Consider the following 71,929-nt stretch of genomic DNA (forward strand, 5'->3'; position numbering starts at 1 on the left):
GGCATCCTCATCCATTCTACCAACATGACCTAGCCAACGTAGTCGCTGCAGCTCGGTACGTCTGACTATGTCGATGTCGGTTCATTTGACCGCGACATTCACCGTCGACGCAGATCGGACCATAGATCTTTCGGAGCATTTTTTCTCTCAAACACTCCATGAGCAGCCTCATCTGCTTGCGTGAGTACCCAGGCTTCAGATCCATATAACAGCAGCGTCTTGTTTGGTCTGGCGAGAGGTGGTCTTGCTTCTAAACTGATTACTTAGACCATAGTGGCATCTGTTGGCCAACACAATTCTTCTCCGAATTTCAAAACTGATGTCATTAGTTTTATTCATGGCGGAACCAAGGCATATCAAATCTTTGACTAACTCGAAGCTGTAGTAACGAATTTCCACAGTTGCTCCGAGTCTACTGGACGTCTTGCGCTGATGGTATCAACAGCTTTCTGCCAGACCCACTTTGGCAGACTTTTTCTCAATTTATTGAAAGGTTTTTGTCGACAAAAACACTAAAAGGATTAAAAACCATGCATTCTTATCGAAATATTGCAAATGTTACGGTTCTGAAAAATTTTAGGTGTAATATTCCGGGTTTTCAGAGGGTAACTGAAGTTTTTAACATTTTTCAATTTGTGGACTTTCAAAATAAATTACTCGTATATTACTTTCAAATTAAATATTTTACTGGCAGAAATTTTGTATCGTCACAAAGAGTGGTTTTTAAATAGTTTTAAGCTTCAATTTTGTCTTTCAAAAGCCAATTGAAGCAGGATTGATATTGGCTTTAAAAATTGTCCTAATGCGTTAAATCGCTCTAGGTGGTCCCAAACGTGAAATAAAATATTCACCGAAATCGCCTATCAATAAGTGCATTGATGTTGCTGCCGGGAGGATTTTGGCAATGTCTTCTTGAAACCACATTTCATGTAAGTCAAGTTCTATTGGGGAAAAAGTTCCATATTATCTCACCACGATTCGCAGAATGGTCCCAGAAGCCAATAGCCTACAAACTGCTCCAGAACTGAACTTGTGTTCTGCTCAAACGCCACAGTCAAAATTTCAAATGTCTTTTGGCATTTAATTTGATTTTATACACACAATTTCTTATTTCAATTTTTCGAACAGCCCAAAAAATAGGACAAAACTTTTTATCTGCCAAACACAAACTAACAATCCAAAAACTACAACAACAAAAGTCACGTGTACCAACAGAACAGAAAAAGTGCAAAAATCTAACGTATACAACTTACGAAATACATAGTTTTTTTTTTGTACTTAAAAAAAGAAAAAAAATGATATCAGATTAAATTCCAACAAGCCTTTTTCATCATAGATAGTCCGTCGGAAACAGTGACGTAAATGACATATATTTCCCGTCACACGGACCATCCCGGTCTTGCTTAAACTGGCATATTTTTCGAATCATGTCTTTCCGGAGTCTTTTTTTCGCCTTTTCACACATAGTCTTGGTCGCTAAATTTGACCGATCGCTATGCAATCATACTTATTCATTGATCAGATCCTTGTAAAATTTCGTCATATTCATATAATAATTGTGGCCTCTAGAGTGAAAAGCAGACAAAAATAATGTTACCAAAAACAAAAGCGTCATCTATGGCCCCACCGAACTTACATATAAATTTTGTTGTGGTTGGTGACCTGTACTCTCACAAATTATAATAGAGAGAAAGACATACGGACGGACAAATGTCTAGATCCGCTCAGCTAGTGGAAATATGTTGATCGGTACACTAAACAGTCCAATATTTGATGGCGTTATACACTTTGAGGAAACACAATCTTATAATAACCTCACAACATAATTGTCAAGGGTATAAAAAATCACGCTTCTTGCTATTCAAATTTAAGTAAAGAAATTTAAAATTTTATAGAAACAACCTGTTAACATGGTATCTGGACGTATGATCGACATATACGTCAATTATGTCACTCATACGACACACTGGTTTGTATGTTAATAATCTTCACCATGTAATTCTATTACTTGGGTCATTGTGACACAACGAAACAGACATTTAAAACCCATATGAAATATTCTTGATCAGACGTAACGTCTGTCTTTTGTAATCACAACATTGACAACTTTGACAACTCAGTCCACTTTAGGTACAACACATCCATATATAACATTTCCAATAGAATTTATTGTAATTGTGTATGAGAAATAGGAGAAAAGATTCATTACAAAAGTCATTAAAAACTAAGATAGTTCCGGTATACTTACCACATAACGGCACCAATCGATTATCGGCATTTTGGACACACTTTCCTTCTGAAATTAAATTGTTGGTATGTAAAAGGTATTTTTCCAATATAATTGACTGTAATTAGGTATTTTTCGAAAAGATTCGAAAATTGCAAATAACTAAACATTTTACAAAAACTATATTGTTGTTACGGATAAAACTAACAAAGAAAAACATATTATTTTTAGGATAATATACATTTTAATAATGTTGTCAAATATATTAGCCCGAATTTTAAAGAGTGGAAAAACTTAAATATTGACGTGGTGTATATTATTGGATGTGTTTCACTTCGACTGGTAGCTCTCTTCTAAATTGAATTAAAGGAAAATTTAAATTTCATTATAACAAAGAGTCTACGTATTTTTCCTTTAAGCCAAAAATCGATGTTGTACTCATTTCGTAACATAGATTTTATAGGTTATAGGTCCATGCTTTAGCAAGCCAAAATTAAGCCCTAAGGTATTTTAAGTCCTATGGAGTGTAGTGGAACTACTCTATAATATATGTAGGTGTTGCATATCGATCAATTTCTTTCGAGAGCGACTATTAGTTGTGCAACTTCCCTCTTACACTTTGTAATAAAAATACTGTATAGGGAAGTTTTTCCCAGCGAAGTTTGAATGTTAATAAAGAACATTGTAAAATTGATATATCATTTTACGATTAAAACGGGGAAAATAGTTTCAGTGTTGCCGACATATTCATATGTAACCTCAGTATATGGTTTGCAAAGGTATATGGAATTACCGCGTAGTGTCGATGTGCAGCATTTTTGATTCAATTTAGAATTTGTCATAAAATAATTACTCTAATTAAGTTCTTAAAAGCTTGAGAAAGGTACCAGAAATAGTGGAACGAGATCCATAGTTCCTTCTTCGATATTGATTTTGATTTGGTAAAAATATTACGATGTGCATAAATTAGATAAAATCGGACACTACATACTTCTGATATTGGACTAACAAACAGAGGGAGTGAGCAGAGTTACATATTCCGACTTGATCTAGACTTGTTAAAATATTATGATGTGTAAAGTTTGGAAGAAAATTTGATTTAAGGGGACCCCCCCATTCTCGGGGTCAAAATTTTTGTTGATATAATTCGAATCTACACTGATTAAAGAATGTCTCTACAAAATTTCAAGTGAAAATCTCAAGAACTGTTGAAGATATATCCGATTTATTGTGTCAGCATCAAGTGACGGCTGAAGGGCTTCTCAAACTTTAAACGCGTTTTTCTCTAAACATTTTTTTGCGAATGGCGGGCACGATAACTCAAAAACTAACAATCCAATCGGTTCCAAATTTTGCAACGTTTCTCTGGGAGTGTATAGCTCTCGTATGAACTAGGATAAAGCCAATCGGTGAAGATCTTCCTTATTTTTTAACTTGGTTTTTGGTAAAAAATCCGCGATTTTTCAAAAATATTTTTTCAAAGGGCCACCATTTTCTTAATTTTAGAGCGAAGTCAATAATCCTAGTTCATACGAGAGTCAGACATGTACTCTTTCTAACACCGTTGGAATTTTCGGATTCCGATGTTCCAGTGAGGAGTTATCATGCCCGCCATCAAAAATAGACTTTTCTTTAATTACAAAAAACAACAACAAAACAATAACAAAATTTTTTTGTAAATTATTTTTCTTCTCTTTTAAATCTTCAATTATATATGTGCAAAGTTACAAACCTTAACAAGCATTGGTATTGATTTACCAGCCCAATGAAAATCTTGAAAAAATAAAATCGAGAATGGGGGGGGTTCCCTTAAATTGGAGTTTTGTTTGCATAATATTATCAATTTAAATTTCAGCACAAATTTGTGGGGGAGATGCCAGAAGGAGTGGACCTATACTCCCCATCTTCAAACTTCATTTATGTTTTAAATAAAACTACGATGTGCACAGTTCGTGTCAAATCGGATATTCCATTCTCTTGATATTGAAATAATAAATATTGGAAATGTGGACCATTTAGGAGTGGGGAGCTACCAAAAGGAGTGGAACAACGGGTCCCACCTCTGAACTAGATTTTGATTTCCGATTTGATTTTGGTTAAAAATATTATGATATTCCGTTCGCTTTAAAGTTGTAAGTTTAGAGAAGTATTAAGCGCACCAGACAGGCGGACAAACATTTATAAATCTACTCCAAACTGTCAGATTTGGTTCAAAAAAAAAAAAAAAATTGGGGCCTAAAACAATATTTTGATGAGGTACATTTTTTCGTAGCGAAGTGTATATAGCCTCATTAGCCATAAAGCTGAGGGTGTAGCAAGAAAAAAATGTTCGATCGATAAAAGTCTAGCACACAGAGGCAGTTGCAGTTTAATAGTGAGTGTATAGGGTCTGTTTTTTAAAATAAATATCAAGTTTACAAAAAGTAAAAGTAAGTAGTAATATTCGATGTAGAATAACGTTGTCTTTGACGAAATACTCCTATGATGCAGTCGTTTTGAAGATTTTGACACATTTCTGCGAGTAATTTAATTAACACTCCCTTAAGGGGACCCCCCATTCTAAAAATTTCAAAATTTTTTTTCATTTAATTCGAATCTCCGCTAATTCAAGAATGTCCCTACAAAATTTCAAGTGAAAATCTCAAGAACTCTTGAAGATATAGCCGATTTATTGTGCCAGCATCAAGTGACGGCTAAAGGGCTTCTCAAACTTAAAACGCGTTTTTCTCTAAACATTTTTTTGCGACTGGCGGGCACGATAACTCAAAAACTAATAACCCAATCGATTCCAAATTTGTATACGTTTCTCTGCGAGTGTATAGCTATCGTATGAACTAGGATAAAGCCAATTGGCGAAGATCTTCCTTATTTTTTAAATTGGTTTTGGGTCAAAAATCGGCGATTTTTCAAAAATATTTTTTCAAAGGTCCGCCATTTTGTTGATTTTAGACCGAAGTCAATAATCCTAGTTCATACGAGAGCCAGACATGTACTCTTTCTAACGCCGTTGGAATTTTCGGATTCCGATGTTTCAATGAGGAGTTATCATGCCCGCCATCATAAAGAAGAACTTTTCTTTAATTACCAAAAACAACAACAAAACAATAACAAAATTTTTTTGAAAATTATTTTTCTTCTCTTTTAAATGTTCAAATATATATGTGATTATTGATTTACCAGCCCTTTGAAAATCTTGAAAAATTAAAGTCGAGAATGAGTGGGGTTCCCTTAAGTCAAAAAACAAAAAAAAAAATAATTTGTTGCCAGTACCGCTAAATTTATACTGAATATTCATAAAAAACTATAGAATTTAAATATATAGTTTGTTTTGAGACTCATCGTGAAATTTGACGTAAAATATTTTCTTCTTCGACAATATTTACGAAAAATTAAATTACATGTTACTAAGACATTTCTATAAAAAAATGGAAAAATGTTTTGGATATTTGGTTCTAAATTGTTGTCTATATATTCGGAATATATATCATATATACCAAATTCTCTTGTTCAGTGATTTATACTTAAATATCTCAAAATAAGATAGGTTTCAATCCTATATTTTTATATTTTTAAGATTTTCAACGTTTAGGCTGATTTTTGAGTTTTGGTCTATTCTGAGGTTTATAGTAAAGTTTTAAATGAGTTTTCAATCATGTCTGGAAAAGGGGACCGAAAAGACCCCTTCAAAGTATTATCAATATCGATTATCGCATTTTCTTATTTTTCGATCGTTACAAGTCTTCTGGTATGTTTAAGGTCCTAGCACAACCTGAGTGTCTGCAGTTTGGTATTTCGTTTTAAAGCCCTCATAGATTTTAGGTTTTTTTTTATATAAAATGACTTTTTTTCTTATTATAAATTTCTGGGCCAAACATAATTTGTTCAATTCTTTTAGTAAGGATTCACACAAATAACATAAGTTTTATTTCGAAACGCATAAAGAACTAAAAAATACAAAACAAAACTCATGTTAGTTACATATCTGTATAGTTATCATAATTAAATATCATATTGCCCAAAATGTTTGTGAACTTCCAAAACTTTACAAAAAATATCGAACTACTAACAAAATAACTATTCGGATAATAATAATCAATATTTCCATCACTACTAGCATCAGTAGAATGTCTATGACAAATTTATTGGTGGTTGGTTGAAGAAGTGAAGATTGTGCAACCCCACATCTGCCATCACGCCCACCACCCCTTAGCGATGCGAAAAAATCCCAACAAAAACAAAACAAACAAAAAAATATGTAATGATAACGAAGTAGTATGAGACAGTCTTGCATCCATGACATACTACAGCACATCATTCATCTATCCATTCAGCGGCGATATATTGTAGGCATGTATGTGAGTGTGTGTGTGTCTGTCCGTTCATTCTCAATAGAACGACGATGATGATGACGACGACAGCAACGATGATGTCTAGTTTGCCGGAATGCATTATTGTAACGAGGGTGACATATTGAAAAAAATAACATAAAACAGGACGGACATAAATACACAGACAGTCACACACACACTCAGCGTGATATACACATACATACGTATGAGTGTGTGTAAAAGTTTGAGTTTGTGTGTCAAACAAAACAAAGAACAAAAACATTTCTATATATTAAGTATCGAGACTGCAGCAGAGTGTTTCGTGTTTTACACTTGCAAGGGTGCTGACTGAATTGGGGGTGGGTCGCGTTGGCTGCTCAAAGTGCCGAAGTGCCAAAGCCAAACAGTCAGCCAGCTAACCAACCAACCAGCCATCCATCTATCCAGCCTGTGTCATTCAGTGTAGTCTATCATCATAAAAATTCGAGTGCTAGGCGAATGGGAGGGAGGGATGAGTGGGAGGGCAAAGTGAAAATTATTAATCAGCCATAATGTATTAGAATCGATTAAAGCTCTCACAGAGCGGGAGAGAGAGCGTGTTATCGGAAAAATGTTTGTTGTTCACCATCATCATCGCCATCATCGTCATCAAACATCAACCGTTTATCGTCGTCTACATTATTCATGTACGTACACTTCAAGTAAAAAGGATTAAATTATTAATAAAGACACACACAGGACGAAAACGTAGATTAATTTAGAAATTATGTCGTCTTCGTCATTTCATGTTTTTTTTGTTAGCTTCATGTAGACAAAGGTCATTCTTGAGGTCATGTCGAAGATGATGAAGGAGGAAACGAAACAAAATAAAGTAAAAACAAAACGAAAAATATACATAAATGGAAATTGAATACAAGGATGTCTCGAAGGAAAACTTTTTTATGTTTTTCTTGTGTTGTTTGTAGAGTGCGTTGTGGCAAGGAGGGAAAGGAGGAGAGTAAGAGGGAGGAGTTTTATTTATTTTTTATAAAGCCTAAGATGTTATCGTCTAAAGACCATAAAGTTTTGGTCAATATTTTTTTGTACAAATGGAAACGCAAATGCACTTTATATGAACCAATCTTGTCGATTGGTGTAGTGGAGTAGATTAACAGGACTTTTATGGGACTTGAATAATAGGCACGTATTTAATAGTCATTTTTGAAACAAGAATCTGGTTTTGGGATCTATTTGAAATCTCTACATATGTCTCTCATACTATGTTTGGAATATCTAATAGAGCTATACGTATGGATTTTTAAAGAGAGGATTCTTATGGCCTCTCTCAAATTTCATGTCGATCAGACAAAGATTGGATGTAATACGAGTGTTCAAAGTTAGAAACAATTTTGTGGTGTGTGTGCAGTTTTAATCATCAAACGTTGTTTGGAAACTATATTTTTGAAATTTCTGCGGATCCATATTCCGAGCCTGGGTACAATTTGCGATTTTTGAATTCTCTTGACTCAGCTCGCCTGTTTTCCTGTAGTATAATATTACTTCATAATATTCAAATGTTGTTACTTTACATAAAAAAGTTTCGGTTCATGTGACCCAGTTTTCATGTTGGTTCATGGCAGTTATTCGAATTAGTTAATTAGATCTCCTCCCCATGTAAAATGTTTAATGTTCGGTTTATAATTGTGGCTTTTAAAGCGGTTATAAAACCAGACAAATATTATATGATCATCATCGAAAGTTATAGGCGTCGTATTTGACCATTACCGGAACCTCATGCAATATATCCTAACCATCAGCACTACATTTCCGCCCATAGTGCGTTAATGGTATTACAAAACAACATCAGAATAGGTGGACCTTGTAAATATTTACGTATAACTCCCACATCCAAATACATAGAACAACATATCCACTCCACTTGGATATACTTCTCGGGTCCATGTCATTCAGGAGTAAATATATACATAATAGAATACAAATTTGTCATTTTTAACATATGACCCGCTAAATTTTGATCGATATTCTTCAAAACAGTCTCTATGCGTAAAATTTCGTGATGTTCGGATCATAATTTGTTGCTTCTAGACACAAAAACATTATGGCGAAAATTTCTGTAGAATATTCTGAACAGCTTTAACCCGGTTTTGAATCAGTTTTCAATCACATCTGGAGAAGGGCACCGAAAAGACCCCTTCAATGAGTCGGTTGAGGTTTGTGAAGTTGTATACCAAAATATTCCTCGATATTTTAACAGTAATATATATCTAAAATACAAGGATTTCAAGAAATCATAATTCGAAAATTATCAAAAGTCAAAAGTCTTGAAAAGTCCCCCCTTTTTATGTTACCCCCGACGTAAACTTTCAAAACACACATCTTTCATAATCTGTTGGAATTTCCCGGTAATTATTTTTGTGTTGCACAGTGTAATTTATTAATTGTTCTTTTTTCATAGAAATTTAAGAGGCTGATGCCAAAAAGTAAGAGCCCAGACGAATCCCACACCTACTTGTGTTGATAATTTTATTTCGAACCGAATTCATTTCCTATAAGATCGATTTTGTCATCATAAGTAGTCAGTGGAAAGCAGGTCCAATTTGCAATCTCAAAAGTAATGTTTAACAACTCGCATTGTAGGTGGCCAGAACTAAAGCAACTGGAATTGCAAACTGAATATATGACTTTTTATACCCTCCCAGTAGTTCGAGTATCTGGTGATGAACTAGATATTTTACTAATTACCTGTAAGTACCACTAGTTACCACTTCATGCCCTAGACTGGTGAATTTAACATCGGTATGTCATTGGGGAAGTCAATTGTCCCCTGCCTGCGTTACCAGTATACAGTCATTTCGATAGTCGATTCATTACCCTTTGCATTACCAGTAACTACTGAATTGGTATGATGTGCGTAGACAACTTTTTCAATTGACAAAAAAATCCAACAGTCTATTTTGTGTTCCTTTTTGGGGTATGATGTAACTAGATCACAACGTAACTAGCTATATATCTATATAATAGCAGACAATTGATATTTTTTGTACAACTGGGCTATACAAATATGTTGTCAGGGTATTATAGTTTTGTGCAGGTCCTAGACCCACCTTTAAGTATACCGATCGTCATATCTCGACAAGCTGAGTCGATCTAGGCATGTGTGTCCGTCCGTCTGTCCATTATAATTTGCAAACACGATAAAGGCCACAGTTATGGACCAATATTCACGAAATTTTGCATGTAGGACGGGTTCTGGCCTATTGTTATTATTTAGGGGATAAACTATACCAAACACTTAATTTTTGTCGTTTTTTCTGGTCGCTCCAGAGACCGCAATTATGGCCCGAACATCGCAAACGTTTGCATGGAGAATGGGATCGGACCAAAGAGTCAGCATACCTGTTTTGATAAAGATCGGTCATTATTATTTGGACCCTGACTTTTGTGTGAAAAATGACAAGTTGACAGTATATCCAAGAGGAGTGGTTGAGTGGTGAGTGGAGTGGAGTGGAGTGGTGAATTCATATCAATTACATTCTCGTATGTACTCGGATGTGGGAGTTACACTTAAGTATTTACAGCTGCTTACGTTTTTAGATATTATTTAGTAACCCATGCCCATTGGAGGTCAGAAGTACAGCGCTGATCGCTTTAAAATTCTCCAAGATTTTCCAGTTATGGTCAAGGACAACGCCTATAATTTTCGGTGATGATCAAGAAGGTGCAAATATCACGAAATATTGCCCAGGCTCGAAATAAACATCCGCAGAAAGTTAGAGTTCCGTGGTAGTTGTATAGGGTATCGTATGGTCGGCCCCGTCCGACTATACTGCTCCGCTCACTAATATAAAAATAAAGTTAACTTTTTCTGTTTATACCGCGCTTTTTGTGCTAGGCTAAGAAATTTACGAACTGCCCTCATAAGACTGCACAGGCAATTTACAATCAGGATATTTTAAATTAGACTTTATAGAAGGTCCCTTCCGATTTTAGATATAGTGGAGTGTGTGAACCTAAAAACCATAGCGACGTATTTTCATTTAAGGGAACCCCCCTCATTCTCGATTTTTTATTTTTAAGATTTTAAATGGGCTGGTAAATGAATACCAATGCTTGTTAAGGTTTGCAACTTTGCACATATATATTTGAAGATTTAAAAAGGAAGAAAAATTATTTACAAAAAAGTTTTGTTGTTGTTTTGTTGTTGTTTTTTGTGATCAAAGAAAAGTCCTTATTTTTGATGGCGGGCATGATAACTCCTCACTGGAACATCGGAATTCGAAAATTCCAACGGTGTTAGAAAGAGTACATGTCTGGCTCTCGTATGAACTAGGATTATTGACTTCGATCTAAAATTAACAAAATGGCGGACCTTTGGAAAAATATTTTTGAAAATCGCCGATTTTTTACCAAAAACCAAGTTAAAAAATAAGGAAGATCTTCACCGATTGGCTTTATCCTAGTTCATACGATAGCTATACACTCACAGAGAAACGTGTAAAAATTTTAAATCGATTGGGTTATTAGTTTTTGAGTTATCGTGCCCGCCATTCGCAAAAAAATGTTTAGAGAAAAACGCGTTTAAAGTTTGAGAAGCCCTTCAGCCGTCACTTGATGCTGACACAATAAATCGGCTATATCTTCAAGAGTTCTTTAGATTTTTACTTGAAATTTTGCAGGGACGTTCTTGAATTAGTGTAGATTGGAATTATATCAACAAAAATTTTGACCCCGAGAATGGGGGGGTCCCCTTAATACTTAATTCATCCCACATTAAAATCAAAGTCTATTATCCAAATTCATTTAATAAACTATTACATAACTGCATACATCTCTATATATTTAGAAACATTGTAAAATCCGCCAGATTACAATATCTCGTTTTAGATTTAGTTGTAAAAAAGAAAACTACCAATCCATTTGTCATCTATAAATCTACAATAAAAATAAAAAAAACACCCCTACATGTCATGTCGTCTCAGCCATCTGCATGACAGTGTACAAAACTGTGAGTAATATTTTCCGCCAATTTACGAAACAATGTAACATCGCCGATAACATACCACCCATGTGTGCATATCCTTATGCCAGACACAAAATACCCTCAAATGCAGTGCAATTGGTTAAACATTGTTGTGACTCGGTCAATATTTCTAAGAATTATCTAAGAAAAATACAAAGAAGACGAAGAATAAGGAATTCCCAATACATATCTATGACTGATGTCACTCTACCATGTCTGCCATCATCATCATCGCCGTCATCCACATGGCCCACCGAGATGATGATGCATTCTTTCATCGCCATCTATCCATTCATTCCATTCCATTTATTGTCTGACCCAAATGATGTAATTCCAGTTAGTAAAACATTAGGAGGTTAAATTTTCCCAATGACTATTTTATGGTCAGTCAGTAGTAAAAAAAAAAATACGACGTGGTACTAGACAGACAATGTTCAGGAAATGAACTTTCGCGTAGTTTTTTTTTTTGTGTTGTTCATGGTTGTAATCGTAGTCAATGCATTTGCATTGATATAAAGATAGCTATGTAAGGACATTGTGTGTCCTATTTGTATATATAATCGTCATCTATTTGGTTGTTGGTTTTTATTTGAGCAACAGCAGCAGCAATGACTGCAATCATAAAAATTACCAATAAAATTTTACTATTTTGAACATTTGGAATACGGTTCTTTTTTATATGGGTTAACATTTATAAATATTACTATGTTAGAGTAAATTATATATTTTTTGTTATTGTTGCTGTTTACAATATTAAAAAGGATGTACATTGTGCAATGATCCTACTCAATAATAATAAAGTAAACAATAATGTTTTCAATTAAAAATATAAGTTTTTCCAAAGCACAAAATAGGCGTAGATTTATTAAAGAATAATGTTTCTAATAAGCATAATTATTTTAATAGACATATAAGTCGTGGATTTTTAAAAGAATAATTCTTCCAATAAGAATATTTTTCCAAAGCATCAAATTCTAAAAGAATATGGATGGATGTTCAAAAGAATGTTTTAGGTGAATGTTTAAAGATGTAATAAATGGATTTTTAAAGAAATTTCATTCCAATACAAATCATATTTGGCGTGATTTTTTTAATAATAATAGTTTTTCCAAGCATAAAAGGCGTCAAGTTTTAAATAATAATTGGTTTTCCCATAAAAACAAACTTTCCAAGCTCCATAATAGGCGTGTTTTTTTAATAATTATTTTCCAATAAGAATAAATTTTCTTCCAATAAGAATAATTTTTCAATGTATCATAATAGGTGTGGATTTTTTAAGAACATTTTTTCCAATAAGAAAAATCTTTTTCATGATCAAATTTGTTTTCCAATTATAATAATTTTTCCAAGAATAAAAACGATGTGCATTAGAAAGTAGACGTGGATTTAAAAATATTTTTCCAAAAAGAAATATTTTTTTAATAATCAACTAGGCGTGAATTGTTTAAATAATATATTTTCCATTAAGATTATAAGATTAAAGAATATTTTCTCCAATAAGGATAATGTTTTCCAAAATAAAGTGGGCGTTGAACTTTTAAAGGATATTTTCTTGTCAATAAGAATGATATTTCCCAAAATCAAATAGGCTTTGAATAAAAAAAATATTTTTTTCGATAAGATAGGCGTCAATTAATCAAACGCCACTGATCCTCATCAGTTCCCTTAGTTTTTTGTTGGGATATTCTTCCCAGAAGCTATTGCTTCTATACAAAAAACCTTTCATACCCAAATGTCTCTTGTAACAAAGCGAAGTACTTAGCTGACCACCGACATAAAATGTATGAGAATTTCGCTGGATAATAATAATAATATTTCCCAAAATCAAAAAGGGGTGGATTTTTAAAAAAATGTGTGTTTCCAAAATCCAAATATTGTTGATTTAAAAAAACAGTTTTCCAATAAGAATTATGTTTCCCAAAAGATATGTCCTAAAATCAAACCGTCGTGTTTTTTTTTATTTTTTTCCAATAAGAATTATACTTCCCAAATGATATTAGGCAAAACCAAATAGGCCTGGATTTAAAAAAAATATTTTTTCCAGTAAGAATTATACTTCCCAAATGATATTAGGCAAAACCAAATAGGCCTGGATTTAAAAAAAATATTTTTTCCAGTAAGAATTATACTTCCCAAAAGATATTTCCCAAAACCAAATGGGCCAGGATTTTTTATGAAATATATTTTCCAATAAGAATGATCAAATAGACGTTGTTTTAAATATGTTTTCCAATAAGAATGATATTTCCTAAAATCAAATAGCCGTGGATATTTTGAAAAATATATTTTCCAATAAGAATGATATTTCCCAAAACCAAATAGACATGGATGCTTTGAAAAATGTATTTTCCAATAAGAAAAATATTTCTCAAAATTAAATATGTGTGGATTTTTCAAATATGTTTTAAATAATTATATTTTTTCCATAAAGAATATTGGTTTCTATAAGAATTAATTTTACAAGGACGAAAGAGGCGTGAACCTTATAAAGGTTTTTTAATGATAAGAATATAATTTATCCAATAAGAATATAATTTACAAGGACGAAAGAGGCATGGATCTTATACAAGTTTTTTTAAGGATAAGAATAGGTGTGAGTTTCATAAAGCATATTTTCCAAAAGAAAAATAGTTGAGGATTTTATAAAGGACATTTTCTACAATAAGAATATATTTTGTCGTCAAATGTGTGTCAAATATGTGTGAGTTTCTTAAAGCATGTTTTCCAATAAGAATAACAGGTCTGGATTTTATAAATATATTTTCTACAATAAGAATATATTTTGTCGTCAAATGTGTATCAAAAAGGTGCGAGTTTCATTAAGTATATTTTCCAATAAAAATATATTTTTTCAATTAGAATTACTTTTCCATGAACTACCAATGTGCGGATTTTTAAAGAATATTATTCCAATTAGAAATGTGAACTAAATAGGAGTGGGTTTTTAAAAAATATTTTTCAAGTTAGAATTTTTCATGATTCATGGTTTAGATTTTTGAAGAATATTTTTCCAATTAGGATTATTTTTTATGAATAGACTTGGATTTAGAAAGAACACTTTCCAATAAGAAATATGAACGAATCCTAAGTGTATTTTTGAAACACATTTATCCAATTAGAATTATTTTTCTATAAATCAGATAGACGTAGATTTCTACGTAGAATATAAATGCATTTTAATCAAATAGAGGTGATTTTGAGCTAGTCCATAGAGTGTACCTTGAGCTAGTCCTTAGAATCTACCATGAGACAGTCTATTGAGTCTGCCTTCAGCCAGCCAAAATTGTCTGACTTCAGCCAACCAATAGAGTTTCCCTTGAGCCAGCTTATAGAGTCTTCCTGGAGCCCGACTTATAGAATCAGTTGTCTATGAACCAAATCAAGGTATTTCTTAGTGTATCATTTTTCTATGGACCAAATAGGCATGAAATTTTTGTCATTTATTTATTGTTGTTATGTATGCGCCTATGTCTGTTTGCATCCTGATAATTTTTATCAATGTTGCGTTTTAATGAACATTTTCCGGGACAAATGGCCTGCGGTTACCGCTAACCAATCAACCATTTTTCATGCAGTCTTAATTTATTTAAATATTTTCTCAATATATATACACACACATACATATGAACATAAATTCGTAGTCACATATATATTATATTTACTTAAGCTATATGGTTTATTTATTTTTGTTGTTGTTTTTTCTGTGTGTCAATTTTGCAGATATTTACGCAGGGTAGCAGCGGCATTCAATCACCATTCAATGCAACGTGATGTCAACAACGAATCCGGGGATCATACACCATCACAGCTGAACATTGGTCACTACTATAAATTTACAACAAGAAGAACAACAACTGAAACAATCATCAATGGAAACTAGGCCTGCAAAAATGACAAGAATCTCCAACTATCTTCACTGATGTAGAAGCAGGAGGAGGAAGCTGTGTGTTGTTGTGGCTACGCGGTAAATTTCAAACTCCCCCTTCGCCGCCATCCATTGTCGCAGTCGTCGCCGTCACCACGCATACATACATGGAGGCATAGTATGTCATGTTCTCGAGAGAAGTTTTTTGAATGTATTTTCAGTTGTTGGTCATAATCGATGGACAACTACCGCAACAACAACAACTACTACTTGTAAAATTTGCAGCCACACACATACATTCACAAGTCGACAGCAACACCCACACACATATATGTATCATCATTAATGCAGCTCAACTCAACAAAAACAACAACAACAACATTGTGTAGAACCAAAACGTGCCACAGATACGCCGTCGTGTCGTCGTCGTTGTCATCACGTTACCAATACCACTAAATGCAGTGGAAGAAGAAGTTTACTCGATTGAAAGCAGCTACAGGACATTCGCGTGCGCGAAGAATGCTTTGTTGTGGACGAAGAAAGGTAAGTCAAGTTGTCATCTGCGGCAACAGCCCCATCATCCGAATCCCAATCGCAATCCTATTGAGGTTGAGAGGCTGTATTTTAATTAAAACCGAAATAATGGAGTCACATATTATGTTGACTGGCCCACATTTTGGATTTCGAATCCCAGCTATGTCAATAAAAAATTCCAAAATCTGGTAAATATTTGAAATAGGTTTGATATCTACAGTCGTAAAAAAAACAAAATCTCTTCTAGATCCTTAAAAGATTAGAAATGTCACATAAGACAACATAATGGTTGTGATAAGAAGTAGGGGGAGGGTAGGGGGTGGCTGGATGTGTGTCAAAACACATATTGTAGACAACAGCTCATCCTTGTCAAAAATTTTTTTAGCATGATTCTTTTTTGTTGTGTGTGTATTTTTTTTGCACAACACAACATCGTCCGGCCTTGTATCACTTCTCCGCCGTAATGCTATATGCCTCCCCCTCTCTCTCTCTTTGTATGCATTTAGTTTTGATTCCGTTTTAGTTGTTAATGCATCCAAAAATCTCTGTACAAGCTCAACCGCATTTGTACATTACCAAAACGCACACACACACACACACATCTATACCCTCACACACACTCCTAATCACCCTCACCCATTCGTTTGAACAGCTGTCGTCACACACAATAGAACTTCCCCACCCGCCAGTGTACAAGTGTACAAGGATTTGGGTCAACTTTGTTAGAATTTCCTCATTATTAGGGATGAGGATACGACTGAACGAACCAAGAGTGGAGTGGTAGTGGATGGATGCATCTGACATATGAGCGAATGAATGGATGAATCAAAAAAAAAAAGTATAAATAAGTAGTATGTGCATAATGTGCGTATGTATATATATGTCCATCCCCCCTGTGTGTGTATGTCGTGTAAATACAAACGGTTGTAGTTGTTGCAGCGGCAGCCACTAAAAGAAAGAACAAAAAATGAGTTCAACTATTCTAATGTTTTATTCATATCAAAAAAAAAAATCGTCATAAGATTGCCTTAAAAAGGAGCGCGCACACCATCACATACACATAGCATCATCTACACACATAAACCCAAAAAAAGAAAATATTTTATATGACCCTTTGTCGTTTCTAATGTTCCGTCTATGTGTGTGTGTTTTTTTTTGTAAAACTCCATGCATTCGCTGCTGCTGTAGCCATAATTGGGGTTATTGTTTGAGATTTAAGCTTAGGGTTGGAGAGGGGGGTTGAGAGATCTTTGCATACTTGTTTTCATAAAGAATTATTAATAATATGAAATCTATATTGTAGAAAAAAGAAATAGATCTATTTGAAAATATTAAAAGAAAATTCCACATTACTAAGATTGGAAAATGCGGTTGGGACCTTCAAAATTCTTAAAGTGATGAACTGAAGAGCCAAGGAGTTTTTTAATTGAGGAGCTGAGACATTTGAGAGGTCTTCTATATAAATCAGCCCATCTACAGGCCTTCCATAAATTGATGGGCTTTGCTTCGTTAACTTTTTTTATATAGAAATCCCTTATTTGGATTGAGGCGGTGAAGATAAGCTTCTTAAGAGGTGCTATATAGATTGGACACACTTAGAAAATCTGTTATAGAGAGAAACCCCTTGGAGGTCTTCTGTGAAGGGATAAGATCATCTTAGGTGGTATTCTACAGAATAAAAATTTCTTTAAAGAAATGAAGAACAGTGCAAGATCTCTTCAAAAATTACGATCCCTTTCAAAACTTCTATATATGCATATAATTATTGTGACAGAGAAAATCCCATTTTGGAAAAAATTAATTCACTTAGGAGGTCTAGAAAGTATAAATTTGGAAGTTTTCTTTTTTTTTTTATAAATAGACGATACATCAGAAGAACCTTGGACCATTCTATAGACTAACAGCTCTTGGCAGCAGCCGTCAAGTGTTTTCTACAGAAATGTTAAGATAATCTGAAAGAACACGATTCTTAAGGAGTATTTTATAGAAAGTGTAGATTTGGGAGGATAGCATAGCCAAAACATGGCCAAAATCGACAAAATACTGTATATTTGTGGGGCTACAGTTATATGGAGGTTAACCTTATTTTCAGCAGGGGGACTTTTTTAAAATTGTGCCCTGAGATTTTACACTCTTATAGCAGATACAGCCATTTTTTTATAAACGTAATGAGCACCTATGCGAAAACCTCAACAAGGCTTAGATTTTTAAAGAATGTTATTTTAGAAGGCCCAAATAAAGCGTAGATTTCTAAAGAATTAAAACAAGACGTGGATTTTTTAGAAGCCCTCAACGAGGATAGATTTTTTAAAGAAGATTTTATCAGAAGCCTTTAAACAGATGTGTATTTTTATACCCTACACAACTATGTTGTCAGGGTATTATAGCTTTGTGCAGCCCCAAAAGTTTGTAACGCCGCGAAATATTGGTCCTAGACCCACCTTTAAGTATACCGATCGTCATATCTCGACTAGCTGAGTCAATCTAGACATGTGTGTCCTTCGTCCGTCCGTCCACCCGTCTGTCTGTCCATTATAATTTTTAAACACGATACAGGCCACAGTTATTGACCAATCTTCACGAAATTTTGCATGTAGGATGGGTTCTGGTTAATTTTTGGTAAAGATCGGATTATATTTAGGGGATGAAATGGACCAAATACTTAATTTTTGTCCGTTTTTCTGGTCGCTCCAGAGGCCGCAATTATGGCCCGAACGTCGCGAAATTTTACACGGAGAAAGGGATCGGGCTAAAGAATATGCATGCCTGTTTTGATAAAGATAGGTCAATATTTAGCGGGTCAAATGGACCCTGACTTTTGTGTGAAAAATTACAAAATTTGTATTCTATGGCGTATATTTAATACTGAAGGACATAGACCCAAGAATTTGATAGTATATCCAAGAGAAGTGGCTTTAAATTGATACCAATTTTATTGGCTTATGTACTCGGATGTGGGAGTTACACGTAAATATTTACAGGTGCTTACGTATTCAGATATTATTTAGTAAAACATTATCTCACTAGAGGGCGTAAATATAGCGCTGATCGTTTCGAAATTATCCATGAGGATCCGGGTATGGTCAAGGACAACGCCTATAATTTTCGATGATAATCAGATAATAAGTAATTAGAATTATCGCGAAATATTGCCCATGCTCAGAATATAGAACCACAGAAAGTTATATTTTCGTGGAAGTTGTGTAGGGTAGGCCCCGTCCGACTATACTGTTCCGCTCACTGGTTTAAATAATATTTTTGAGAAGCCCTTAAAAGAAACGTAGATTTTAAAAATATTATTTTTTAAGTGTTCTACAAGGCGTAAATTTTCAAAGAATATTTTTCAGAAGGCCTCAAAAAACGTGAATTCTTAAAGAATATTTTTGAGAAGCCCTCAACAGTGGCGTATATTTTTAAAGAAAATTTTTTAAGGGCCCTCAGCAAGGTGTGGATTGTGCACACAGGCAAAAAGAAAAGAAATAGACACATGGTTCCTTTTGAGAATATGCATAGAATCACTTTCTGATACGATTTATGCATGTCCGTCCGTCCATGTATTTTTGTGAACAAAGTACAGGTCGCATTTATGATCAGATTTGGATGAAATTTGGCATAGGTCACTTATTTGGCCCAAGGACGAACCCTATTGAAATTGGGAAAAATCGGTTCAGATTTAGATATAGCTCCCATATATATTTTCGTCCGATTTAATGTAAATGGTGCGCCAGAGTCCATATATATCTTTCGATTTGCACGAAAGTTGGCCCAGTGTAATGAATTAGGTATAGAATGATGTGTGTTAAGTTTCCTGAAAATCGGTTCAGATTAAAATATTGCTCCCATATATATTTTCGTCCACAAAAGTCGGATGGGGCCGACCACTTGATACCCTACACAACTTCGACGAAAACATAACTTTCTGTGGTTTGATATTCTGAACATGGGCAAAATTTCGCGATATTTGCACCCTCATGACCGACTACACATAGGTCAATAAACTTGTTCCCTTCATCGTGGCTTGTGTGGTGATGTTCGGCTTTCAATTGTGGCTATAGATCGATTCGAAAAAACACAAAAAATTAAGTTTTCGGTCCATTTCATTCTAATATTATTATCTGATCTTCACCATAATTTCGGTGACGTCGGCGTTGTCTTTGACCATGTTTGAATCATGGCCAATTTCAAACGATCAACCCTATACTTCCAACCTCTGGTGTGGTAATGGGTTACTGAATAATAAAAATACGTAAGCACCTATAAATATTTAAGTGTAACATCCACATCCGAATACAAACAGTATTACTGGTATCAATTTAAAGGTCAACCACGTCACAAAAGTCTGGGTTTCGCTAAATATTGACCCGATCTTGGGCCCAATCCCCATCTCCACTTAAAAAATTTTCTAAGTTTGGACCATAATTGCGGCCTCTGGAGCGACCAGAAAATCAGAAAAAAATCAAGTTGTTGATCCATTTCATTCCCTAAATATTAACCGATAATTACCAAAACCAATAGGACATATCCTATCCTACATGCAAAATTTCGTGAAGATTGGTCCATAACTGTGGCCTATATCATGTTTACAAATTATAATGGGCAGACGGACGGACACACATGTCTAGATCGACTCAGCTAGTCGCGAAATGACGATCGGTACATTTAAAGTTGGGTCTAGGACCACAATTTCGCGGCGTTACAAACTCTTGGGGCTGTACAAAGCTATAATACCCTAACAACATAGTTGTGTAGGGTATAAGGAGCATTGTTTGTACCATCCATCATGAGACCACATTTGTATGAACACTTGAGATATTTTCAAACAAATGTTATGCAGATAGTTCGCAAATTTGTGCCACAAATTAAAATTTTGTGTGGAATGTACAAAAAATATTTACAGCAAATTATAGTTATGTCAGGCATTTTCATTTAAATTTGTAAAATTTATCCTAAATACTGGGCTATTTTTGATCCGTAATTTTGAACTTGTTTGTTTCCAGAATCGTAATCAACCTCCTCGAAACCCTCATATTTTATATTTATTTCATACCTCCACTGACCTAATTATGTCTAAAAAATTGGACCTCTGGTTCAGTGCGATCATCCCTTAGTATATGCCAAATATTGTGATTTCGACCAATATTTGTTATGCGTTTCCTTAAAATTTTGTTATCAGGTCGAGTCTGTCGTTTGACTGTCCGTTTGACATTGTCGTATTCATTTGAAAAAATATTCTTTAAAAGATCCACGCCTCATATAGGCCCTGAAAAAATATTCTTTAAAAGATCCACGCCTCATATAGGCCCTGAAAAAATATTCTTTAAAAGATTCACGCCTCATATAGGCCCTGAAAAAATATTCTTTAAAAGATCCACGCCTCAGATAGACCCTGAAAAAATATTCTTTAAAAGATCCACGCCTCATATAGGCCCTGAAAAAATATTCTTTAAAAGATCCACGCCTCATATAGGCCCTGAAAAAATATTCTTTAAAAGATCCACGCCTCATATAGGCCCTGAAAAAATATTCTTTAAAAGATCCACGCCTCATATAGGCCCTGAAAAAATATTCGGTAAAAGATCCACGCCTCATATAGGCCCTGAAAAAATATTCTTTAAAAGATCCACGCCTCATATAGGCCCTGAAAAAATATTCTTTAAAAGATCCACGCCTCATATAGGCCCTGAAAAAATATTCTTTAAAAGATCCACTCCTCATATAGGCCTGGAAAAATATTCTTTAAAAGATCCACGCCTCATATAGGCCCTGAAAAAAATATTCTTTAAAAGATCTACGCCTCATATAGGCCCTGAAAAAATATTCTTTAAAAGATCCACGCCTCATATAGGCCCTGAAAAAAAATTCTTTAAAAGATCCACGCCTCATATAGGCCCTGAAAAAAATATTCTTTAAAAGATCTACGCCTCATATAGGCCCTGAAAAAATATTCTTTAAAAGATCCACGCCTCATATAGGCCCTGAAAAAAAATTCTTTAAAAAATCCACGCCTCATATAGGCCCTGAAAAAATATTCTTTAAAAGATCCACGCCTCATATATGCCCTGAAAAAAATATTCTTTAAAAGATCCACGCCTCATATATGCCCTGAAAAAAATATTCTTTAAAAGATCCACGCCTAATATAAGCCTGAAAAAAATATTCTTTTTGAAAAAAAAATCCACGCCTTCTAAGAGACCTGAAAAAAATATTCTTTAAAAGATCCACGCCTCACATAGGCCCTGAAAAAATATTCTTTAAAAGATCCACGCCTCATATAAGCCCTGAAAAAAATAAATGGATCTTTTAAAGGGCCTATATGAGGCCCTGAAAAAAATATCCTTTAAAAGATCCACGCCTCATATAGGCCCTGAAAAAATATTCTTTAAAAGATCCACGCCTCATATAGACCCTGAAAAAAAAATATTCTTTAAAAGATCCACGCCTCATATAGGACCTGTAAAAAATATTCTTTAAAAGATCCACGCCTCATATAGGCCCTGAAAAAAATATTATTTAAAAGATCCACGCCTCATATAGGCCCTAAAAAAATATTTAAAAGATCCACTCCTCATATAGGCCCTGAAAAAATATTCTTTAAAAGATCCACGCCTCATATAGGCCCTGAAAAAATATTCTTTAAAAGATCCACGCCTCATATAGACCCTGAAAAATATTCTTTAAAAGATCCACGCCTCTTATAGGCCCTGAAAAAAATATTATTTAAAGATCCCCGCCTCATATAGGCCCTAAAAATATATATTCTTTAAAAAATCCACGCCTCATATAGGCCCTAGGTTAAAAGAATTATTCAGCTATTTAATATAAACATTATTCACTTAATTCCTAAGTAGCTATGAATTACATTATAGTACAAACATTTATCTATTTACACATTTCTCTCGTTTTTTGTTTGAACATGTTTTATTTGATCTGTCATTGATGATTGCTACATACATGAATTTAACAACCTAGCAAAAACAAAATCAATTTTAATAATAGTATTAGTCCATTATCATTCTTCATTCTAACATAATTGTGATTTCTAAACGACATATCTCTTATACACACGCACTACACACATACTCGTATACTCTTGTACTCTGGAGTAAAATCTAATCAATTTCATATATTGTCTCATTTTATTTCAATTCGTTTATTTTTGTGTCCTTACACAACAACAATTTTCGTATTTGGCTACCTTTAACAGTTAGTTTATTAACAACGTTATCCTTCGTTATCGTCATTACCATCATCATCGTCTTCTTCTTGGTCGTCCTGTGGTACTTGTTTGTAAATTATTTCACGTTTATTTTTGGGGTTTGACAAATTTCATTTTTGTTATTACTGCTGTTGTTGTTGTTGTTGCTTTCATTATTGTTAATAAATATTTTTCCTCTCCGGATATGTGTTATTATCCGAACACTTCCGTTGCTGTCTTTTCGAGGCAAATGTATATCATTGTGTGTGTACGAGCGTGTGCTTGCGACTCTTTGGATGTTCTCTTTGTTATTAAAAGAGCCCGAGAGAGAGTGTGCACATTAAGTATGTACAAGCAAAGGATATACTAATTATATCCTGGCCTAACCATACACACATCAGAATGTGTTAAAGCCTGATGACAGTTATTAATTTGTGTGTGGGGGTGTAGGTGTGTGTGTGTGCATATAAGGAAAGCAGAAAAAGAGTCATGTCCCTGTATCTATTTTTATTTAAGGATTCTGTGCATATCAACTAGAATTTGGAACTACTCTCTTTCATTTCTGTGTTCTCTTTTGGACTCTCTTAAGGCATTAAACTATTGCGCATGTCCAAAAATTTCCGACCAAAATTTTTGGATTATTCAAATTTTTGGTCGCCTATATTTTATATAGATACCTGCGCCCTTTAGACGAGCTGAAGGGCCAATGAGTCTATATAGACGAGCTGAAGGGCCAGTGAGTCTATATAGACGAGCTGAAGGGCCAGTGAGTCTACATAGACGAGCTGAAGGGCCAGTGAGTCTATATAGACGAGCTGAAGGGCCAGTGAGTCTATATAGACGAGCTGAAGGGCCAGTGAGTCTATATAGACGAGCTGAAGGGCCAGTGAGTCTATATAGACGAGCTGAAGGGCCAGTGAGTCTATATAGACGAGCTGAAGGGCCAGTGAGTCTATATAGACGAGCTGAAGGGCCAGTGAGTCTATATAGACGAGCTGAAGGGCCAGTGAGTCTATATAGACGAGCTGAAGGGCCAGTGAGTCTATATAGACGAGCTGAAGGGCCAGTGAGTCTATATAGACGAGCTGAAGGGCCAGTGAGTCTATATAGACGAGCTGAAGGGCCAGTGAGTCTATATAGACGAGCTGAAGGGCCAGTGAGTCTATATAGACGAGCTGAAGGGCCAGTGAGTCTATATAGACGAGCTGAAGGGCCAGTGAGTCTATATAGACGAGCTGAAGGGCCAGTGAGTCTATATAGACGAGCTGAAGGGCCAGTGAGTCTATATAGACGAGCTGAAGGGCCAGTGAGTCTATATAGACGAGTTGAAGGGCCAGTGAGTCTTTATAGAAGAGCTGAAGGGCCAATGAGTCTATATAGACGAGCTGAAGGGCCAGTGAGTCTATATAGACGAGCTGAAGGGCCGGTGAGTCTATATAGACGAGCTGAAGAGTAAGTTGATCTATATAGAGCCTTTATAGTCGAGTTGATCTATATAGAGCCTTTATAGTCGAGTTGATCTATATAGAGCCTTTATAGTCGAGTTGAGTCTATATAGATGAGATGAAGGGCCAGTAAGTCTCTACAGACAATCTGAAGGGGTTCTTTGGCTCCGCAGAATTTGCTGCCTCCATTTGGTCGACTTTCTTCTAGGCTAATTTTTTACCTTTTTCAACAATTTCCCCCAAAAATATTCTAGGGTAACATTGCGCATGTCCACATAATATTATTTGTACCACAACATTTTGTATCCCTACTAAGTTTCATTTTATTTAGGGGGTTGCATTTGAATTTTCTTCATCAACCGTCGATGTTGGTCAGCCAGAAAAAGATGTCATTCAGGTGTCCTGTATAGGAATCCTTTTTACTATTTATAATACATACACACAAACTCATATACACATACGCACAGGTATTTAGAATTTCTCTCTCTCCATATATGTAATTTTTTGTCGAAGTTGCGTTGATCTTGTTTAATAATAGATGTCAGGTCGGGTCTGTCATTTGATTGTCCGTGTGTGTGTCACTGTCGCCGTCGTCATGTGGTCTGCTGTCGTTGACCCATTTGCCTGACTTAATGTATGCCTGCCTGCATGCATTTGTGTGATGTACAAAACAAAAATTACGCATTATGGTACACATAATTTTTAAGGTTTCAGCGATAATGGTTGTTTGTTGTCGTTTGGAATTTAGACGAAAAAGTTAGATTTTTAAATGTAGATTCAAATTGAATTTTGAAATAAAAGAGATTATATTTTATTATATATATTCAAAATTTAAAATAGGTCTTTAATTAGATTTGTATTACAAATATAAATATATACATCATACTGCCTAAACAATATAATCTATCAAATTGGAAATTTCAATCTGACAGGTAAATTAAACAACAATAGAAAAATTTGATTTTTAATTTTGAGAGGTGTGATATAGGAAAAGACTATAGACATAATAACATTTTTCAAAATAGTGAACATTTACGGTGAAGGTACAAAGGAAGCAATATACCTACTTGTTGAAATAAATGTATTAATTCGGGTACTTCGTTCGTTATATACTTACAATTGAGGATTTTTATGTGGCCTCTAGCCTAATTTCCGAAGCATTTGATCGTTATTTGAAATTGAAAGCATTTCAGTTTTCATTTATCTTGCTCAGTGTATGGAACATAAACTTTTTGAAAACTGGGTAAATAGAGTTATTTTTTGATTTCTACCATGTCCATACTAAGAGCTATCTCATCGTGAAAATTGATCGTTAAAAGTATTTCCCTGCTTGAGTTTTCATTTGGTTATGCCGAACTCAGTGTTTATTTATAGAATATTATCCAGAATTATATTTATATATAGTATAAATATATTCATATATTCCTTAATATCGTTTAAATAATGTGACAAAAACTTTCGAATTGATACGACATTTTGATCAAAAGAAAGACTTAAATCGGTTCCGATTGAGAGTTGTGTACTTGTTCCTAAATAAAGCGTAGGTATTGATTTCATAAATTGTACAAAATTAAATAGTTCATAGTTAACAGAATTATGATTTTATATTGACAAAAATTATGACCAGTCTTAAATGTGTACGAAAGAGGCTATGTCCGTCCAATCGACAAAAAAGAAAAAAAAACATGCAATCAATATTAGGCTAGGACCAGTGAAAAAGGCGCTATATAATAACTTTACTGACAAATATTTTAAAATAGGTTCCAACCCCATATGGAACTATAATATAGCAAATGATTTTTGGGTAGTGTGTCTAAAACTTCCGATGTACTGAAAAATGTATTTTATATAATGGATATAATAAATCATAATATGGTGTCATAATATATCTTGCAACCCACCAGAGAGATTCTGTGTACAGTCACTTTTGATGACAACTTATTCTAAAATGAATAACCTCACTACGAACCGATAAAATGTATAATGGGTTCGTTGAGATAAACTTCAGAAAAACGATGATAAGTTCGTCCCGGCCGAACTTTTCGATATTGATAGTTATTGCCCAGGTAATGAGAATAAAAATACTAATTTATTTAGACATGTGCGTCCGTCCGTCTGTCCATTATAATTTGTAAACACGATACAGGCCACAGTTATGGACCAATCTTCACGAAATTTTGCATTAGGATGGGTTCCGGTCCCTATTGTTTTTGGTAAAGATCGGTTAATATTTAGGGGATGAAATGGAAAAAAAAATTTATTTTTCTCTGATTTTCTGGTCGCTCCAGAGGCCGCAATTATGGCCCAAACATCTCGAATTTTTACATGGAGAAGGGGATCGGGCCAAAGTATAAGCATGCCTGTTTTGATAAAGATCATTCATAATTTAGCGGGTCAAATGAACCCTAATTTTATGTGAAAATGACAAAATTTGTATTCTGAAGGACATAGACCGAAGACGTTGACAGTACATCCAAGAGGAGTGGCTGACCTTTAAATTGATACCAATTATATTGTAGTATGTAGTCGGATGTAGGCGTTAAACTTAATATTTATAGGAGCTTAAGTATTCAGATATAATTTAAAACTTTCAAAGAGGTTCCAGTTATGGTCAAGGAGAACTGTTCGGTGATGATCACAGAAACAAATTGGGATGAAGTGGACCGAAAATTTATTTATTTTTTTTTTTTTTTGAGTCGATTTAAAGGCCACAAGACATCCCACGGTGAAGGAAATCTCGATAAGTAATTACCATGGCTGTAATGAATATTGGGAATATTCGGAAAAAATATCAGTGTAAGAAAGAAGTGCTGTTGATCTCTAATCGGCCAAGAGGGTGCAAATATAACGAAATATTGCCCAGGTTTGAAATAAACATCCGTAGAAAGTAAGAGCTCCGTGGTAGATGTGTAGGGTATCGTATGGTCGGCCCCGTCCTATATGTACTGTGCCGCTCACTGGTTTTTAGTACTTTGATGTAAGGGTACCGTTATATGGGTACTACATTTGAGTGATGTACATGTTTGGGTGCCACACCAAATAACGGAAAAATAGGAGGGATTAAATTTCCATCTGCGAAGCCTTAACCAAACGAATGAGCAAGGATTTCCATCTGCGAAGCCTTCTTAAACGAATGATGACTGGAGATGAGGAATGGATCGCATATGATAACCCTGAGCGAAAACGATCGTGGTCAAAGAGCGGTGAAGCACCTCAGACTGTGACCGAACCAGGACTAAAGGCCAGGAAGGTTCTTCTATGCATTTGGTGGGACTAGAGGGGGATTATTTATTATGAGTTGCTTAATTAAGGCCAAACGCCAAATTCTGATATCTACAGCCAACAACTGGACCGTTTGAAGATAGCAGGAGAGGTGTCGTGTTCCACCAGGACAACGCTAGGCCACACACATCTATAGTGACGCGTCAGAAACTTCGGGAGCTTGATTGGGATGTTTTAATACATTCGTCAGGGCAATCAGGACTTGGCATCTAGGGAGGATTGTGAAAATCGACTACTGGAGTTTTTTTTTTGCAAATAGAGAGCAGGGCTTCTATGAGAGAGCCATTATGACGGTACCTTTAAAATGGCAACAGATCATACAACAAAACGGACAGGCATAAATCGGCATATACTTTTATTCTGATTAGAATATAAATACTTAATGGGGTCTCCGGTGAATATTTCGAATGAAAACTTTAAAACCTTATGGTATAAAAACCATTTATGTGGATATTCGAATTTGATTTAAGACCAATAAAAACCAAAACATCAAATTAAAGTCAATTCGCCAAAACCTTCAAAACTCGAATATTGGGGTCTTAGAAGCGATTTCAATAGGCAGACGGACAGACAGATCTACAAAGATTTTTTTGTGTCTCGATTGAAAATGTCAAGGTTACAAATATACACTCTACTTTATTTTGGAGGGTATACAAATCCGCATTTTTCCTATATTTCTGTAATTTGACTTATAAATAAAAAATCATTTTTAATCCTAAGTGTGTTTATATTGATATTTCAGTTTCTCTATATATATATATTCTATCTATCTCCAATCCTTGTACCTCGCTTTTGTCCTTATTTTCATGAACCCATAAGGTTTTTCGTCGTCCAAATATTCTATAAAAATATCGATAATAAGATTTTAGCTAGAGTCCTCAAAGACAAGAAATCGATATTCGCATGCTTTCATCGTCCTTTTCCTTATTTACCCAGTCCTTGCTCAGAAAACCTTATATAGTAACACTTCTACTTAGGGATTCGCCTTAAATATTTACAATAAATAGTTCCCCCCATGCCAAACACTGATAATAATTTTTTTTTAACCGGGCTTTCAGCGAATTTATTATAGTTGTCATACGAATCTTAATAGAATCTTCCGCATATAAGGTGCTCCATAGTAGACCCACGTTCGATTTTTGTTATTTTCCTACTGGTTACTTTGGTTACAAAATTCTAATATGTCGCCAAAATATACTTTTTTCATGCTGTTATATCTTTCAAAGTTAAATTTAATTAACATAATGATATTCGTCCTTAGACAAACTTATTTGCAATTTTAAACTGTTCGCTTTCCTAACCTAACACAATATTAAAACCAATGGTGCATATTCCAAGCATCTCTTCCATTAACACTTTATGCAAAATAGATATTCTCTTATTTCTCCGATACACAAATTTCTCTTTGCAACATAACTTGCGGCAATGTCCTTTAATATGCTCTCTCTTTTGTTTGTGAGCCTGTCAAAATTTCCATTTTTTGACAAATTTGAATAACCGTTATTGTTCGTTAGTTAGTTAGGCCTACGCACTCACATTAAATTTGTCATAAAGCTTTTGTTGGTTGGCCCACAACAACAATTGTTTGTCATGGTATTTGTGTGTGATGGTGGTGTTTCTTATAGAGAACGGCTAACATACGAGGAGAGTACATCAACCACCACCAATACTATCAAAGGATGAACATCATTATGATGTTGATGTTCATGTGGTTGTTGTTGCTGCTGTTGTTGTTAATAGCCATAGCATATGAAGGAGGAGCTTTTTGCTCCTGTTTTAATGGGAAGCCTTGCTCTACTTTTTGTCAACGATGTTGCGGGCTTTTAATACAAAAGATTTTGCCGAGTGCGTCGGGTTGGTTTTCTGGTGTTGAACGGCATTCATCGTGTCGTGTGTCGTGTGGAATGAAGTGGAACGGGCGAACCGTTTTTTCTGCTTCTGTTTCTTCTACTTCTTGTAGTGTATAGTCGTGTGTTTGTGTGTGTGCGAACGTTTGCCCTGGTATATGTGTAGTTTATAGGCCTTTGAACACATACCGATACATAGACGAAACAACAACGGCCACATATACATAAATATATACATATATATACACATGGAGTAGTATATAATAGTAAAAGTTGTGAAAGAAATTCGGTTGTAGTGAAAGGGCATCGAACAAAAAACACCGAAAAAATTTGAATTCGAAAAAAAATAAAACGAAAAATAGAATAGAACAAGAATAAAATATAAAAGTTCCATAATAAAAAAATAAATATATAAGAAAATTAAAAAAATATTAACAGCAAATAAAATGAAAATTTAGCACTGCAAAAAATTCCCCCGCTTAAACAAGTCAATTAAATGTGCAATTAAAAAAAATAAAATATTACAAAAGAGATATACAAATTAGTGTTAAAATATATATATAAAAATTAAGGTGAAAAATATAGCAAAAAATAAAAAATAAAACAATTTAAAAAAATCGAAAAATAAAACAAAAAAAATTATTGATACACTTTTTTTGTAATAAATTTTTCATGGAGCACACAAGCCAACAGGGTGTACACAAAACCCTACACCTACATCACTTAACTTATCTTGAGTTTTTCATCTTCTTCTTATTATTATTTTTTTTTTGGTTAGTCAATCGCCCATGCACATCCCTCCCCCGCAGAATGCCAATGAGCATGGTCCTGCTCAATTTTTTCTCTGGTATACATGCTAGAGCTGCTGGCTGTCTTTTCTTATTTGCCACCATCAACCCCTCAACCTCCGTTCAGGAAGGAAGCCCTGGCCTGGTGGGAGTTTTCTGTGTGTGTATGGTAACAATGTTAATCTTATTAAGCATTCTCAAAAATTGGGGTAGCAGACAGAAAAATATCTTAAGATTGTTACACACAAAGCTTATCTGTGTCTTCCACAACCGATGGAGAAAAAAAAGAACACAAAAGGCGCCTAAAAAGATACACCACTCGACGAGAAAAAAACAAGGGATATTAACAAAGTTGCCTAAATGTATACTTTAGCTTATCCTTGTTATTGCTTACACAGTATATTATAACAACTCTGGCAACAAGAACAACAACAACAGCAGCACCAACCAAATATTACAATCAAATGTCTATACACCAAGCCAAAAACAGCAACAACAAAAACATCGCCGAAAAAAACCACGTCACACATTGTTCCAAAAATAACAAATTATATATTTTATTCTGAGTATTGTGTCTGTGTGTTGGTATGTTATTTGGTGTATATGTGTGAATATTAACGCACATGTTCCAACGTATGTGGTGGCGCCAAACATTTCAAACGTTCTGCTGCTGCTTCCATGGCTGTTGTTTATTGACAAACTCTCTATGTCGAAATGGCCACCATGGCATGGCAGTCGTATTGGACAGCCAAGGATATTAACTGTCATTATAATATCCTTTATCGATATTTTGTATGAACTCCCACTAGTTTTTTTTTTGTAATTTTGTAGTTACGCGTTTTTGAAAAACTAAAGTCCATTAATGACAAGTCATTAGTTTTGGAAACCAACAACAACAAAACAACTCACATTATATTACACTAGTTTACAAAGGGTATAAAATGGAGGGTATGGTGCTTGAAAACAATTTTTAAAAAACTGCAATGCTGAGGAATTTTCTATGAATTAATTATAAAAAATCAAAGCTTCGAAAAATAATCTTTCATAGATCAATTTACGGAGTGGTGCTTTCATAAATCCATGCTTCGGAAGGATTTTTAAAAATAATATTCGTAAAAGGTTAATGTTTCGATATGGTCCTTAAAAAATAAGTTCTTACATTGGGATATTCCTCGAAAAGTAATTCTTAAGAAACTGCACTCTTTAGAATTGTCTTTAAAAACAATCTTTCATAAGTCCACACTTAGAAATGGCCATTGAAAAATAATTCTTTCAAAGTTAATGCTTAAAAAAAATATTAAAAAATTTTGATAAGTTAACAATTGGATTTTTTGAATGTCCCTTGACCAATAACTTTGAAATTGTCTTTTGGTCCTTGAAAAGTATTTCTTAACAGTGTTAATGATTTGAAAAAAAAATTAAAAGCTAACGCTTTGATATTGTCATTGAAACATAACCATTCAGAAGTCCACACTTTGAATTGTCCTTGAAAAATAATTCTTATGAAGCTGCACTCTTTGGAAGGGACCTCGAATCATAAGCTTTCAGAAATCCGCACTTTGAATAGTCCTTGAAAAAATGCTTAAGAAGCGGTACTCATAGAAATGGTCCTTGAAAAATAACCTTTCATAAGTCCAAACTAATAAAAAAAATTAATCTTACAAAAATCTACACTTATTTTTAAAAATCCTTGGATATTGGTCTTATTGTCCTCGAAAAATGGTCATCGAGAAATTATTTTTAAACATCCATGGTACAAAGTCTACATTTTGGAATAGAATGGGAACACTTTTTTGTCCTTAAAAAAAAAATCCTATAAACATTTCATAAAAGAAAATGTTTCGATCTCCAAAAACTCCAAGGTCTTTTGATAGATTATTTCTTTAAAAATAACTCCTTTTCTTCTTGATCCTTTTTACTTGTTTAGTTGTTCGTAATTTATAGGTCAAATAGTCATTATTTATCGGCCCAATACCCGAAAAATTAATCCCGTCTCTTTTGGTATACTGGTTATTGGAAAAATTATTTTAGGAATACCTCTTTTATAGTCCTGGGGAAAAAATATTCGTAATAAGTTCTCATTTTTTGCCTAATGTTTTTGTAATGACACTTAGGAAATTTCTATTAAAAAACTGGCTAATTATTAATTATTCTAACAGCTCTCAGAAAATATTATTTAAAAACTTCTATATATTGGATTATTACGTCTTGGAAAAACATTTCTAAAAAATCCTTGGTCAAATATTTTTAGTTGTTGTTGTTGTTATTTGTCCACACTTATTGGTAGTTTTGTCTTTGAAAATCATAATTTTATTTGAGTCGTGAAACTTTTAAAATCGCAGGACTTTTTATTATTTCAATCCTCGAAACAAAAAAAAAATAAAAAATACAGCTGTCGAGTCCTTTAAAATCTCCACATAGGAAAATCATTTTTTAAAATGGCAAACTTTTGGGTAAGACTTTTGGTCTTTTAATCCCGCCGAGTCCTTAAAAATCCACTTTTATTAGTTCTTAAGTTTTTGTAATAATTTTTAAAAACCCACACTTATTCGCTTTTAAGTCTTTGGGAAAAATAATTTTTAAAAATTCAAATTCAAAAATCCACCTTTTTTAGCCTTTGAATTCTTTTTAAAAAAATATTTTATAAAAATTCACGCTTATTAGCCTTTGAATCCTAGGGAAAAGTTATTTTTAAACATTCAGGTTTTTAGCCTTTGAGACCTTGTGAAAATAATTTTTAAAAATATACTTTTTTAGCCTTTGAGTCCATGGAAAAAATGCACGCTTATTGGGCTTTGAGTCCTTGGAAAAATAAGTTTCCGAAATAGCAATAGTTTTTGAATATTTGTTTTTGCAAAATAGTCAGGCTGAATCCCAAATAAACCGCCAACACTACTTTTTGAATATTATAATAATATTGGAGAGTTAAGTTTTAACGAAATCCTTCTTCATTGGTCTAGAATTTATAAAGAAAAACATTTTTAATAATTTTAGTCTAAAAGTCCTTCAACAAATTATCTCAATAAAACATCTTCTTTCTGGTCTAATGGCTCTTGACAACATATTTCAAAAAACTTTTTTGGTCCAATAATCCTAGGAAGAATAATCATTTCGAAGAACTATGCAACATGAATCTTGCTTTCTTTAATAATCCTCATCTATTGCTCCAATAGTCCTTGCAAAAATATTCTTTAAAGCAGTATAGTCGGACGGGGCCGACCATATGATACCCTACACAACTTTGCGTTATTTGCACCCTCTTGACACCGGACTAAAGGTCAACAAGTACTACTAATATTCAATAGACGAGAGCTGTACTTGTCCAGATTCTCTTTACTGTAGGTTATGTTGTGATGTTGAATTTTCAATTGCGACCTATAGATCGAAAAAAAAACACACACACAAGCAGTTAAATTTTCGGTCCACTTCATCCCAACATTATTATCTGATCATCATCGAAAATTATAGGCGTTGTCCTTGACCAAAATTGGAATCTCATGGAAAATTTCAAAGCGATCAGCGCTATATTTCCGCCGTCTAGTGTACGACCATATAATTGGTATCAATTTAAAGGTCAATCACTCCTCTTGAACATACTATCAACTTCTCGGGTCTAGGTCCTTCAACGGCAAATATATACGCAAATACAAATTTTGCCATTTTTCACACAAAAGTCAGGGTCCATTTGACCCGCTAAATATTGACCGATCTTTATCAAAACAAGCATGCTTATTCTTTGGCCCGATCCCCTTCTCCATACAAAAATTGTGTTTGGGCTATAATTGCGGCCTCTGGATCGACCAGAGAAATCGACAAAAATAAAGTTTTTGGTCCATTTCATCCCCTAAATTTTAACCGATCTTTTCCAAAAACAATAGGGGTCTTCATTTGCCAGAACCCATTCTACATGCAAAATTTCGTGTAGATTGGTCCATAACTGTTACCTGCATCGTGTTTACAAATTATAATGGACAGACGGACGGACACACATGTCTAGATCGACTCAGCTAGTTAAGTACACTGATCGTCATATCAGTGTACTTAAAGGTGGGTCTAGGACCAATATTTCGCGGCGTTACAAACTTTTGGGGCTGCACTATATATACCTGACAACATAGTTGTGTAGGGTATAAAAATTGTATTTATTGGCGTAAAAGTCCTGAAATACTCATTAAAAAATCCTATTTCGTCGGTCAAATAATCTTAAAAAAATATTCATAAAAACTCCACATTTATTGTAGTCATTGGATAAATATGCTTAACAAATCCTCACTTATTTATATTATTATTTCATTGAAAATATCCTTAAAATGTCATATTTATGGTTGTTATAGTAGCTGTAAAAATATTTTTCAAAAATGTTTTTTTATAGGTCTAAGAGTCCTTGGAAAGGTTTTCTTCAAAAATCCTTTTTGTTGATTTAATGTCCTAAGAAAAATAATTCTCACTTGTTGGTCTAAATGCCCTTGGAAAATATTTTTGGAAACTCTTTATGTATTGATAACTTAGTCTTTGAAAAATATTAAAAAAATCAAATTTAAAAAAAAAAAATTCAGTCGATAAAAATGTGTATTAAAATTTCCTCATTTTGGATCAAATAGTCCCTGGGAAAAAATAATATTAAAATCCATTTTCGTTGATCTAATGTACTTGAGAAAATACTCTTAGTTCATAGTTCATGGAAAAATATTCTTAAAAAATATCTATTGGAAAAGTCAACGAAAAATATTTATTTATTAGTCCAAAACACCTTTAAAATGTGTTATTAAAAATCCTCACTTATTGGTCGTTAAGTTCTGGGAAAAATGCTTTTAAAAATCTTCAAATATTGCTTGTAAAATATTCTTAAACTTCTTCATTGGTTCAAATGTTCTCTAAAAGTTGTCATTGGTTGGTGTAATAATCCTTGTAAAATTACTCTTAAAATTCCTTATATACATTAAACCAATAATGCTCTTAGAAAAATAATTCTCTCATGTTGGTCTAATAGTCCATGGAAAACAATATTGAAAACTCTTCATTTATAGTCCATTAAAAAATATTTTGTAAATACTTAGATTTGGATCAAATAGTCTGTGAAAAAAATATTAAAAATCCGTCCTTGATTGTCTAGTAGTTTTTGGGAAAATATTCTTACGTACTCCATATTTAAGGTCTAATAGTCCTTGAAAAATATATTCTTAAAAAATACTAATGTTATTGTCCTTTGAAAAGCGTCTACACTTTATGAAAAATTGTTATAAAAATCCGCACTTAGTCTTTAAGTCCTATACTTAAATATCTTGATTTATTAGTCTAATAATTCTTGTAAAAATGTTATTGAAAAAATCTCTTTCAGTGGTCTAATAGTCCTTGGAAAATTATTGTAAAATCCCATCCTATATATAGAGGTTATCCTTGAAAATAATCTTAAAATATGGTCCAATAATCCTTTAGAAAATACCCTTTGAACACGGGTTGTCCTTCTTCAAAATATTTTAAAGCAATCCCATTTATAGACATGGAAGACCTTTAAAAAGTATTATTTTTTTAATTCATGTTTATTAGTTTCTTAAAGAAATTAAAAATTTACGCCTGTTAGTCCTTTGAAAAAATATCTATGCATTGTCAGTCCTTTGGCCTAGTTAATTAGTCCTCTGAAAAACTAGGCTGGTTAGTCCTTTGAAAAAAATCTACGCCTGTTTGCCCTTCGATGTAATTTAGGCTTGTTAGTCCTTTGAAAAAAGTCTACGCCTTGTTAGTCGTTCGACTAACCCTTATTTGCCCTTCTACAAAACTTACGCATTGTTAGTCCTTCAACAAAATCTGCACCTTGTCCTTCTACAAAATCTACGTCTTGTTAGTCCTTAGAATAAATGTATGCATTGTTCGACCATTGACTTCATAACCATTTGAAAATTTTACGCATTTTAAGACCTTAAAAAAATAACGCATTACAGACCTTTGGAAAAAAAATCGACACCTTAATTTGGTCTTCAAAAATAATTCTAAAAATGCAGACTTCTATTTATCCCTATAATGATTATATATATAATGATTCTTTGATCATTGGAAAAATTATTCTTAAAAAAAACCACGCCTATTTGGCCTATGGACAACATTATTATTTGCCCTTGCCTATATTTTTTGTCTTTAAATATATACTCCTATTTTGACATTAAACAAAATTATTCTTTGGTCCTTGGATACATTTTTTAATAATAAGTTTAAAAAACCAGTCTAATATGTTTTTTTAAACTACTCTTTACAAAAAATCCATCTATATTTGCTCCTTGGAAAAATCATGCACTATCTTGGTTTTTAAAAATAAATTAATTAAAAAAATTCTTGATCCTTAAAAAACTTTTTTTAAAAGATTGATATTCTTTAGTCCTTTAAAGAATATTTCATTAAAAATGGTTCTTGAAATAAAAATGTTTTCAAACTCCTACATTTATTTGGACCTTGGAAGTTTTTCCCTAAAAATCCACACTTAGTTTATCTTTGGACAAATTATTCTTTAAAAAATCCTTGGCTTTTTGGTCCTTGGTAATGCCATTCTTTAGTTGGGCTTTGGAAATTATAGTTTCTAAAATTCTTTGTAAACTAGTGTTAATATTACAACCCCACATTTCTTTTATCAGAAATCGACATCAAAAGTTCATTAGTGTCATTTGTAGTGCAATCAAATGTCCTTTTTTATTACGTTGAATTGAAATACTAATGGAGACACATACGATATACATATGTGTTGGTATGTCTGTCTGACTGTGTGTCAAATTATAGGTCTAGGACAAATAATAACAAAAACATATGAATGATTACTACTCAACCACCGAATGAATATTTAATCAATATATTAACAAATTATTAATACGATACACAATAACAAATAAAACAACCACAAAAACAACGCAATAAATAACAATAAAAACAGAACAACGCTTTAAAAATAAACGAAACAACAAAAATCACAGTAACAACAATAAATAACAAAACTACAAAAAATAAAATAAAAACCACATATATAAACTAAATTACAAAATTATACTCAGGGATAACAAAAAAACTAATCATCATCTAGAAAAAATACAATAACACAATATCCGTCCATCCACAACAACAACTAACAAAGCCTGAAGGAAAAAAGAAATATATACAGGAAAAAGAAAGCAACTACAAAAAAGGCAAAACTATACAGTTAACACTTGGCCCTAAAATAAAGGAGAGAAAAAAAAACTGGAAACAAATGGCCAAAAAAGAGTAGTGAAAACAAAACGCAGCTAAATGTTCTAACCATTTAATTATAGCCCCCCCCGAGCATATAACGAAATGTTTGGGTCTAACAACAAACAAACCAACCAACAAACAAACGAGCAAACATAGAAAACGATTTAGTTAAATAAACAACAACACCAACAACAACAAAACAATTTTCCCCCCTCCCAGAAAGGATGAGAAATGAAACAAATTTAGCTGCAAGGACAATAGTGAACAGACGGCCAAACCATGACAAAAATTAAAGTGCGCACGCGTTAAGGAAAAATTCCTATAATTCCATTGACAATTTTTGTTAAGTGTGTCCCCCCCGCAATTTTTGAGGGTGCTTGGAGGTTTACTCTCCCTCTCTTTGCGTCACGCTCCCCCAAAAATTTGTGACGTGAAATTAGTTTTTGTTTTCTGTGTTTGAAGGCGTCCCCGAAAAAAACTTTCAAAATTTTCTCCTCACACACAAAGTTAATGTGCGACAGCACATCCACTGGCTGTTTTCTAAGCAGAAACAGTGGCCGCAAGGTAAGTTCAAGATGGTTACACATAGAGATTATTATCTTTAGAAGAGAGAGAGGATGTTAATATTTAGAGTAATTTGAAGGCGAAAGGATGTGCCTGGGGGTTGATTAGAAGAATATTTGTTTGTCATGAGTGGAAATATAGTTTCAAAAACAAAAACATATATATATATATATATATATTAATTAAAAAAAAAAAACAACTTTAAACCTTAAAATATACACTATTTGAATCGAAGTCTTTAAACTTCCCCGCTTTATAATGACCCTTGATTCTTTTTAAATCACCGCTTTATAAAGGTCCTTGAAAAATAGTTGTTGAAAAAATCATGCATACATTTTTTCTCAAGAAATCTTAATTTAGTGGTCTAATTGTCCTTACAATAATGTTCGTAAAGGCCATTAATAAGTCTAATTATCCTTGAAAAATATATTTTGACATAGTCATTCATTTGTCTAATATTCCCTGGAAATATAGGTTATTGGTCTGTGGGACCTCAGAAAAAATATTCCTTAAAATACCCATTTATATGTTTATTAGTCCTTGGAAAATGTTTTTTTTTTCATTTTGGGCTAAATGTCCTTGAGAAATTGTTTTTAAAAATCCTTATTTATATTCCTAAGACTCCGCTATGGGCCAGGAATCCAAATTTTGACAAAAAGTCCATTTCAGGTAGAGGCGATAAAATGTTATATATCTGGGAACTTTGAGCTTTACAGCTATAGTTTTAAGACCATAATACATACAAATACGAATTCATGCTATTCTTAATTGAAATACTGTCAAGAAATGAAATACTTAGTTTTTTCATATATTTGATCCGCCTTTATGGATTCATTTAATTTGATTTTCAAAATCTGAGTTCACATTTGTAATTAGTGCCCAAAGCTCCACAAAACGTGTTCAACACTAATTTGATTAATTCAACATTTAAAAAATTGACCGCCGTTTTCGATCCACCCTATTAATTTTTGAAGGTTTTTCTTACACAATCGAAATCAGCGTCCTCGAAACCCTTATATGAGATATTTATTTATATTGTAAACCCACTGCACTAATTAGAGATCCAAAAAAAATTGATCTCTGGCCTATAGTGGACTCCTGCGAAAAATTATGATTACCACTATTGGCCACTGAATTCTTTGAAATATTAAAAAATTCACTATTATTAAACATATAGTCGTTGGGAAAATATTCTTTAACCCTACGGCCAATATCCGGGTACATTTGTACCTTTTTTTGAATAAAAATGCTGTAAAATGTTTAATAATGGAGATATTTGGATAAAATTTTGAGGAATCATTCTTAAGGTATTATTCACACATAATCGAAGAGAAAATTATAAATATTTTAAATATATATAATTTTTTAAAGTTGTTACCTACGTAGATCAATTAGCGTGGTACATTTGTACCCATCCAGAAATAGCGCTGTTAATATATTAAAATATTGGACTATCGTCCGTTTTTTTGTTTTAAATTAGTCTATATGAATCTGATATACATGTAGGAACTCAAAATTATATATACATTAAAAGAATATATATTTAAATCCATGTTTAAATGATAATATATCTAAAACAATCATAGTAAATTCGTTATAGCTTTCGTATGGGTTAAGTTTTTTAGTTACTTTTTATTGGGATCTAATTTGGATGTTCACTAAACCCTCTGCAAATTTTTGTGACCCTAGACAACATAGGGCCATCAGGGCGATTCGTAGAAGTCAGAAACTACCTTGGTTTTCCCTTGGTATACAGAGGGATTGAGGAACACTTAAATAAGATCCGAATAAAAAAATAACTAAAAGCTTAAGCTTATATTATTTTAATGTATATATAACTCTGAGTTCCTACATCTAGATCAGATCCGTATAGAATAATTTAAAACGAAAAATCTGACGATAGTACAATTTTTTGTTATTAATTACAGAGCTATCTTTGCATGGGTACAAATGTACCACGGTTATTGATCTACGTATACTTTTTTGGTTAATGACCGTAGGGTTAAAAATTGCATTAATTGTGCTTATGATGATTGGAATTTTTATTTCTAAAACTCCTCATTTATTGGTCTAATAGTCCTGGGAAATATACTCCTCGTGTCCTTGAAAAATGTTTTTAATAACCCAATTATTTATGCAAAAAAATCCACGTCAATTGCTGACCCTTGCAAAAATATTTTTAAAAATCCACGCCTATTTTTAAAATGTTTTTAAAAAAATTCCTTCCTTGAAAAAATATTTTGGAACATGTTCTCAAAAAATTAAGTTTTTCTTAAAACTATAATGTTAGAAACACTACATTTCGTGGTCCATTTGTTCTTGAAAAAACATTTGTAAGTAATACTTAATTATTGGTCTAAAAATCCTTCAATAAATGATCGTAAGAAATCCTTATATATATAGGTCTAATACTACTTAGAAAAATAGTCCATTAGTCTAATTAGAAATGAGGATATCTTTAATAGTCCTTTGAAAATGTCCTCATTTATTGAAAACAAAATGTCCATGGGCAAATTCATATTAAAATATTTGTCTTTAATGGTCTAAGTTTCCTTGGAAAAATATGCTTCAAACCCATGGGAAATACTCAAAAAAATTCGCATTTATTTTGATAAATAGCCCTTAAAAATATTCTTAAGAAATCTAATAGTCATTGAAAAATGTTCCATAAAATGTCTTCATTTATTGATTTACTATTCCTTGGAGCAATATTAATTGGAAAAATCCTTCTTTAATGAACTATTAGCCCTTGAAAAAAAAAATTAAAAATGTTTCTTCCTAAATATTAAAGTTTTTGGTCCTTTTAGTCCTTAAAAAATATTATTACAAATCCTCATTCATAGGCCTAATAGTCCTTGAGACAAATCCTAAAAATACATTTTCTATTGGTCTAAAAGACTTTGGAAAAATATTCGTCCAAAATCCTCATCTATTGGCATAATTGACCTTGGGAAATAATTGAAAAAATCCCTTTTTGTTGGTTTTTTATTTTTTGGTCCTTGAAAAAAAAAATATTTTTTTGTCGTTGAAAGAATTAATTAAATTCTACGAAAATAATTTTCTTTTAAAGTTCCACATATATTTGGTCCTTGAAAAAATTATTTTTTTCCCATGAAAATATAGTTTTAAATGATCCACGCATAGTTGGTCTGGGGAAAAAAATATTCTTTTAAAAATCCACGTCTAAATGGTCCTTTGAAATAAATATTCTTTAAAAAATCCACGCCTATCTGGTCCTTGAAAAAAATATTGGTCCTTTGAAACGTTATTCTTTAGTCTTTGTAAAAATATTCTTTAAAAAATTAACACCTATTTGGCACTTGAAAATATTGGCCCTTAGAAAAATATTTGTTAATCCTTGCAAAAATTAATCTTAATATATCCAAGCCTATTTGTCTTTGGAAAAATACAAATCCAAAAAGATTAAAAAATCCAGGCTTGTTTGATCCTTAGAAACATTATTCTCTGGTCCTAGGAGAAACTATTCACAGGACATTTCAAAACTAATTATTTGAAAATTCAACGCTGGCCCTTGGATAAATTATTCGTTGAAAAATGCAAACTTATTAGGTACTCCTGGTCCTTTGAAACATTATTATTTTGTCCTTCGAAATATTATTATTTATTTTTGTCCTTCGAAATATAATTATTTAGGGTTATTTAAAAATAGGAAAAAATATTCTTTGGACCTTTGAAAAGTTATTATTTTAACAATTCGTGGTCCTTCGCATGGTATTACCCAAACAATTATTGGTCCTTGGAAAACATATTTGGAAAACATATTATTGATCCTTTGGGAACATTTTGCTTCAAGTGACCTACGAATGTATAAGTCCCTAAAAATTATATATTTTTGAAAACTCCAGTCCTGTATTAGTTCATGAAAATTTATACTTTTAAAGACCCACGAATGTATCAGTCCCCGAAACACACATTTAAAAAAAAACACGCCTTTATTAGTCCTTAAAAAATACGCATATATTAAACTCTACTTTAAAGAATTTCTATTTAAAAAATCACGTCTGTATTAGTCTTTGAAAAATTCTAATTTAAAAAATCCACGCTTGTATTAGTCCTCGAAAAATTCAACCTTAATAATTCACGTTTTATGATTCTTGGAAATTCTACTAAAAAATCGTTTAAGAAAAAATTAAAAAATACTTTTAAATGATCCTTGGAATTTCATTCTTAAAACATCCATACTCACTTGCCGAATAGTTCTTGGATTTTTTTTTTTCAAATTTAAAATATTCATGAATGAATGTTTTATTTCATCGCTTCATTGATTTGCTTTTCATTCTTGAAATAATTAAAAAAATCCTACATTAAGACCTTCAACAATGATTACTTAGAACTTGCAAATGTCATGTCAACATTTTTTCCAAAATGCCAGACGATTACAATGGACTTACACACCACACACACACACTTGTTGTTAGTGTTGTTGCAAATCTCCTTGTTGAAAAAAAAATAAAATAAAAAATAGAAACACGCTAAAGCAATTCCGCCCTATTTTTCCAGGAATTTAAGAAAATACGAAATTCTTTGTGCAACGATGTTGGAGGTGGGATTACTGGGAAGTGAGTTCGGGTAGGTGTGCGGATGTGTGTGTGGGCTGATGTATGGTAAATAATGTATGACATTTTTGTAAATCCAAAGTAATACAAACACGCAACAACAAAACGATGTAAAGAGCAGGTGACTCATAACAACGGCAATGGGAAAAAAGTAAAAATAGGAAAAGCTAACAAGAACAACAACAAATAATAAAACAAAGAACCAATCAAATATTCATACATACATTGTAGTCAAGCGTAAGCATGGCGATGACAATGTCTGCCAGCGATGATGACGTGTGAGTGTTGGTACCATTTTCTTGACATACAATGAATTAATGATAGCCACAAAGTCTAGCCGTTGTGAGAGTCGTAACGATGGAGAATATACAATTTCATACGAAGATATCTGGGGGCCCTGGAAAATTGTATTCCTTAGGAATCCACGCCTTTTTGGACCTTGGAAAACTTTTTCTTTATAAATTCACCCATCTTTGGTGGTTGGAAAAATAAGCCTTAGAATTTCACGCCTCTTTGGTCCTTGGACAAATTATTCTTTACAAATTCACGCCTTTTGGGCCTAAAAAATTATCCTTAGGAACGCATGTTTGGTCCTTGGAATTCACGCCTTTTTTGTCCTTGGAAAAATTATTCCTTAGGAATCCACGCCTTTTTCGCCCTTGGAAAAATTATTCCTTAGGAATCCACTGTTGTAATTATTGAATGTCCACGTTACGGACTTCCAACACACAACATACATGCGTAGACTAATTGCGATGAGTTCGCTTAGTGTAACCTACACACCACCACTGTAAATATTCTTAGTGTTAAGTTTTTCTTGTTTAGTGTGTAAGTTGTACACAATCACTCTCAATAAAGCCGCCAGCCAGAGCACAACGCGTCTTTCCTTTCATCCACTAGTAGCAGATCAAGAATAATATTTTCAACAGGTTATGGGCCCAGTCACCCCACGCATAGCCATGCGAAGCAGTCGCAGCATTGAATGCAGGATGACTCTGAAAGAGATAAATAGTGTACGCCCAGGATCACTCTGATGGAGAAAAATACAAAGTGAGTAGTAACCGGCAGGCTTCTGGAGAAGCGTGTCCCTCCAGCAGATCATGGTTGTTCGTGTGTCGAAAACCAGCGATTGTGTTACTTGTGTGTCAGTAACACATGGCCCCGGAAAGAGTGAATCCCAGTGAGACTAGTGGATTGTGTGAGTCCAATGGTTAGCTGTGTGTCGGCAACCAAGGCAGCTCGTTACAGTGTGTCAGTAACGATGGAGCTTGGACTACACAAGGAAAGAAAAACAGTAGACTGTGACCGATCTGTGTGATCGAAGAGTGCTCAAAAGAAAAAGTGAATTGAGAGTCATTCCATGTTGTATAACCGAGTGTCGGGTATGTTGATCGTGTGTCGACAACATACGCAACTGGAATTATGCATGTGTTGCATTGATGATGGCTGGTGAAATCTGCGAAGGAAATCTATGGTGGTCAATCAATATGTTTGGGAGACGATTTCCAATATAAGTATGCAGATTTGAAAAAATCGAAAAGGCGAGTAAGTGGCAACAACAACAAAAGGGTGCGATTGCTAAGGCACACAAAGAAAATTCAGCAACAACAACAACACAGGTAGTAATGAAAACAGTTCGCGCACAAAAAGTGGCAGCAGAGACTGCAGGCAGCGAAAAAGGTTGAGCAGAGAAATCCCCATGAGCATGCGTACACAGTTATTGTGTGTTTGACAACAACAACGTAAGCAAGAGCGTTGTGTGTTTGGATAGCGGTGCGTATTTTATGATGCGTAAATTGTTTACGAGAAGTCTCTGGCGGAATGGAAGGGGTAGGCTCAAATAGCGTGTTGATTGTGTACCTGCAAGTCAATGTAATGACGGTTGACAATGAAGCGGTAAAGGGGTCGTAAAGAAAAATGTGCGCAGATTGACGACGAGTAATTGGAGTTTGCTGACCGCAAGAGGGGAGTTGTATTTGTAATCAGAATGTGTTTCTGCAGAGAACAAAACAACCCTATGTGCCAACACCGTTACGGTCGATATGATGGGAGAGCCCACAACAGACGGTGTCGAATGTGTTTCGATGGCAGTGCTGAGTGCACCGTTAGGTCAACTATTGTCGAACCCATGGAGGGGGCAAGATGCAGGAGGAGAAGATTGCTGATCATATTCCAAAAAAATACTGTATGTGTTTATAATTTGTAATAAGTGTACAAATTTTGAAATTATGTAAATAAAGAAATGTTTTTGAGAGATTTTGATTGGGGCATGTATGTATGTGTGTTGAGGAGGAGTGTTGTAATTATTGAATGTCCACGTTACGGACTTCCAACACACAACATACATGCGTAGACTAATTGCGATGAGTTCGCTTAGTGTAACCTACACACCACCACTGTAAATATTCTTAGTGTTAAGTTTTCTTGTTTAGTGTGTAAGATGTAATTAGTCACTCTCAATAAAGCCACCAGCCAGAGCACACGTCGTTTTTCCTTCATCCACTAGAAGCAGAGCAAGAAATACTTTCAACATCCACGCCTTTTTCGCCCTTGGAAAAATTATTCCTTAGGAATCCACACCTTTTTTGTCCTTGGAAAAATTATTCCTTAGGAATCCACGCCTTTTTCGCCCTTGGAAAAATTATTCCTTAGGAATCCACGCCTTTTTCGCCCTTGGAAAAATTATTCCTTAGGAATCCACACCTTTTTTGTCCTTGGAAAAATTATTCCTTAGGAATCCACGCCTTTTTTGTGCTTGGAAAAATTATTCCTTATCCATCCACACCGTTTTTGTCCTTGGAAAAATTATTCCTTATCCATCCACACCGTTTTTGTCCTTGGAAAAATTATTCCTTATCCATCCACGCCTTTTTTGTCCTTTGAAAAATTATTTCTTAGGAAACCACGCCTTTTTTGTCCTTTGAAAAATTATTTCTTAGGAATCCACGCCTTTTTTTGTCCTTGAAAAAATTATTCCTTAGGAATCCACGCCTTTTTTGTCCTTGAAAAAATTATTCCTTAGGAATCCACGCCTTTTTTGTCCTTGAAAAAATTATTCCTTAGGAATCCACGCCTTTTTGTCCTTGGAAAAATTACTCCTTAGGAATCCACGCCTGATTTGGTCCTTGTTAAGGCCTGGAAAATTTTTCTAAATAATACACGCCTTCTTGAGGCCTTGAAAAAATATTCTTTAAAAAAACACACGCCTGATTTGGTCCTTGTTAAGGCCTGGAAAATATTCTTAAAAAAAGCCACGCCTTCTTGAAGCCTTGAAAAAATATTCCTAAAAAAAGCCACGCCTTCTTGAGGCCTTGACAAATATTTTTAAAAAAAGCCACGCCTTCTTGAGGCCTTGAAAAAATATTCTTAAAAAAAACCACGCCTTCTTGAGGCATTGAAAAAATATTCTTTAAAAAACCCACTCCTGATTTGGTCCTTGTTAAGGCCTGGAAAATATTCTTAAAAAAGCCACGCCTTCTTGAGGCATTGAAAAAATATTCTTTAAAAAACCCACTCCTGATTTGGTCCTTGTTAAGGCCTGGAAAATATTCTTAAAAAAGCCACGCCTTCTTGAGGCATTGAAAAATATTCTTAAAAAAAGCCACGCCTTCTTGATGCCTTGAAAAAATATTCTTAAAAAAAACCACGCCTTCTTGAGGCATTGAAAAAATATTCTTTAAAAAACCCACTCCTGATTTGGTCCTTGTTAAGGCCTGGAAAATATTCTTAAAAAAGCCACGCCTACTTGAGGCCTTGAAAAAATATTCTTTAAAAAAATCCACGCCTTCTTAAGGTCTTGAAAAAATATTCTTAAAAAAGCCACGCCTTCTTGAGGCCTTGAAAAATATTCTTAAAAAAGCCACGCCTTCTTGAGACCTTGAAAAAATATTCTTAAAACAAGCCACGCCTTCTTGAGGACTTGAAAAAATATTCTTAAAAAAGCCACGCCTTCTTGAGGCCTTGAAAAATATTCTTAAAAAAGCCACGCCTTCTTGAGGCCTTGAAAAATATTCTTTAAAAAAATCCACGCCTTCTTAAGGTCTTGAAAAAATATTCTTAAAAGCCTTCTTGAGGCCTTGAAAAAATATTCTTTAAAAAAATCCACGCCTTCTTATGGTCTTGAAAATTATTCTTTAAAAATGTTTTAGGGCTTGAAAAATTAATCTTTAAAAACTCCACGCCTTGTTTTAGGGCTTGAAAAATCAGTCTTTAAAAATCCTCGCCTTTTTAAGGCTTTGAGAAAATATTATCCTTAGGCCTTGAAAAATTAGTTCTTGAAAATTTTCCTTATTTCAATATTTTTGTTTTTGGTATTTTTTTCCAGGAAAATGGAAGATCAGTTCCTGATGTTACGGCAAGCCCGGGCCGTGCGCCGCCCGGACCATTGCCATCAAATCAAATGCAAACGATGGTTAATCAACAGCAGCAGCAACAACAACATCAACAACAGCAGCAGCAACATCATCATCAGCAACAACAACAATCACAGCATCAGCAACATCATCAACAGCGACAGGGTGGATCAAAAGAACCCGTCCTATTGCAGGGTGATTTCCGGAAGGTCTCAGGTATTAGTTCCGAAATCTTCCGACAGATAGAAGCTGTCGAAAATGATCATGATCCGAATACAGCGGCCGCCTTGGAGGTAAGTTCCGCACCCAATAGAAATAATTGAACCAAAATTACAACAGATTTTTCTAGGCGGTCGAGAGACGAGGTGAAATGATAGTGCGCATCTTGGAGCCGCACAGTATTGGCGGTAAACAGGCCGTAGATGCAGCCCATAAATTATTGGCCAAGAAAGATAATCGACATATAGTACAGGTAGGATAGATTTCATGGAACCCTTTTTTTGGATTTTTATATTAACCCCTTTCTTTCCTGTTGTCTTCTAGTTGGTGGAAATCGTTAAGAGACCCGGTCAAACCTTAGGTTTATATATACGCGAAGGAAATGGTGCCGATCGTACCGATGGTGTATTCATTTCACGGATTGCCATCGAATCTGCAGTGTCGAATAGTGGATGCCTGAAGGTAGGGTTCCTATTACTCCTCATCTTTTTCTATGAGTGTTTAAATGTTTTTCTTCTTCTCCCTCCAGGTGGGCGATGAAATCCTTGCCGTGAATTTAGTCGATGTCACCCACATGTCCCTGGACGACGTTGTCATAATAATGTCAATTCCACGACGCCTGGTCTTGGCCATACGACAACGTTGCGGTAATCGTGGCACCGGCTCACCAGGCCCGCCCTCCATGTCACGACCCGAACAGAAACCACCACCGGTTGTTGTCATGAAACGTGACCTGCGCGACGAGGAGCTCGACGAGACTGATCACATGTCAAGATCCCGTTCATCACGCGAAAGACGTACAGGTATTTGCTATTGTTGCTTGGTTGTGATATATTAAGGTTGGTCTTTTTCTCGTTTCTTTTCGTCGTGTAGGAGATGGTCGTGAAATGTCCGAATCACGCTCGCGACTCGGTCTGGGTCTGAACAACTATAGTCCGCAATCGGAACAGCTGGATATGTACTATAATACCCGTCCGGGTATGGAACCACCTAATTGGGGCTATAAACCACCACCACCGCCATCATCAGTCATTACGGAACAGCCCAAGGGTCATCAGTTTGCTCCATCACATGCGTACTACAAGAATGCCGGAACGTTGGAGAGTCTGGCGGAAAAGGTACATTCCTTCTATCCGGGAGCTCCGCCTTCTCGTCGCCTGTCAGTGGGTAATGTACCGCAACGAGCCCGTTTCCCACGTTCCGGGTCCGATCAGCATTTGCCTCGCGTAGAATATGCCGATTATTCGAATTCTCTGGGTCGCCACTCGTTGTTGCGACCTAGCCTCAAGCCGAGCGGTGGCTCCGTGATTATGGGTCCTGGCGGCACTCTGGGTCGCTATGGACGCTATGATCCTCATTCAAATGCCAAATATGGACCGAGTGGTACTCAGTCTCTGACTCGGCGTTCAAGACCCAATTTAGATTATTCCAGTGATACGGAGGCTACCGTGGGACCACGGCCCAACTATTACTACTACAATCGCCCTGCCATTGGTAGTATGCCTCGTGGTGCGGGAGCACCTGGTGGAGCCTCTGTGCTGGGTGGAGGGCCAGATATGGCTAAATTCAATTCACTGCCAAGAGATCGGCCCGGTGTACGATTGCCGGGTATACGTTCACGTATTAGCGATCGCATAATGGATGAAAGCGATGGTAATATTTCGGCACCCGAATTTAATGCTCGGCGGGATCGTGATCTGAGATCGCGGATCACAGCCAGTCCTCAGTCGATATTTACATCGGATGAATATCGGGCATGGCTGCGGAGGGCACCCAGCAGTTCGGCCATTGCCGAGCAAATGCGTATGACAAGAGATCTGCTGAATCAGCCAAGGTCCCATCGGTTCTCCTGCAGTGCTGAGAATATTCACGATGCTCTGAGAAATGTGAGTCTTGAAAATTTCCCCTCCTACCCTTATTTTCTATATTCTTTTTTCTCCACAGACCGAAAGCATTTACTCCAGTCGAACGGGCATCCTCGGCACCGGCACCTTGGATCGCCACTTGGGCATGCCCCGACCCATCTCATCACTGCCTGTGCGTTCCATGTCATCCCAGCACATAGGTGGCCCCAACTCTATACGTTCGCCCAGCATTCGTCGCATGCGTCAACTACTCGAACTCTCCGCTGGCCCAGCCAGTCCCAGTGGCAGTATCATGAGCACAGGCGGACATCAAAGTCCTGCGCCCACACCCAGTGCTACACTGCCGCGACCACATCGACAAATCGACATCAATCCCGCAGAGTTCAGCAAATATAAACTGGACAAACCCATCGTTGATATAGGCGGTGTATCGGGTATGTTGTGGATTCACCTGTTAGCGGGCCGTGGACTACGTTCGGCACCCGAACTAGGACCACAGCACGGTGCAGGAGGACAGCATCTACCGGCGCCCACACGCGATCTATACTGTGTGATAGAATGCGATCGGGTACATAAGGCGCGAACTGTGGTACGCTCCGGCGACCTGCAATTCGATTGGGATGAATCGTTCGAATTGGACTTGGTGGGCAATAAGCAATTGGATGTTTTAGTTTATTCGTGGGATCCACAACATCGGCATAAGCTATGCTATCGTGGAGCCATTTCACTGTCAACGATACTGCGCCAGTCGCCATTACACCAGCTCGCCCTCAAGGTGGAGCCTCGTGGCACGATTTACATTCGCATGCGTCACACAGATCCCATAGCTCTGTATAAACGTCGTGGTTTACCTAGCCTGCGGGCTGGTTATCCCACTCTGTTCGGTGCTGATCTTGAGACTGTGGTGAATCGTGAATCGAAGGGTGCCCCAGGCTGTGCTCCAGTTCCGATAGTTTTGCGCCGCTGTGTCGAAGAGGTGGAGCGTCGTGGTCTTGATATAATCGGTTTGTATCGCCTGTGCGGTTCGGCCACAAAGAAACGTCTACTGCGTGAGGCGTTCGAACGAAATAGTCGTGCCGTGGAATTGACTCCAGAACATGTTCCTGATATCAATGTCATCACTGGTGTGCTGAAAGACTATCTAAGAGAATTGCCAGAACCGTTGTTTACGCGATGTCTCTTCCAGATGACAGTCGATGCATTGGGTGAGTAGTGTAACCTAAAATTGGGCTTTAAAACTATGGTTAAAAAAATTGGGGAAAAATTATGGACCTTGAAAAAATATTCTTTAAAAGATCCACGCCTCTTATGGACCTTGAAAAAATATTCTTTAAAAGATCCACGCCTCTTATGGACCTTGAAAAAATATTCTTTAAAAGATCCACGCCTCTTATGGACCTTGAAAAAATATTCTTTAAAAGATCCACGCCTCTTATGGACCTTGAAAAAATATTCTTTAAAAGATCCACGCCTCTTATGGACCTTGAAAAAATATTCTTTAAAAGATCCACGCCTCTTATGGACCTTGAAAAAATATTCTTTATAAAATCAACGACTCTTAACTAAAAATTATTTTTCCTTCATTTTCCAGCTGTATGTCTACCCGATGATCCCGAAGGCAATGCAAAATTAATGCTTAGCATATTGGATTGCTTACCTAGAGCAAATAGGGTAAGTATCTTCAGATCTCCAAGGTTCCGATTTTGATATAAATTATTACAAATTTTGCATGTTTCCAGGCCACCCTAGTATTTCTATTGGATCACTTGTCACTGGTCGTCTCTAATTCCGAACGCAATAAGATGTCAGCTCAAGCTTTAGCCACTGTCATGGGCCCACCCCTAATGCTGCATTCTGCCAGCGCCCAGCCTGGCTCTGAGATCGATCATGCCCAGCCCATTGCTGTGCTGAAATATCTCTTACAAATCTGGCCCCAACCCCAGTCGCAACATCATCAAAGTGCGCCCGGAGTCGGAGCAGGTGGCAATCTCATTAACAGCATGGCTGTGGGTGGCAGTACCATGGGCATGGGCCTTGGTATGGGTCTGGGCATGAATGCTGGCAGTATGAATAATATGCCCGGTGTTGTTTCAGGTAACGTAATTCTAGTATATTTTTTCCGATGCAAAAAAAAAAAATGCGTATTATTTTCGATTTCGGTTTTTATTTTGTTGGGGTCATAACCTGAATACTCTACTTTTTTTGGGACACATTTTGTGGCACAACAAACAACAAACTTGTCACTAAACAATAAAAACGGTTTCTCAAAATGCTAATTTTATTTATTTAATTTTTTCTTAAGGGTTACTAGAACACCACTTCTACCCAAGGTTCACAAATTTTCACGTTTACACCACCACCAAAAACCCCCACTCCAGTTTAAAACGAAAACTCTAACACTGTTCCGTTTCCATTTCGTTCCGTTCGTTAATTTCCCTTAATTTTTTTACCAATACAAGAAAAGAAAACTATCGTTGTATTGGTTTCTTTTGCGAGTGTGTGCATATCTTGTTTTTTCTCTCTATTTTGCTCTATAACACAAAACCCAACTTTTTTTCTATCTCTCTCCTCGAAACCCCCATCTTTTCAAATCCATCCGCATATTTCTTTTAAGTTCCCATTTTTCATGAACTGTCTAGTTTACTTCTATGAAAATTGCAATAATATTGATTAATACAGAGTCCTATGTAGACAGGTCGGCGCGGCGAGTCAACAGGGCAGCGTGGAAGCAAAGTCAATGCGTTGCAAGTGGACAGGCAGGCGTTCCTCATGGCGCAGCAGCAGCAGCTCATGGCGGCGGGCAATCTACTACGCTCGTCCACTTCGGTAACCAACATACTTTCTCAAGGCCAACATCCGCTCTCAGCCACAGTCAACAGTCATCTGTATCAATCAGTAGTGGGTCAGTTAGCTCAATCGCATCGAGCCTTGCAACAAGCGGTGCAACAGGTAACAACAAACCAAAACCAAAACAACCAACCAAACACACAATCACATCCTATCTTCCTCTACTCCAGAAAAAAAGATATTCTAAACAAAAAAATATTCTCTTAACTTCTAATTACTACAACTATTATAAATAAAATGATTTATTTTATTTTATAATTGATTTTAAACAAAAAAGAAAAAGGAAGATACAACAAAGGGGGGGTTAAACCGCTCAAAAGCTTTGAATGTTGGCGACCATAAAAATCATCTGAAAATTATGAACTATTATATTGGTGTAATTTATGTCTATATAATAATCAAAACAAAAATCTAAAGATCCCCTTCCCAACAAAATAGGACACAATCCTGTTAACTAACAACCCCATACACAGACATAATCAACAAATGTACAGTACTTTCCTTGAGTAGAGTTCGAAGACAAATTTTTCTGAGGGACCTCAGAAATATTTAAAAAAAATCAGACCTCTCCTAGTCCTAAAAAAATGTCTAGAAAAACATTTCAAAAGATTTCAGGCCCATTTCTGTTCCCTTAATATATAGTCGTATTCCTGGCTCCTGAAAAAATCGAAATCTCAACAACTATAAACTTTTTATAATGATTTATTCGTGATCCCTAAAACATTAAAATACAGACCCATTTGCATTGGAATATTTTTGTTAAATGCTGGCCAATTGCTGGTCTCGAAAAATATCTTATTAATCAGGGTTTATTTTTGGTCCCTAATAATTAAAAACGCTCAGGTTTTTCCTGGTGCCGAAATATACTTTAAAAATTATAAATATACAAAATATCATGGTCGTTAACTTGGTGGTCTCTAAAAAATAATCTAATTATCGTGGGTCTGCCTGAAAAAATTACCATATCAAATGCACACTTATTAATCTGAATAACCTTTAAAACCATTGTATTTCTATAAAATCCCATGATATTTGGTGCAAAGGTTTTTAAAAAGTATTCCTTTAAAATCCCAAGATTTTTGGTCAGAAAACTTTTGAAAAATTATTGATCGGAAGACCCTTGAAAAACAATTATTTAAAAAATCCAGACTTATTATATCCGAAAACCCTTATTAAAAAATCCAGGCTTATTAGTCCGAGTCCGTTTAAAAATCCAGGCATATTGGTCCAAAGAACCTGCTTCAAAAAACAGGCCTATCGGTCGAAGGCCCTAATGAGGCTTATTTGTCAGAATACCCTTCTTTAAAAAATCCAAGAGATTCTTCTTTAAAAATTCAGGGATATTGGTTCGAAGACCCTTTCTAGAAATCCAGGCTTGTCAGATTACTCTTCTTTAAGAAATCCACGCTTATTGATCCGAAGAATCAATCTTCTTTAAGAAATCCACGCTTATTGATCCGAAGAATCAATCTTCTTTAAGAAATCCACGCTTATTGATCCGAAGAATCAATCTTCTTTAAGAAATCCACGCTTATTGATCCGAAGAATCAATCTTCTTTAAGAAATCCACGCTTATTGATCCGAAGAATCAATCTTCTTTAAGAAATCCACGCTGATTGATCCGAAGAATCAATCTTCTTTAAGAAATCCACGCTTATTGATCCGAAGAATCAATCTTCTTTAAGAAATCCACGCTTATTGATCCGAAGAATCAATCTTCTTTAAGAAATCTACGCTTATTGATCCGAAGAATCAATCTTCTTTAAGAAATCCACGCTTATTGATCCGAAGAATCAATCTTCTTTAAGAAATCCACGCTTATTGATCCGAAGAATCAATCTTCTTTAAGAAATCCACGCTTATTAATCCGAAGACCCTTCTTTACAAACAGGCTTATTTGTCCGAATACTTTTCATTAAAAAATCCAGGCTTATTGGTCCGAAAATTCTTCTTTAAAAAATCCTGGCATATCGGTTCGAAGATCCTTTCTAAAAAATCCAGGCTTATTTGTCCGAATACTCTTCTTTAAGAGGTCCACGCTTATATCCGAAGCCCTTTGTTTACAAAATCGACGCTTATTTGTCCGAATACTTTTCTTTAAAAATCTAGGCTTATGGATCCGAAGACTCCCTTTAAAAAATCCAGGCTTATTGGTGCGAGGACTCTCTTCAAAAAATCCACGCTTATTGGTTCGAAAACCCTCCTTTAAAAAATACAGGCCTATTGGTCTAAGGATCCTTCTTTAAAAAATCCAGGCTTATTGATCTGAAGGCCACGGACCAAATATTTAAACCTTTAAAGTCCGTCCTCTACATCGGAAGACCATCCAAACGTTTTTTTTTTTAAATCAACCCTTATTGGACGCAAGGACTTGAGTCTTAAAAACTACACCCTTAGCAATCAGAAAGTCCCATGAAAAATGATTCTTAAAAATAAATGATTAAAAAATACAACCGCACAGGTTGAAAGACCCTTATTTTTGTCCTTGAAAAAAAAATTGAAAAATCAAGCCTACTGTGCTTTTTTAAAAAGGCTCGTAAACATTCTTATTGATCAATAGAACCTGCCAAAATGATTTATAAAAAATTGGACAGAAGAACAATAATACGGTCCTGGAAAAAGATTTGAAAAAATCAACCTTATCGAACGGAAAATCCATATAATAGTCCTTAAAAAAAGATTAATAAAAATGAGACTGCGCTTGGGAACATTTTACTTCAAAAAGGTCATTCATGGTTGGAGGACCCTCTAAAAAAAATAATTTAGCAAAAATGTACGCGTATTGGTAGGAAAGTCCTTATTATGGATCTTGACAAACCTTTATTAATCGGAAGGCCCTTATTATGGTTCATGAAAAGGATTCTAACAAAACCACTGATGCAACTGGAACATTTTTATCTTAAAGAACAGCGCTTCTCAAGTGGGTGACCTCTAAAAATAATGTTAAAAATCGGACTAATCGGACTTTTATTATGGTTCCTAAAAATCTACCCGGAAGGCCCTTATTATGGTCCCAAAGAATTATTCATAAGGACTTTACTATTGACAATTTATTATAAAAACCCCTTAATGGTCCGAAAAAATCACATTTATTTGTTGAATGAACCTAAATATAGTCCTTCAAAAATTAATAATTAGCCTTGTAACTATTAGAAAAGTTATTCTTTAAGACATCCAATCCTAGCCCTTTAGTCATTATACCCTACACAGCTATGTTGCTTTGTGAAGCCCCAAAAGTTTGTAACGCCGTAAAATATTGGTCCTGGACCCACCTTTATGTATACCGATCGTCATATCTCGACTAGCTGAGTCGATCGTCAGAGTGCAAGCGAGAAGCGATGCGATATTACTTGCTATAATAGTTCATGCTACTTCAATGCTATAGTATGTCAGAGTGAGTGCTATGAAAGTAAAGCGTGTTGTTTTTTTACATCGCCTATTTCAGTTGTAAACTGGTGTTTTTGACCCAAGAAGGATTCAGATTTTTCAACGTAATTTTTAAACGAAAATTCACGAAATTAACAAATGTTGGACCTAGACTCTTATTACCCTGATGATTAATAAATGTTTCTTCATATTCTTGAAAAGTACTGTACACTACATTTTTTGTTAACCCACAAAATTTCCCCATCCACCTCAGTGAAAACTACCTGTTGACCGTATAAATAATAATAATAATAATAACCTAAATGTTGCTTTAAGTGATTAACAATATTGAGAATATTTATAACGCAAATGAAAAAACAAAATATTGAAACTTTTTCTAATATAACGAATATTTAAAATAATGAAAAAACTGAAGCAATTGTTGATGTGATGTGATGTAAACTAACTGCAAATCGGATGTAAGCATGATTGGCCCACTACTGGTAAACTTGTTGAAACAAATCAATCAAACAATCAAAACTACACATTAGCATTAGTATTCTTTTTAAAACTAATCAGCAAACAAATCAACTATCCAAAAAATCATTCCAAACAGCTACTCAAAATCATGCTAAAACCAAAATAAACGCAACCATTTTACCATTTAAATCATCCAAAAACAAAAACCAAGCCAAAAATCAGACCAAACCAAACATCTCCACAAAAACTCATATCGATCAGACATCGATGTAAATGCTTCAAATCCTTTTTGTATATACATAAATATAATCGTACAGTACACACAATATATATGTATGTGTCTAGTCTCCAGCGTTATGCGTTTAAATGTTTTTATTGAATATCACCAAAATGAAGATGAAGAAGAAAGATGAAGAGAACGCATGTTTTACAACGTTTTCTTTAATGAACACCAAATACCCAAAACCCAACCGAATACACACATCCATTTTGAACATCAAAATTTCGAAATTATTTCAAACACAAAATCATTTTCAAGTAGTTGTAGATTTCCTATAATTTCCTATAAATAGTAAATTTTGTGAAAATTTACTATAAATAGTAAATTTTGTGAAAATTTACTATAAATAGTAAATTTTGTGAAAATTTACTATAAATAGTAAATTTTGTGAAAATTTACTATAAATAGTAAATTTTGTGAAAATTTACTATAAATAGTAAATTTTGTGAAAATTTACTATAAATAGTAAATTTTGTGAAAATTTACTATAAATAGTAAATTTTGTGAAAATTTACTATAAATAGTAAATTTTGTGAAAATTTACTATAAATAGTAAATTTTGTGAAAATTTACTATAAATAGTAAATTTTGTGAAAATTTACTATAAATAGTAAATTTTGTGAAAATTTACTATAAATAGTAAATTTTGTGAAAATTTACTATAAATAGTAAATTTTGTGAAAATTTACTATAAATAGTAAATTTTGTGAAAATTTACTATAAATAGTAAATTTTGTGAAAATTTACTATAAATAGTAATTTTTGTGAAAATTTACTATAAATAGTAATTTTTGTGAAAATTTACTATAAATAGTAAATTTTGTGAAAATTTACTATGAATAGTAAATTCCAACTATAAATAGTAAATTTTGTGAAAATTTACTATGAATAGTAAATTTTGTGAAAATTTACTATGAATAGTAAATTTTGTGAAAATTTACTATGAATAGTAAATTATTTTTTGAAAATATTGGTACAAAAATAATCTTTCAAAAAAAAAAAAAAAATTAGAGACCCTCCCACAAATCTTCCCCCCATTCCATTTGTCATTAAACGTTGCATGTCCATTCATGATTCCATCCGAATATCGACCTCATCAATTTGTAATTGGCAAAGTGGATAAAATTGGCACACCTTGTGATTTTATACGTACCCTGCACTTGTTACTAAGTTTTTTTATGAAGTTGCTGTTGTTGTTGTCTGTAGTGAAAAAAGAATATTTGAAAAAAAAATTAGTTAATTAATTATTGAATCCGATTTCAAACCCAAAAAACACCACCAACCAAACCTTGTGGCTGTATATTTGCAAAAAATGTCAAATTGGGAAATATTGAAAAACATTTTGAAATTTCAAAACACGCATTTGTTTTTGTTCTGTTTTCTTTTTATAAAAAATGCACCAAACGAAAAAAAAGCTTTACAACCACCACCCACTTCCACTTATTCCGCCACAGTCATTTTTCCACTTTTAGTTGTGTATTTCATCGAAACCAGCTCTGCATGGCAGCCGAACTAATTTTTTGCCTTTTGTTTTTTCGGAATATTTTTCGTTTTCATTACAGCCCCATCCATTGGTGGACTCAGTGGTCTCGGCAATTCCCGACCCATCGCCACTGCCCATTCCCGGCACACCCTCCCCCGGCAGTAGTTCAGCATCGACAGCATCGGGATCCGGTTCGGGCAAAAGTAAGTCAATCAACATTTAAATTCATTACAGAAATAATTTGTATTCTCTAACAGGTACGGACACAATCAAACGAGGCATTTCACCGGCCTCCGTTAAGCAAGTCAATATCCAGGAATCTGTCAGTTCGTATTCGCTCAGTCAGAAAAAGTCCGATAGAGATTCTCTAGATACACAACTACAACAACACCAGAACACAAATGGCCCTCACAACAACCAACACCACCTAACAATTAACAGCAACAACAACAACACCAATCAATATGCAACAACATCACCCACAGGCACATCATCCGGCAGTACAGCAGCAGCTGCCCATGCAGCAGCCCTGTCATCCGGTAGTAGCACCACGCGCAAAGGTGTTGATTTTTACGAACCGCACAAATCTCAGACCAAGAGCGACGATGACAATAATGGTGTGGTGAACAACAGCAGCAGTGGCAGCGGTATCGGCGGCAAATATGGCGATTCGGCATACAAATTGCGTAGCGCCTATGCTTCGTCGGGAGGTAGTGTCGCGTTGGATCACAAACCCACCAGTTCACTGTCCACCGAAGAATACAAGGCCATGCGTAACAAATCCAGTGCATCATCATCCTCAGCATCTTCACAGGCTACGGTTCTGAGTGCCGGCTCGGCGGGTACCTCGGCTACAACCACCTCTTCCGATGATTCGGACGATTTGGTTTCATATAAATCTTCGGCTTCAACAAATGCTCTATTGGCCCAATCGCAGGCCATGACCACCACCCAGCTAATGTCGAAATATCTGAAGCGGGAACCTAGGGTACAATTTACCCCCATTAAATCACCTGATTCACCATCACCACCAGGTGGCAGTAGTTTACCCCGAGGTACGTATCATCTAACCAATAGCAGTCGAAATATACACAGTGATGTTAGCAGCGGTAGCGGCATCAGTAGCACCTTATCAGCTAGCAGCCACAATCTGGGTGGTAAATACACCCTCGACAAAAGCGACCGGGCCGCATCACCATCGAAATCATCATCTCTAGCCTCCAGTAGCCTCAAGGAACCCGGCACTTCGACCTCAGCCACATCGCCAGCAGGTTTAATTTCAACGGGACGTCGTCTATTCGATAGCCTGGCTTCCGAACTTGCCGACTCAGCACTGGGCAGCAGCCGTTCGAGGACAGCTACATCCACCACCACATCATCAGCATACAATAACGACATTAGACACTCGGTAGCAAGTAGTAGTACTCATATTAGCAATAAGTCAACAACAAGCTCAGAACATCGTTCATTCGGTAGTAGTCTCTTTAGCAGCAGCAGTGGCACTGAACGCTCTGAACGCAGCAGCAGTGCCTATTCGAGCAATGGCTCAAATGGTTCGTCACACTATGGTACATTGCCCAAACAAAGTATCTCGGGGGCGACTCTATTCAATACGGCAGGCTCCGCGGCAGCGGGTGGGGCCGCAGCATCGTCATCATCGACTGCACCTGGCACGGCCAGCAGCAGTGGTGTTAGTTCCATGTCTGGCTCAGCCAGTAGTTATGATTTTTATACAAATAATTCAAATTCCTCCACGGCTTATTCAGGTTCAAGTAGTATGTATGGTACCAACTCAAGGCCATATGCCAATGGTGGCGGTGGTACTGCCTCCTCATCGAATGGGGCTGGTAATTATCACACATTGGGCACCTATCGTGTCCAATATGCTGCCACAAATCCATTTTTGGATGCGTTTGATGCACCATCGGAAAGTAGCACCACCACCTCTGCCAGCAGTCGAAATGGCAGCGGAGGCAGTGGTGCTGGTGGCAGTAGTGGTGCCAGCAGCAGTAGTAGTGATCATCGTTCATCGGCTATGGCTGCATTCCATGCCAGTGCTGGTAGTAGTGGTGAGGTGAAAAATGGTAGTGATGAATATGATGATCTTAAATAGGTAAAAATGACACGAACGACATCAAAAACAACAACGATGACAAAAAAGACGATGGCATTCTCCAACGGTTCCTTGTCATTAATCACATAAAACAACAACAACATAGAAATTACACGACTCAACAACAATAACAACCACAAAAACATTGTAGTAATCAAATCAATTAGTAATCGTTCATATATTCCACAACAATCATACACTCACACACACCCACATCTAAATCAAAAGTTCGTAAACCATATATTTGCTCACAGTATTTCACAAAGATATCAATAGAGGTCGCTGCGAGGATTACAAAGAAAGTGACAGTAATGACTCGCTTTTTGGGAAAATAAATGACTAAATATCGTACCAGTGGTCTTCCGAGGACATGCTTATGCTAACTAGGCTTGGTAATGATAATAGGGTGCGCAAAGTTTGATTCAAAAAAAAAAAAAAAACGAAATCAAAAATAAAGGAACGGTTGAAAGGAAAGGAACGGGAAAAGGAATGAAAGGAACTTAAGAAGTGGAACTAGTTCCTTCATCGTTCCTTTATCGGAATAGTTCCAATGAGCCAGTTCGTTTCGGAAAAAATCAAACTCTAATTGGCTCATATGACTTACCATATTATCCGATCTTGATTACATGTTAAATTACATGCAGGTTTTTAGTCACTATGAAAAGTCACTAAGACATTGTCGGTTCAGTTTCTTATAGTCTCTATTTTCAAAATTTTAAGGGTTTGGACAGATGTTTCAACGGAATAGGCTGTATTATAATATTATAGGTATTTTAAGGATATGGACAGATTTTCGGCTTTTAAATTGTTAAATTTCGTGGTGTTCGGATATGAATTGTGCCATTTAGAAGGGTTAAATAACTGGGCTGGACCATACTGGAGATATAAATTAATCGAAAAACGTAAAAAGTGTCGTCCTTAGACAAAACACCACCAGAATGACCCATGTCTATAAACCATACTTCCTTGCCTTCAAGCTTGCTAGAATGTCGACTGCAAGATTCATTTAGCGTAATACCACACCTTTGTCTTCTTTCATCCTAGAACCGTTCGTGTATACTGACAGATTGTCTAGATGAATAAATCCACTTGTCCACCACTTGAAATTTTTATATTTGTGTTCTCAAAACAGACGATTGAGGGTTGTAGAATGTATCCAGACTATCCACTTGAAATTTCTATATTTGTATTCTGAAAACAGACGATTGAGGGTTGTAGAATGTATCCAGACTATCCACTATCTCCAGTAGCTCGAAATAATACACCAACCGGTTGGAGATTTAGGATCGAATTTTAATCCGATAGGAAAATGCTTCGAGAAACGCCAATAATTAAGAGCGATGCAAACTTTTGCATCCTACTTATTATGTTATTTTTTCACTTCAGTATGGGAATGACTACTGTATCGTACAGCCCGAGTATATGATGTATAGTTGTAGTTCCGAGCCCTTTTACCTATGGAGATCTTGCAGGAGTGTAGTACCATTAAATCTTTCTTTATATTGTCCTCCAATTTTCTTTTCCTCGTTAAACGGTAGTCAATGCTTGTCCCGAGGTCTATTTTCAATTTTTATATTGACGATTGAGGACATGAAGTGGCATATTATAGTGTGAGGACGGAGGATGTTCATAGTCCTGATCCTCATTGTACTCCTAGCTTGAAATCGAAATAATAAATCCAACGGATGAAAACTTAGGCAAGCATTTAATGCAGATTAAGGAATGCTACGAGTAACGCCAATAATTACAAACGGCACAGACATTTGCCCACTACTTATCCTGGGCAACAATGTTAATTTACGAAGTGCCTGCCACCAGACAAGAGCTCTACCGTAACATAAAACATAAGTATAAGTGTGGTTGCAGTTCCCAGCACTTTCCTTTGGATATCTTGCAGGATTATAGTGCTATTAGACCTTTCTTCGTATGCTCCTCGACGTTCCATTTCAAAATTTGGTCAAAGTTTTTTCCACAGAGAGTTCTAGATCTACTAAATCGGGGGTAGCTGTGGTCAATGAGGTATTTAGCTTCCCGAGCGAGTTATTGAGTAGCTTCATCAAGAGTAAATCGGTATCTTATGTTTCTTGGTGTACAGCACTATGTCAGTCTTCACAGGGTTTAAATCAATACCATTGTCTTGGGTCCAATATTGATGGCAAGAATTAGCTAATCAACATGGCCAGATGATCATCGGCATTATCCACCAAAATCATACGAAGTTAATAAGTAAAATCCTCGTAAAATTCAGCAGGGACAAACTGTTAATACCCTTCACCGTGAGTTAAGCAATCAAAATACCTAAAATCCGTTTGGACCTCATATTGTGTACAACAAAATTGCAAGATAGATAGAAAAATTCGGCTATAACTTCAACATACCGACAATTTGGAAGGCCGTTTATATGGGTTTTATGTTATGCCTATATTAAATATGTTATAAGAAAACAGGGGTAAACATATCAAGAATACGGGGTGCTAAATTACAGCCACTTCAAACCAAAAATATGTCTAGGACCATTAAAAAAAGAGTACCATTAAATAGGTGCTATACATAAAGGTGGAACAATATTGGTTGGTATAGCACCCAAATCGGTAAAAAAATTATATTAAGGGCCCCCGCCCCCATTTACTGTTTCAAAAATTTTATTTTTGTATTTTGATTTTATTCGAATCTACACTAATTCAAAAATGTCCCTATGAAATTTCAATTTAAAATCTCAATAATTCTTGAAGATATAGCCGATTTATTGTGCTAGCAACAAGTGGCGGCAAGAGGGCTTCTCAAACGCATTTGCGAATGGCGGGCACGATAACTCAAAAACTATTAATCCGATCAGTTCCAAATTTTGGGATGTTTCTCTGTGAGTGTATAGCTATAGTATGAACTAGAATGAATCCAATCGGTCAAGATTTTTTAACTTAGTTTGTTGTAAAAATAGAGGATTTTCCAAAAATATTTTTTCAAAGGTCCGCTATTTTATTGATTTATGAGCGAAGTCAATAATCCTAGTTCATACGAGAGCCAGACATGTGTATAATAATCCCACATAAATATGTACACATAAATATTATAACCTGAGCGTTAACGCCCCAACAAAAAATGTTTACTTACCTTCACAATTGTATCTCAGCCATTCATATCTGTGAAACATATTCTATCTGGAATGAAAAAAGAGCAAAACAAAAATTTTAAATTTTTTTTGAAGGCATTTAGAAACTCTTCTTTGGTAAAGAAGTCGATTTTGGACAATATTCATATTTTTTTTACATCAAAAATGTATTGATTACTTATCACTACCAATAAATAGGTTTCTCTAAGGGATTTCTTCAATAGAGACATTATTGTCACTTTCTTTATAAAAGCGACTTCTTTCACAATCATTAGAACAACGCCACATTTAATAAAAATTTTCAAAAAAAAAATTCCTTTCACACATTCTCAACATTATCATCATCATTAATAACAACAACATCAACAAACAAACAACACCACAATACGAAAATAAATCAGCCCAACAACAGAGAAAACAATAATTTTTTATTCGTTCATCTAAAACAAAAAAACCAAAAACAATACAAATACAACAAATATTTAATAAAAACAAACAATAACAAGAATGGGAAAAATGCTAGTATTATTATATTTTTTTGAAATAATCTCCTTTTTTAAACATTTACAATTTACATACAAATTTACAGTAAACATACGAAAGAAAAAAATATAATATTATTAAAAATGATAAAACAAAAATTATGAATAATATTTAACGTAAACGTATTGTAAACTTAAAATACAACAACAACAAAACAAATATTTAAGACAGCAAACAAAAATTTACTAATTCTAAAAAAAATCATAAACTTTTTTTTAAAATATATATTTAAATTTCATATAACAAAAAAAACCGTTGCATATAACAAGACATTTTTCATACACATACAAACACAACAAAGAACTGACTACAACACACACTCTCATACAAAAAAAGGATATAAAAATATAACAAATTACTACAGTAAAATAATAATAAAAATATTAACAAAAATAATGAATTAACGAATTTTTCAAAATAGAATAATTAATATATATGATAATGATGATGATGATATGTGGCAATCCAAACAAACAACAACTACTACTATTCATACTAAATATAACAACAAAAAGAAGAAGAACAACAAGAAACACAACTACTACTACTATTATGAATTATTACTACTAACCATTACTTACACAATTAAACGTTTTTGTTTACAAATCTGTAACCAAATAAATTTCGATTTATTTTTTACAGTTTTGTAAAAAAAATATATTTAATTGTTTGCTTATCTATGTATATGTATAAAGTAAAACAACAACAAAAAAAAATATTCTTATTATTATAAAACCGACTTTTTTATATAATCCTTTATATTTTTCTCTCCCTCCCATGACGAAAAAAAACTAAAACTCTCTCTCTTTAAAACTCTTTACAAAGCTGAATTTACAAAATGATATACACTGAGAAAAAAAAACTAAATAATTTATATAATAACATTTATATAAATCTATATATAAATATATTATTGTACGGCATGTATTTTGTGAAAAAAGTAATCAATTCATCTAACAGCCATATTTGAGAAAAAATTGATTTGCCAAATTTGATTGATTTTTACTGATTAACAAAAGTGCAGCTATTGTTAAGTGCGGTTTATATATTAATTTGCCATAAATGCTAAATTTTATATTTAATTTTAAATTATTAAAATTATCATAAGCTAGAGGGGTCAGTGAAATAAATAGATTTTATTTGTATAATTTTAAACCGGCCAGGAATGAATAGAAGTTGGACGGGAAAAATTACAGATTTTCTGCTTCACTTAGGAGATTTGTAAGTGAAGTTCCCAGGATCAATATACAAACATAAAATGAATATTGGATTGGATAATGTATATGAACCGATCTGGAAAGCTTCCGCCGAGTTAGCCTTGGATTACATAATACACCTCACAAAAATACCACAACATCATATTTAATGGATAAATACTGCGACCTTTGGGGACGTAAACAAAAATATTAATGTTTAAGTCCTATAGGATATATTCGGTGCTTAGATACCCTCTAGATGATCTTACATTTTAAAAAGTGCCGAAATAGGCCTTTTGGAAAAATTTTCTGAACTCATCGGCATAGTTTTATGACCGCTTGTGACTCAATGGAACACTAGACAAAAGGTGAACCCTTTTGTCTTTAAGGTTTTGGCCTTAAAGAATTTTGCAGAACTTCTTTAATGATAAGGCCGTAGGTATGGGGAAATGTGGACTATGTGCGTAACGATATAGACCCCATGACGGTATATTTTGCCGCATGTCTTTAATGATTGGAAGGTCAGTGAATGTCATTTTTTGCTTTCAATATCTATAGGAAGTCTTTACACTTTCTAAACTCATGAAATTACCACTTTACTACTTAAATGCAATTTTAAGGGTTCATATATTAAAAAGGCTCAAAGAAGCTTCCCTGGGGACTAGAAAATCTGTGAATGATATATAAAGTCCTGTGCAAGATCTTCAATCTTTAATAAATATGTGTAAGATTTTTATGCTTAAAAAGTCGGCAACTGAAAACCTCTATTAAAAGTTACAATCAAAATTTATTCAAATTTTGGGACCTGTGAAAGAGGACCTTTGGAAAGACTTTAGGCCCTTGAGTCGTAAAGAAAAATGTATCGGAGAAAGTAAAAAATAAATAAATAAAACTTCATGCCATTCTACTATATTAATAAGACTCTTATATAATATGTTCTAAAATTGCAAGGTTTGTATAGTTCTGGAAAAGGTAGTCTATGGGGTCTTTCAGGGACAGTCCTAAAAGATCTAAAGAAAATCTACATTAATTAGAAGTGGACTATATTCTATGCTTTATGGTTAAGTATGACATTGAAGACTCCTCACTGGAATATAACCAGAACACACAAGTAAGGAAACATGTATATACCACCTCGAAAAGTTATTCCATAGTTTTAGACCGATGGACCTAATATAGATGTGATAAAGAGTTGAACTTTTTTGGAGAGTTGCCAGAAAAGGTTTCCCTATAGACGCCATCATAGGATTTTATATAGCTTTGCGGATAGTCTCTTCGTATGATATTATAAAATTAATTTTCAGAAAAATTTTGACCATTTTTTGTGGAAGGTACCAGGCGGAGTTGCAGTTGGGTCCTATATTACAACTCGAATTAAGTCTGAAAATACCAATTATGTGCAAATTTGTTTTCGTAGATTCCGTTCTGGAATTTTTGATGTTAAAGATACACCTCGCATATGTAGGCCGGTCGTCGAAAATGTCGATAAAATCGGAAAAATTTTAGAAGTTGTAACACCGTCCAGGAACTAAAAATCGACCATTAAACTGTTTAAACTATTTACAATTGACCAGAATTGGCCAGCAGGAGAAGGGTCGAGTTCCACCAGGACAACGCTAGGCCACACACAGCTTAGTTGGGAAATGTTAATGCATTCGCCATACAATCCGGACTTGGCACCAAATGATTATCTTTTCTTTAATGAAAATGATAACAAATTGGTATCTAGGGAGGATTGTGAAAATCGACTATTAGAGTTTTTTGCAAATAGAGAGCAGGACTTCTATGAGAGAGGCATTATGAAGTTACCTTTAAAATGGCAACAAATCATACAACAAAACGGTGCATATTTGGCCCAAATCGGACATTCCGAAGCATGTTCGATTAATGTCCTATAGTTCATATTTAAAAGTAATGGATTTCTTTTTCCCCAACCTAATATTGTAAACTATATGTTCAGCACAATTTTGAATATTTTGTGGGGAGGTACCAAAGGAAGTGGAACGATATTCCCCATCATTCGAATTGATTTGAGATCGAAAGAAATGTTATGATGCGCAAAGTTTGGATCAAATCGGACATACCATTCGCAAATATTGTATTTATAAATATTAAAAATTTTGAAAGAAGGAGTGGACCAATAGGTCCCCTCTTCGGACATGATCTAGGCTTGGTACAGATAATAGTGTTTGCAAAGTTTAGTTCAAATCGAAAAGTCCGTTCGCATGATATTATAAAAATAATTGCCCGTCAAATGTTGACCATTTTGTGGGGGAGGTGCCAGAAGAAGTGGACCGATATTCCCCATCGGATGGACTTTTGTAAATCGATATAAAATTGTTTGAAGCTGATTTGGTCCAAAGAAAAATGAGACACATTTTTGCCATATGTGATGTATATACCCACATAAGGATAAGGCTATATATTTCAGTTTGTATAAATAGAAATGGGCCTAGATGGAGTCGAAATAGGGGGTAACAAATGATATTGAATAACTGTGCCCTCTCCACCAGTGATTGACTATGCATATATCAAATTATCTTTACAACTTCATTAAAGATATATATATTTGCCGCTTGGATTCTTCTCAGGCCAATCAGAAAGCTTCCTCGAGATTTTCTTGATCAAGAAATGGAAGCAATTCTTTCCAGAAGTCTTGATGCATATATATATATTAAAGTGGAACAGAGGAATATGGGGAATCACTTATACGCCATTGTGCAGAAGTGGCAAGGGGCCGAACTTCGATCCTGTAATTCACATTAGCAATAATGACGCATAATCTTATCGTCAGGCTGAATCTAATCTAATTTAAATTCCTTTCCTGGGAAATGAATATCCCCATGTCGCATTTTTCGTAAAATAACAGTCAAGTGCTGATTCTTATTCTCAAGAATCGGTCAAACTCTTGTCCATAACGTTAAAACGTTTTCGAATTAAACGACAGTCACAATGGTTGGTTTAATCTAAATAGACAGTTTGAATTCGCCGTCTCTCTGATCGTGGTAATATGGAATACTTATACTTTTTATCGTTGATAAGAAAACAAGTATGCAGATCCTAGTATTAAATAATGAGACTCTCTGGTCGATTAAAAAATATAAGCCTAATGAGTCTTTTGAACTCTCGGCTCTCTTTGAATTCGATAATTAGGATATATTTGTACGTCTTCGTGTAGTAACTGTTTAGTTGTCGGTTGGATGTGTTATCGGCTCATCTTACATTCTTCCCAAGAAACCCTTCGACAACCACGTATGGGGGTAATTCGATTTCTTCGAAATTGAATCGAAGTTTTCCCTTTGCGCGTTTTCCCATTGCGATTTTGTTGTAAACTTTACGTGAACTAGTTTGATAAGCCCAACCCTCCGATACTCTCCCTGGAATGAGGTATTATGCACGAAATCTGGTAAGGAAATCGATCGAAAATTCGTTGTCTTAGAAGTTTTCTGCTAATGACAGATTTATGTTTGTCGCTCTGGAACGTCTTCAAGTTTTTACAGCAAATTTTTAGTCTTCGCATTACCATCAAGGTGTTTATTGGACACACAAATCTTTAGATATTCTTCTGCAGATAATTCATTAGGGATCGACTATAGTCCATCATCTAATTTCTAAAGAGACGAATATAAGATTATATGACTTTAGACCCATTAATAACATTTATGCTATATTTATATGAATATATACATATGTATGGAAGCAGTTTTATATGCCCGGATATCCAATAGAAGCCTCGGACCCTCTAAAGGTATTACGGAAAATTCTACTGCGATGTCATAATTTGATCACTATAAGAATTGCAAAATGAATGAGATTTGATTTGAATGAGAACCTTCTCATCGTAAAACCTACTTCAGAATTTAGTAATTTCCCAAATTGAAATTTCTACTCCACCTTTGACAAATTCACTACAAATTCTTCACTGGCCCCTTAGATATTATAATTAAAAAATAAATAAAAATTGGACATATTCATCATTGCATTGCATCGCATTTGTACTGAAATCTTTACTACTAAAATTACAAAAAACAAAATAATCTTAATGACAACAACAACAACAAAACCCAACAGTATTCTATTAAAGTTTATACACTGGACGAAAAGGAGGAGGTGTAATAACAACAACAAACAGCAGCAGCAACAGTGAAACAACAATAATAAGGTTGACTTAATGCATTTAATTATTAAACACAGCAAAATAAAAAACAAATGAACTTTATTAGATTATTGACTAAACGATTATACACAGATCAATATTAATAAATACAATAATAATAACAAGAACAAAAAACCGAAAAATTACAACATTTATAAGCATTGCATACCAAACAAAAACAAGATGTAGCTAGGCAAAAATAACCAACCAATCCATAACCACTTCCTCGTAACATTAAACAAACAAAACAAATAACTCAAAAACCAACAATCCTTAAAATCTCCTTTTTGAACTATATACAAGAAACAAATACCAAAACCAAGACCTAACCGAACCTTAAAAATGCACTGTAATTTTTTATATAAAAAAAAAACGCAAACCAATCACAAATTACGACCAATATTATTATACCTACCACATATATATACACATACGATGATACCATACTTATACATAAAAATCCAAAACAAATACCTACCATATACATATATACATTCATAGTACTACTACTACAAATCCAAACCAAAAAAATATTCCAAACTGCGCTATTATGCCATTATAAATATATATATTTAATATAAATATACATAAACAAAATAAAAAAGAAATTACAAAAAAAAAACCAACTCCATATAACATTCCAAAGCAAATAATAAAAAAATAACAAGAAAAAATTATAAAATAATAATAATAAAATATCCTAAAAAATCATCTAATCGAGAGAAGCTACTATTCTCGTATATACATTTAAGCGATAACAACAAAAAATTAATCATGGCAAACTAACTATGTGTTGTAAATTTTGAAGATCCCCTGTTAATATCTAAGATCCAGTTATCACAAAATTTCATTAATCATACCATTGTTTAAATTAATTCTCATGTAATTACAGCTTTTCAAACTTTGATTATTCCTATAAATTATTATTAATTTAATAGTGTATTAATTTTGTATATATAATCATGTTGAATATTTCTATTAGCACATCGGAACTTATTATGACGTTATGAATACATATATATGAATTTATTCCTAATTAGAGACAAGAAAATAAAAAAAAATGTATGAAATTGAATTCGAATAAAATGTTGAAATAGTTGAATCTTCGCTGTTGTCCTTGTACCCACTTTATGCAAATTAATTTTGAAGTTATTGAGAAATGTACATTAGGATTGCCACAACTGCACCAACAAGGTTAAATCACAGTAGAAACATAGGTATAATTAGAAAAATAATCGATTTCTCGATCTTTGGTATTGCAAAAAATTTGAAACAACACAGTAGAGATTAGGGAGAAGAAAATTTGTTAAAGGATACAAGGATTCGTCTTTTAAGTAGAACGATTTATGTAATAATTTGATGGCATATTCAAGACGTTCAAGATATAACAATCCGACCACCTGAATCCGAGTTTTTTGGATCCGTAAGTTTGATATTATGTTTTTAGAAGACGCTGGAGTAAAGGATTGGGGTTTCACAGAACGGAAAATCCAATTAAGAGATGATTGAATACTACTTAACTCGTTTTGTGTGAGGCCTTCAAGATCTCGTAGTCATTTGAATTTATTTTATTAAACAATATATTTGATATTTGCACTGAATTTATGTTTAGAAAAAAATATTTGTTGTATCATGTTTGGGTCAAACGGAATTCACCTTTCGCTTTATAGGATATATATATATTATATCTATGGAGGATATATATACTAACAAATCTTAATCGAGTCCAGTATTGGAAGATGCGCACGACTCCTAAAAGATCGTTCTCGGAATTAGCTAAAAAAATACCAGCTACAAAAAATTAATTAATATCTGAACAATTTTACTTCGCTCTATTTTACCACTATTTGCGCTCTTTTTTCCTCTCTCTCACTCTTTCTTTCTACAAAAAAAAAAATGTATTCCTGTGACTGTGTTTTACTTGGTGTTTGTGTTATTGCAACCGTTTTTTTGACTACTGCTTCTGTTGTCAACAACCGCCGACTTTCCACTCTCTCGATTGTGGTTTAGTTTTGCATTCTATTGTTTGCATTCATTGGTGTTACAAAATTCGCATATGTATTTTCCAAATTATTTCGATATAAATTCTCAATACAATCCAACAAGTGTTGATACGGACAACAAGCCCAATCGAATGTTTAGCATTGTACAATGGTTGTTCATCACGCAGACCATGAACATGTAAGTAAATAAGAAAAAAACGAGTCAAAACATAACGAAGAAAAAGTTAACACAAAATTAAAAATTCTGTGGCATAGAATTCTTGAGGGGCTTGGAAGTCTGAATTATACGATTAATGAATTAATTGTTGGTTAAGTTTGTCATGGATTATGGAATAATACGTTAACATTGTGTTATATGAGAAGCTTCCATGTTGCGATACCAAATGTAAAATTATTTTAATTTTATTATGTTCTGATATAGTAGTCGAATTTATGGATTTACTATCAAATAAATCGGATTGTTAAAATCGAACGATGTTACTTCAATGTATATTCATATTCCAATTATGTCGAACTTTCAATTCACTTCCTCCTTCAGTGATGGGAATTTTGGGAAATTGGACTGGGATCAGAGAGGCAGAGTCAGTCAATTTAGTTGGGACCTAAAATAACTCGTCACCGAATAACTACTATTTTCATTTATGTCAACATATAATCACTTTATTATAAAACAAGTAAAAAAGTGTCAGTCGGTGTTGCCGACAGACATATACCATCAGCCCATGGTTTGCAGTGGTATATGGAATAAAACACGGATTTTATTATTTGCTTTATATATGTTCTTTCAAAGAGTTGGATCAAATCTGACTTTCCATAATCTTGATATCAGACTAACAAATTTTCAAAAAAAAAAAAAAAAAAATTGTGGGGAAGGAGAAGTTGACTAACGGGTCTCATCTTAAAGCTTGATCTATGTAAAGTAAATATATTATCTTGTGCAAAGTTTGGATGACATTGGATATTTCGCTCGCTTCATATGAGATTTACCATTTCTTAAAATGTTGAACCTTAGTGGTTGAGGTACTAGAAGGAGTGG

At 34.4% G+C, this 71,929-nt stretch overlaps 1 protein-coding gene across 4 annotated transcripts; it reads left to right on the forward strand.

The window, feature by feature from the left end:
- Positions 1–15,819: 15,819 nt before the first annotated feature.
- On the forward strand, positions 15,820–59,886 carry LOC133327601 (rho GTPase-activating protein 100F-like). 4 transcript variants are annotated; one of them, XM_061536118.1, is made up of 13 exons: positions 15,820–15,983; positions 47,206–47,526; positions 47,583–47,705; positions 47,777–47,914; positions 47,982–48,255; positions 48,326–49,338; positions 49,397–50,522; positions 50,909–50,988; positions 51,057–51,411; positions 52,013–52,266; positions 57,853–57,976; positions 58,031–58,124; positions 58,215–59,886. In XM_061536118.1, exons 1-13 carry the CDS (start codon positions 15,897–15,899, stop codon positions 59,884–59,886), a joined length of 5,661 nt encoding a protein of 1,886 aa, XP_061392102.1. In that variant the 5' UTR covers positions 15,820–15,896. The 4 variants fall into 4 exon arrangements, with proteins under 4 accessions (XP_061392102.1, XP_061392104.1, XP_061392103.1 ...); XM_061536119.1 differs by lacking the exon at positions 15,820–15,983 and adding an exon at positions 38,202–38,304; XM_061536120.1 differs by lacking the exons at positions 58,031–58,124; positions 58,215–59,886 and having other exon boundaries at positions 52,009–52,266; positions 57,853–57,938.
- Positions 59,887–71,929: the final 12,043 nt, after the last annotated feature.

This window comes from Musca vetustissima, unplaced genomic scaffold (genome assembly GCF_032173495.1).
Source record: "Musca vetustissima isolate MV318-11 ecotype Yass unplaced genomic scaffold, APGP_CSIRO_Mvet_v1 utg8537, whole genome shotgun sequence".
NCBI classification, from domain to species: Eukaryota; Metazoa; Arthropoda; class Insecta; order Diptera; family Muscidae; genus Musca; species Musca vetustissima.

Coding starts and splice junctions, on each gene's coding strand:
- LOC133327601 (XM_061536118.1), top strand. CDS start 15,897: ATGCAGTGGAAGAAGAAGTTTACTCGATTGAAAGCAGCTACAGGACAT. Junction 47,915..47,981: donor CGAATAGTGGATGCCTGAAG/GTAGGGTTCCTA, acceptor TTCTCCCTCCAG/GTGGGCGATGAAATCCTTGC. Junction 51,412..52,012: donor TATGCCCGGTGTTGTTTCAG/GTAACGTAATTC, acceptor CTATGTAGACAG/GTCGGCGCGGCGAGTCAACA.